Source organism: Melopsittacus undulatus, chromosome 3, assembly GCF_012275295.1.
Source record: "Melopsittacus undulatus isolate bMelUnd1 chromosome 3, bMelUnd1.mat.Z, whole genome shotgun sequence".
Taxonomy (NCBI): domain Eukaryota; kingdom Metazoa; phylum Chordata; class Aves; order Psittaciformes; family Psittaculidae; genus Melopsittacus; species Melopsittacus undulatus.
This window is the reverse complement of record NC_047529.1, coordinates 23202498-23263474: the sequence shown is the minus strand read 5'-3', so window position 1 is coordinate 23263474 and position 60977 is coordinate 23202498. Positions and strand designations below refer to the sequence as shown.

The 60977-nt window shown below is 42.0% G+C and overlaps 2 protein-coding genes across 2 annotated transcripts; both read right to left on the bottom strand.

Annotated features, from left to right (window-relative positions):
• Positions 1–843: 843 nt before the first annotated feature.
• LAPTM4A (lysosomal protein transmembrane 4 alpha) lies at positions 844–13906 on the bottom strand. Its single transcript, XM_005146451.2, has 7 exons — positions 13697–13906; positions 6404–6524; positions 4831–4907; positions 4593–4715; positions 3306–3401; positions 2125–2223; positions 844–1618 (listed from the first exon to the last, which is right to left on the bottom strand). Exons 1-7 carry the CDS (start codon positions 13904–13906, stop codon positions 1544–1546), a joined length of 801 nt encoding a protein of 266 aa, XP_005146508.2. The 3' UTR covers positions 844–1543.
• A 6929-nt stretch (positions 13907–20835) lies between these two features.
• On the bottom strand, positions 20836–50513 carry LOC115946069 (protein LYRIC-like). The gene is made up of 11 exons (XM_034061146.1): positions 50232–50513; positions 40121–40180; positions 39031–39121; positions 37387–37455; positions 35300–35515; positions 33605–33679; positions 31959–32057; positions 25844–25950; positions 25019–25135; positions 23459–23588; positions 20836–23002 (listed from the first exon to the last, which is right to left on the bottom strand). The coding sequence occupies exons 1-11, from the start codon at positions 50511–50513 to the stop codon at positions 22947–22949; spliced, it is 1302 nt and encodes a 433-aa protein (XP_033917037.1). The 3' UTR covers positions 20836–22946.
• Positions 50514–60977: the final 10464 nt, after the last annotated feature.

Genomic DNA, 60977 nt, shown 5'->3' with positions numbered 1-60977 from the left:
CTCAAACCCAACCCATCAAAGTTCCTCTGATGCCCAGTCATGGTCAGTCAGCCAACAAAGGACTTTGGACAAAAGAGCAAGGCTTCAGCTTGGACCACCATGGCCTAAGGTGCTCTCACAGATGTAAAAGGAAAACTCATGTAAAGGAAAACTTCAGTGAAAGCTCAGGAAACTATTACTGATGGCATGGTAAGGACAGAGGGAACTTACAGACATGTTAGGTGAACAGAAAGGAGACATACTTGAACAGGCTGGAATAACCAACAGTCTTTGTGCTGTAGAAATTTGAATCCTTTTTTTCCAGAGTTTGATCCCAAATCCCTTTTATCTTCCAGTGTAAAAAGCCATTTTTTCTTCAGATACATTAGCAGATCACTAAGTTATCTTTTACTTCTTACTACAGAGAAGGAAGAGTAGAAAGTTGTTGTTTCTTTCTTTAGAACATTCATTCAATAACTTAGGACATTTTCCAGTGTAAACCACATTGTAGTCCCTCTGGGTGTCTGTCTCCTGTTCTTAATGCCTGAGCTCATCAGACAACAAATTTGCCCTGAGAGCCTGAAGCTTCCAGTACAATTCCCTTTTCCCAGCTTACATGTAAGTAGCAACCAGACAAGAAGACAACCAAGTACATGACCTGTAGAGGCTGTAAATTGAACATAATACCTCAAAGGGAATCCCCATTCACCACCCACAGGAAGACATCCGCTGAAGAGATCAGCCACTAAACAACCTGTAGGAAGCTCATGTACACGAAGCTGCATGTATGTGTGTCTTTCAGACCACTTACAGCACACTGAAACACTTAAACTCCAAACCCAACAGACCAAGTGAGGCTACTGGTAAATGTTTTGTAAAAGATTTATTTAAAGTATCCTTTATCACAAAGAGGAAAATACATATAAGATTAGAAGCATGCAACCATCTTCACATTTCTTTTTCTTACATTTGCAGCACATGGTAATGGATGTCCTGTGCCACCCTCACTTCTTCCTGAAAACTACTGTTTCAAGACATGGGATAACCAAAAAAAACACAATGAAGGTAAGATAACATATCAGGAAAGTGCAAAGTAGAAAAAGTCACACATATACCACATTCAAACCCTGTCCCCCTCCAGAAACTGGATAAAGGCAAACTGTCATATTGCTGCACGACCAGATTGTCTTTATAACCTACTTTACAAAAAAATTAATATAAATTAAGGGCATGATCCTGCAGACACTTATAATTGTAGCTAACTTCAATCACAGGTTGGCTCAGTTGGTATCATTAAAAGCCACAAGTTAGTCACATGCATAAGTTCTTGCAGTATAAGCCCCTAAGGCAATACAATGTTTAAGAGCACTAAGGAGAACAAAAATTAAAGCAAACAAAATCACTCTCAGATGTGTTTTGCTTAGTAAAGTTTGTATCAAACAGTTTGAACAGAACGGTTTGCTCCTAAAGCCCTGAATATTTCTATTACTTAAGCAGTTTTGCAAGATTAAAAGACAAAACCCTCAGGAAGCTGGTACAGATGTTAATCAACATAAACATTGCTTCAGGCAGGTATGTAGGGAGGTGGGGGTTCCTTCTCAGGCATCTTCACTGCCATTTCATAGGTGGGCAGAACATACTGAGGAGAAGACATTTTGAAGAAATTAATGTAGAGGTTTAGGAAAGAAAACAAACCCCAAAACAACAAAAGCATTGTTGCCCCATTAGCAACTTAACCCTCTGTTGCAGGTAAATGTTTAAGAAGAACTTGCTGCTTTTTTCAGTAACATAGTGATGAAGTGGAAGAAGGTGCAATGGTGTTTACTGCTCTACTGAACCTAACCAAAGGTCATCCATTCCATCCCACCACCTCTTGGTTTTGCAAAGCAGCAACAAAGAATCTGACTGATGCCATCAGAAAGCCGCACTACAAGAACATTCAAAGACTCCTCTCTATAGTCTCCTACTGTAAGTTTGTAACTAAAAAATAACCCATCATAACATCAGCTGCTTTAACTTTTTTCATCTTTCTAGTCTTTGTTTAGAAAGCTGGAAAACTATGTATTGTAAACATACATGATAGTGTTTTTTCTACTTCAAAATGAAACGATACAGGTTCCTTTTATCTCAAAAAAGAGGTTTTACCTGTGGAGGAGCTTCAAAAGCCGGGTACACAGCTAAATCTGTCTCATTTCTGTTGCTGATGTATTTATAGCAGTTCCATACACAGTTAATTAGATATGCCTGAAGAAGAGAGATCTCTTTTTAAAGACCTCATACAAATTAATTGATTCAGAAATTAGATGCTCGCTTACATTCATATGACAAAAAGGAGCATAAATCAACTTAGTCCACACATCCCCAAAGCACAGTTGCCATTTCCCAAACATAGCCACACACCTATGTTGTTCCTCATTTAGCTTCTGCTATCACAATGACTCAGAGCATGAGCCATAGGTTTTAGCACAAGAATTCACAAATCCATTCAGCTAATCTATCTGCCTCAGCAGTGCTACTTGAACTAATCCTCAACTGGCTTGTGCTTCTGTGGATATCAGTCCAAACTTGCCAGGAGCAAGAGGAGGAGGAGGAAGACAGACCAGCACAATCCTACTCATCCCTGAGATAACATTGCTACTTGTCCAACCACCAGTGAGAAAAAGAGGGCACAAACACACAACTGGGAAAGGCAAGAAGATAGCAGAGCAGAGTAATGTGGACTTTCAGTTCGCATTAACTGCTGCAGAAAGACATCCTGTCATGTTGTGTGGATTATTACACTTTTTATTATTATCATCCATATAACATTAACCTCTCAATTTTTCATTGTCAGGCTAGCATGTGGTTATACACAAAGTACTGAATTTTCTAATCACTACAAAAATCTGCTGTATTAGGTTTCCACTCCCCCAGCGAGACATTCCTCTTGGAAAAAGTACAGAGGATTAGGAAAATTCTTTTTTATTACTTCATTTTTTCTTAAATACAATATGAATGCAATAAAGGAATATTGTCATGGCCAATGTATATTACCAACTCATTTCTCTAACCTGCTTTGTCAGCACAACAGTTTTTGTAATTCAAATGAATGTCTCTGTATTTAGATTTTCAATAATAACTGGTAATATCACCCTTCATCAGATAGAAAGATGCAGTTCTGAATTAATCTATGCATTTCCTCCTTCCACTGCCTTCCTTCCAAAACATTCACACCTAGTCTGTTAGGCACAGCGAGTGACAACAGCAAGCACTGGGAATTAACTCAGACTGATAATATCTTTATATAGTAACTCATGGAACAGACACATGGTTAAGTTTTAACTTACCTTTAAGATGATAAATAAAGCAAAGACTACCAAAACAATAAACAAGAGACAGCTGGAGTCCAAGGCAAGAAGATCATCTTTGTAAGGGAAATCCGGCTAGTTAAAAAGAAATACGGAAGGGAGAGAAAGGGAACAGATAAGCATGAACACTGCGTAGTATAAAATATGATAGAACATTCAGACTTCACACCAAATGCAATCAAACTCTTGCGTAAACTACTCTTCCATAAACAAAGACCTCTGTTTCTCACTAGTTTCTTCTTTATCCTCCCATGAAGTACAGTATTCATATTGCCTGTCCTGCAAGAACAGGTCACTTCAGAGAAGAGCTACCTATACAGCGGCCTTGTATTATGCCCCTACCCAATTCCTCAACCCCATGCTGACACAAATATCCATGAAATTTCCTTTTTAACAGCTGTAGCACAACATTTGTACCTGTGGTCCTCTACAAGTCCTTAATGACTTATATGTTGATTATGTCCTGTAAGTCCAACAGCAAGTTACATGTGTGCAAAGTAGAATGCACAAATTTGCCCAAGCTTCAGAAGAGCTAAAACAAAGACCTTGTGGGTTTCACTCTTCTGTTCCCTGACCACAGTAACAAAGCCTCTCTCCAATACAATTTTTTTAATCTGTTTTAAAAAGTTCTTTTAACATGTACTTGAACAAATTTAAACACCAGCCAGAAAGAATTTGTAACCCCCATTACCTCAGAGTATTCTACCCATTGAGTCTTCTTGTAGTTAAAATACAGGCAGTGTTAATGGTAACTCTGTTACAGTTTCCTTAGAAGATACTGTTGCAAAATAAGAACCATGCAGAATGTAAAAAGGAATGCTCAGAATCTCAGATTCCATCCCATAATCGTGTAGGATCCTATATAGCTACCCTTATCTATGCTTTTCTTCCCTTTCCACACCAAATAAGCATCGACATATTTTCAATCTGCAGGATCAAACCTACAGTAGAACCACACTGCTTAAAGGTCACAGACATTATTGTTTTGAGTACAAATGTAGCAAAGACAGTTTAAACCAACAATTCCCATCACAATTCTTTCTTTACTCTCACTGGCTTTCTTTCTAGGGAACAATGACAGCTTTAGCACTTCCACCTATGTTAAGATCTCCTTCTCATAACCACCCTAGCACTCATCCCCTGGGGCTGCTGTAGTCTGAATTCCTTGTTCTTAGGCACAGAAAAGTAACTATAGCTCAGTCACACAATTAAACCAAAGTTTAATTTCAAATGTAAAGTATCAACTGAAGCTGAACAAACACCTACCAACTGATCCAGGTAATCCTTGATTCTGGGCAGGTAGGTTAGAGAACTGATGGCAACCAGACAGCTGAGCACAAAGTCAAGGAGTTGGTAACAGAAGAAGGGGAAGAGCCAGCCTACACGACGCTAAGAAGCAGAAGAAAAAATAACAATAATTAAAAAAATAAAGTGACACCCTGGAAGATACTCAGTTAAAAATTGAAGTAGCAAGTTTTAAACCAGGGGCTATAAACATACTTACAGCAATTGCACCATACACCATCATTGCACTGATTGTGAACATGAGGAGGGAGACTGCAAACAGAACACAGGCATTTTCTGCATTAAAAGAAAAACAATAATAATCAGTCATTTCCTGTAGCTGTCACGCTGCATCTAACAGATATGTGAGCTCTATCCATCACTAGGTTCTGCTCTCTACAGTTACATTTGTGCAAACGAGCAGCAGCAGAATCAAGTAAGTCTCACCTTTATCAACAGCAGAATACCTGGTTCAAGAAAACCAGAAGGCATTTGTAAAAATCCCTCTGCCTTAATCAAAATCCTGAACAAAGCTCAGGTACATGAGTTAGAAACTTGACACAGACTGACAGTAATGCAACATAAAGATGCTGATTTGCAAAATACATCAGTGCTAAAATTATGTGGGTGATTATCTTTACAACTGGAAAGATTTTTAAGTAAAGACAGCCCAGTATCAACCTTTACATTTTAAAGTGGTTTGATTATATAATTCACTCATTGGCAGCAGGAGTAGCACTGTTCCTTCAGTAACAATAAGGAAAACAGGAAATCACTGCCTTTACAAGAAAAGGCAGTTGAACAGAAGCCAAGTAGTAGCAGAATCCAGGACACTCAGGGAAACTGAATGATAAAGATTCTCCCTGTGCATCACAATTACTGATGACAGAAGCACAGCTGGTTTCCACAAGTTAGATTATACTCACTCTCATACAGCAAGCACAGTTTACATTTTTAAACACAGAAAAAGAAATCAGTTTGAGAGTCTATAGATGTGCTAAGTTAATATTTTTAGCAATGCTGAAGCCAAACTGTTGTGGTTCCCATGCTTGAAAGAGATGATCTGAGAATCATAACTTTCTAGTCTGCAACTGATTTGAGAAGATACAATGCAGAAGCACTCATTTACCCAATTCAGTACAAGATAATATCTATGCACACAGATGGCATCAAGGAGGCCCTCCCATGACCGAAATACACTGCATTGATCAGGAAACCGTAAGTACTCAGCCATAAACAGCAAGTACTGCTACTCACAATATCCACATGGCACAAACAAAATTGTAATATCCCTTCATGCATACAAAACCCTCTGGCCTATATCCTAACATGGGAAACAAGAATCCTAGAGTCAAAAGCACATGATAGTCATTTTACACTAAAGTATTTCAGTCATATAAGCTTAAGGCTACCAAGAACACCAACACTCATTACTGAACATGTGACATTTTACATTATCTCCTTTAATTTCATTTGAAACCTTGGCAGAAGTGTTTGGCCCTTTTCCACTCTCATTTCATTACTAGCAAATGCGAGATATAGTCACAGGTCAGAACTGAGAAATCCTCAAGCCAGACCATGAATAATTAACATGAAGACTATAAAACAGAACTCTCAAACCCTCTAAACAGTCCTGTAGCACAACTCAATCCCAGAATAATTAAAAAGAACTTCAGACAACAAGACAACCATATTAAAAAGTTGTATGCATACGTTACACATCTAGTGCAAGGCAAATACACCATGATATTGCATGCTTTATTTCTTATCAGACAACAGAGTTGTACACCTACCAGCCATTCTCTCAGAAGTATAGTAATTTCCGATGACTTCATAGTGGATATCAACAGTTGGCACTGTATTTGGATGAGTCACCTCTACTGTCAGCAAGATACCCATCAGCAAGTTCACCACCTGAGAAGGTCACAGTTACCTAAAGGTTATTTATGCTGCAACAGGTATGAGCTTCTCAAAGACACCCTAACAAAACTTTTATTTTAGTTAGAAAGAATCTTTGCTTTACCTGTATGTGGGGGGAAAAAAAAGAACAAAAACACCTAATACAGAACTGAATTTACAATAAAGTTTCAAAATGGTTTAGTTAAACTACTATCAAAACAACCAGAAGAGCACTGAACACTTAACTAGTTTTAATGAATCACAACTAAATAACTTTGAAAATAAACAGGATGGATAGGGTTTGCAGAGAACAAATGATATAGTTTAAATGATGCTGCATGATGAATGCAGAGATCTGTGAACCAGAAAACTGGAAACAGTTAAAGAGGCCAGGAAGGAAACACACGCAACAAGGAACATTTGGAAAGAGTTTCCGCTTTCTACAACAAACTGAAAGGCAGTTAACTCCATGCGCAAATACAGTACTGTACCCTTCTCTCAGACAGCACTGAGGGGGAAGGTGGAATGAGTCAATGTGTAAGCATCACACAGTATATACTGAGAGCATGAGGAAAAACTTCCATTACAGCTCTGATCAAATGTAGCTTGCTTCCTGGTTTCTTCCAAGAAATGATAGTTCAATACAAGGAGTGAATGCACATATAGGTGTCTCTCCCCTCACATTTTGTAGCATACCAGAAATGCTTTCAGTACTAGTAAGCTCAAGAGAATCAAAAGTAGCTTAAGATTCTGGAGAGAGGGGGAACAAAACAAACAAGCAAAAATCCCCCCAACCACCCCCCCTCAAAAAAAAAAAAAAAAAAACAACCCAAACCAAACCAAGAACTCTCATGCCTTCACAGTATTTATAACCTGTTCAAGACTTACAGGGCACAGTTTCTGTTACTAGTATGTGGAGAGACATGTCAAAGGTTGCATAATAAAAAGAAGTGTAATGGTGGCATTTTGAAGCTGCCGATCTGTATTCAGTGCAGGCAACGCCCGCAGGATCTTTTACAATTACCCTCAAGACAAAATAACCAGATTGGTTTGCAGTTTCTTACATGTATCTGCCAGATAGTTCTTACACTGGCTTGGTTCCAGGAGTTAATGATAGCAGCAGGGGCTATGCACAAAGGTTTTCAGTAAGGTAAAAAAAGGTTTTGATCATTTAAAAGGAGTTCTAGCTTTTAAGACTTGCAGCTCCTACCATCAACTCACTGTTGCTACCAGGTTTTGTTTTCTGTTGGTTTTTGGGTCGTCGTCCCCGTCCCGTCCCCATATTTAAACAGAATTTTGTTGTTTGGTTTAGTTTTAGTGTTCTGTGTGCCTTCTGCACACACACCCCACCCCTCCCCACCTCCACCCTCCCCCACGGTTTAGAGCCATCATGGCAATAAGCTTGCTTACTCCTTCTGCTAAGAACCTTTCAGTGAAATCAAAGCTGATCACTCTGTAGAAATGCTATTATGTCATCATGTACTATACAAACTTATTAGAAATTCCAGGTACTTTCAGCCATTTGTATCCTCCATTTTATGCCTTGGAATGTAAAAATACAGTAACTAGTACAGCTGCCAGTGAAGAACTAAGTTTAGACAACAACATTTTTAGCCTTGAAACAAGCATATTTGTCCCCCCGCACAGCACACTTTCTTCAGGGCTTACTGTCAACTTGTTCATCTGCCACTTGACTAACTCTTGTCTTTTGCTTCCCCATTATTCAAATGTATAGAATACTACATTCTCTCACTGTTCCCATTTCATCCTTCTCTACTCTGGCTTTCTGCTCTCATGGTATTTTCAAGACCTTTATTTCCTCCTCTCAAAGTAAACCAGCAGTATTGACCTACACTTTGGGAAGTAACTTCCTGCTCTATACCCGTTTTAAAAAGCTTATGTCAAGATTCAGATCTCTGGCAGCTGAAGCACTGATTTCTACTTCATAAAACAGAAAGAGGCACATTCGTTTATTTTTTATACACAGTCAAAATTATAATCGAAACAGTGATAAAGTTCAGGATGAAATTAAATTATTAGTTAAATACCAAGTTTTACTGCCATGACAGGCAGTCTGCCTCAAGGCAAAGAGCAAGCAGCACTTGAATTAATACAGAAGTACTGAAGAACCTGAATGCCTTGGAATGGTGAGACTGATTCTGCATCTGTTGCTTTTTTATCCTATTTTCATTCTACCCATGGTCCTAATTTAGCATACTGAAGTCCTCTGCAATTTTCACTAGTTACTGAGCGCAGTTTTAAGTTATTACTTTATTTTCTCAACCTGAAATGGCATGAAGGAAAATAGAAAATCAAAGAGGTGTTCAAAATCCAATCTATTAGGATCAATCAGTGAGAGAATAAAAATAGTAACTTAAAAACAAGAAACCCAAAACTCTGCCAATAAACACCCCAGGGTTTCCAAGACTCCATTACTACTATTTGTCAATCACATCACAGCACTGAGCAATTCATCATATTCAATATATGGATTTCAACTAAGAGTAACCAACAACTCAAAATCAGTAGTCCTTTTAAGTGCAAAGCCAGAACCTGCATTTTAATCACCAACATTCTTCTTTCTCAGACACTTGATTTAACAGCAAGACCACAAAGCTGGTTTCAACTTGACAGTCAGTGTGACTAGCAGCAAGAATATGGTTTGAATTGCAAGGCATTGTCAGAGCTTCAATGAACATACTCGCTGTGAACAAAATATATGCTGACAAATGGTGTACATGGGGAAATCAGAAAACTCACAACACAGGTAAGCATCAGTGTAAACTGAAGATTATAACCACCATCCCCTTAAGAGCTGACAAATTCAACTTGGTGAACAGTGCCCCATTCTGAGGTGATACCTCAGTAGACCAAGCAGTCTCCAACTTAGTCTTTTTTATTAAAAAGTTAAAAAAAAAGGAAAAATAAGTACAAAATGGACATTCAAATTCTTATTCAAAAGATTAGTCCACTAAGATGAAAAAAGTTAGTTTTGTAGTAATTTAAGAAGTGTATTTTGCTGTTATAATTGGGATAACTGATCTAAAAGTTTCATGTAGCTTATATCAAAATTAAAAAATACAGCATTTGGTATTAAAGTAGGAAGTCAGCTTTTTTGTTACAAACTGGTAACAGAAATATTAGCTCCCCATATGATCAGAACTCAAACAGCTGTGGGATAAGCATTATCTTTTTAATCAGTGAGCTGTATCTCCACAGTATACATTTAAAACCCAATTATGCAAGTGTTTTGTCTCTCTGGAGGTGTGAACACAAAGTCCAGGTTTCCTCAAGCACTACAAGTAACTAAAAGTCTTGGACATAAATAAGAACTCAACTTATCATTTGCTTATTCCCTTTTATGAGCAAGAAAGAAGAAAATTGCCTTGCACTACTCCACCTTCTCATCTTTCTCATCTCTGACTTTCCCTGTGTTTTTCCTTCAACATGCTTCTGAAGAAACAATTCAAGATGGGAGTTTTGTTTTGGTTTTTAACTATACTGAAACAATATAAATAATAATTTTAAATAGGGTGCTTCAGACCTTGTAGCACTTTCAAGATTATGCTGGCACCAGTTACATTTCTTCATTCCTGGTGATCTTCTTCAGTGAACAAATGACTCGAGATCCTCCTCACCCTCCTGCTAACCAGTAGCAATTGCATCATTTTGATTCCATCGCTTAAGTTTGCTGCCAGAACTAAACAGCCACTCCCTCCAAAACAATGCTAGTACTTTTGGAGTGTTTATTGAACTCTGATCTGATTTTTGCTAGCACAGTGTTCATGCTTCCGGTTTCTGGAAAACACTGTGCCCAATAAGAAAGTTTACAGGAAGAAACAAACTCCAAAACCACACATTTGCAATTATGGAGCTAGGAATAGGAGGTTACTTCTTCCTTCCTATACAGGACAGTAGTGGGTGTTGCAGAGTAAACCAAACTATATTAGCACAGGAACTTGAGTATGCTAGAAACATTCTTAATTCACCTTTTTGTACGTACAGCTTTATGTATTTATCAGAAGCAACAGTATGTAGACCAAAGTGTGCTTAAAAGACACAGTTTGACCACACAGCATCAACAGCAGACATTTTATACGATAATGTCTTTGTTCTCTCTAGACTCACTAAAGTACACAATAAGGACAGTGATATAATTGGTTTGGTTTAGTGAGGAAACAAGTTAGCTAGATGCAACTTTCAAGTACACAAATAAGAAAGGAATAGGAAAATGCCTAAAGCAACTGTTACATAAGAATAACACACATGTATTAAGCAGCCAAAACTCTTATCTTACTAAAAACATCTGGAGTAGACTGCTATGCAACTCCATTTTGTGTTTGATATCAAATTCCTTCAGGACTGCTCAGCTCAAGAGCATAGTCTATCCAGTAAATAAAAGCTGACCAAGATTTTCAGTAACATGAAGCTGTTTTTGAACTGAGCATTCTCCCCCACCAAAAACCTACCTCCCTTGCAAAACAAACAAACAATAAATAAACTCAAAAAACCCCACAAATAAATGAAAAAATCCCACCCTAAAGGAGTTACTAATATTTGTCCCACTACAACTTTCAAGCACTAATTGTTAAATTAATTTAGACATACTTATCACAAGCTAGTGTCTGAAAGACTGAAGTTAGTGACACACTTAAACGTTGCGTTAATTACCTTAACATGCCCTAGGCCATTCAATTTTTCTTTTTTTTTGTCAGCAGAAAAGTTTAATTACCACTGCCTTAGCCTTCAAAAGGTATGAATGATAAACGTTTAATTCTGATTTAAAGCATTAGGCAAGACCACCTAAGGCTTCATGGTAAGACCTTACTTATTTCAGCTCAAACAGCTAACAGTTGTCAGAGAGTTATCACCTTTTCCCAGCTGACAGCTGGAAAGAAATTGGTAAATATTCTCAATACATAGTTAAGGTGATACAGTTTATAGAAAAAGCACAGCTGTGAAGTACTTCACATGCACACTGCTACCCTGAACTCACTACGTTCTTCCCTTCTAAGAGCCTGAATCTGTTGCAGTTACAAGAGAACAAATCAGCACTTGGTCTCACACACTACTCCAGCTCTGAAGCCATAAGCCTCATCGATGACACACATACTTTCTACTTCCAGTCCCTACGTACTACAAATATTTGCAGAGACTCAGGAAACAAGATGAAATGGAAGCACAGCAAGAAAGGTAGAAGCTGTAAGTACTACTGGGTTTGTGGCCATAGAAAACACATTCCTGCCCACCATTCCACCCAGTTCCTGCGTTTCTAGATACTCATGAAAGCAAAAAACTAGAGTAGAGAAGGCAGAAGTTTTGTAACAAGAATTAGTGTCTCTTTGCTGTTAACAATTTATGCTTTTACTTGAGGTACCAGAAGCATGTTCTTGATCACTTCCACCAACATGTGGTAAAACTTCTGGAGGCTCTGCAGGCTTCCAGAACAAGTCTGCTGTTCCGTACTGCACAGACCTTACTTTTCTATTTTACATGAACTAAGAACAGAACTTAAGACCACAAGGGTTTGTTTTTTTTTCCAATTTCCTTTTGAAAAAGGAGAAAACAAAAAAAAATCACAACCCCCCCCCAAAAAAACCCAAATAAAATCAAAATACCCAACAACAAGAAAACCCCAAAAAACCAAAAGCAAACCCCCCCCCCCCAAACCCCTTTCTTAGAGTTTTGGTACACTTCCCACCACCCAGCTTGCTTTTTCTTCCACTTCACTCTCCTGCCTTTTTATTGTTTGCCTGTATTTTTTTTTAATCAGTGGAACTATCAAGATGAAAAACAAAAGACTCTACCCATATATTTGCTGAAGATAAACCATAAATTCTGCAAACTTCAAAGCCCCACACTGCCTGTAAAAGCAATTTCTGTACATGGTTCCTTTATATCAAGGCATGAAAATTCAGCATTCTCTTATTTTTACAATCTGGGGAATGATAAATGAGAATACAGGCTTTGGTTACAGCTTCAGGAGAACAGAAAAGGTATGATGTAACATTTTTAAACTATCCTCACTTTTTTTACAGCCCATGAGGGTAAGAGAAAAGAAAAATGAGGAAATGACTTCAGTAAAGAGGAACTCAGATCACCTTTAAGAGAGCTAAGGGAAGTTAATGCTCCATGACTTAATTTGCTGGTACTACCGTGAAAACGGTATTTCACTCTACTGCAAAAATATCCCTTTAACATTTCAGCTCCACCACCACAGCACTCTCTCAGAAAAAGCACCCACCAGTCAGAAAACAAGAGGTGTTTTGGAAACCAAATTTGTTTGCATTACCCCTCTGTGCTGACAATAGAGTACCAAACATCTGAAACTTGTTGAAAAGCTTTGCAGAAAACTTTTCAACAAGTGGAAGCCATGCTCATTTTGAAGACCTTCACCTTCCTCTCAGAAGTTAAACACAACTCAGGGGAACCACATCTTAGAATTATAAAATCACAGAATGTTTGGGTTGGAAGAGGCCTCAAAGCTCATCTAGTTCAGGGACACCTTGTACTGGACCAAGTTGCTCAAAGCCCCGTACAGCCTGGCCTTCCTCTTCCAGGGATGAGGCAGCCACAACTTCCCTAACTTCCAGTCAACTTCCCCAAATTCCAGTCTCTCCAAGCATCTCCTCTCTTACCAAGGATACATTCAGGACTGCGTGAAACTTAAGTCCTTATCCCTCCAATCCAAGAAAAGTAATAGAAACAACCCCCCTCAGAGAGACACATTAAGATGCCCTGAACTTCCACTTCTTTTTCTTTCCCTAGCCACCACAGATAAGGCCGCTGTGTTAGGCAAGCCCGAAACACACCCCGGGAAAGAAGAAGAACTCGAAGCACGGGAATGACTGCAGGAAACCCGTGCAACTTCCCCCGCCGGGAGCAGCACAAAGTACAGTCTTGACAGCTGGCAAGATACAGCCGAATAGTGGGGATAACTGCTCCGGTGACAAGAGAAGCAGCCCCACTGTGCCCACCCCCCACAATCCTCTTATGACCCCACTACAACCTCGCCACAGCCGCCTCAAGACCCCCACCCGGACGCATGCGCTCCGCCCCACACCCGCGCACCAAGGCTGGGCAAAGGCCTAGCTCCACACATGCGCACTGCACATCCATCTCCCTCCCCAACCCCCCCATATAACCGCCCCCTCAGCGCCGCCGAGCCCCCAACGCCTGACTCTCACCATGTACCAGGTGCCCAGGATGATGGTGCCGGTGCGCACATGGCAGCAGCCGCAACAGCGAGTACTGTAGAAGCGGTCCCGGCTCCGCTTGAAAGTCATGGCGGCAGCAGCAACTCCACCAACTTCCGTCTTGCCTACAAACCTACACCTCACCCTCTCCAGCCACTTCCCCTCCAAATGAGGACCATAAAACCCCCGCCCGCGCGTCATCGCCGCTCTGACCAATCAGTCGCCGCGCGGGGAGCGCCTGCGGGAGGGTTTAAGCGTTGCCGCGGTAACAGGAGACTGGCGGAGCTGCAGGCCAATCAGAGCACGGCTGGGTGCGATGCCTTGTCTCTTACCTGCAGCGGCACGGCACGGTGTTGTGTGCTCAGCCGGGGGGGTTGGTCAATCTATTTTTTCGCATTTTAGGCTACTTAGTACGGTGGATTTTTCTCGGCTCTTTGTTTTCCTCTGGGCTCTACTAGGGCACAGCTCCGGTGCTTCCTCGCGCTGTGCCAGTGGAGGCTGGCCGGGACAGAGTCGGTTGTGGCCTCCGAGTAGAAAGCCAAAGCCTTAAGGGGAAGGTTATGTTACCCAGCGACAGCCCCTTCCATGAAAAACGGGAGGAGCTGCCTCCTTAGTAGAGCCCGAAGTGGCCTGCTTTGAGATGCTACCAACATTCCATGGCTTTGGCTGAAGTTCAGCCAGTACTGTGCAGGGTTTAATTTGTTTAAACTGTTTGTTCTTTTGCTTTAATTTCTTGGATTAAATTGTTAATATTGTGTGTCATATGCTAAGAGGGTATGTGATAAAAGGGTAAATAGAGTTTTAGCCTACAGAGTTGCTTTACTTTTCGTGAGCCAAAGTCCCTGTAGATGAGTGGGTAGTAATAATAGCACATTAGTCACACTGAGAATTGCAGGTGCTGCCAGATACCTGTGTTAATTAGAAACAATGTGTATAAATTGAAGCACTGCCTTCATATGTGTATGGGGTAAGAGGTTGCTCCACTGCTTGGACACCAGGTCACCTGTTCCCACCTGGAGCAAGACCTATGAACTTCCCCAACTCAGGGGCAGCTGATGGTTTTTGCAGACCTGAGGTGTTGATGCATACACAAGCAGTTTATTTTAACCCTGGTGCAGCTGCAGTTATTTCTTTCTTGGCCTTGTACAACCAACACTCCTAGATCTGTAAGTATTTGCTGTGCATATATAAACAAAGATGTATGTCATTTGTCAGTATTAATACTGAGTTTCCTCACTATGAACAATGAGAAGGTAATGAGAGTGACTGTACTTGTTCTTTTGATATATTCTAGATCCTACAATTAATACATTTTATTGTTTTAGCTACTTAGTCTATTTTTAAACATGAGCTGGTGCTGAGTTGATTGCCTTTAAAGACTTTAAAACTGACCTTTTTATTTTAAATCCCCTGTGTTCCATAATTGGTATTTTTCTTCCTTAGGGCATATTTCATTTTTGAATAAACATGTTGTAAGTGCTGCTACGACTGCTCTAATGATTCTATTATAAACTATTGTTTTTTTCTTTAATGCTCCTAATGTGTTAAGCCCTGTGCACAGATGCTTAATTATCAACACTGATTTAATGTAGCAAAATCAGACAGATTTTAATCAATACATATGCATGCACGTAAATAAATAGAAAAGGAATGTGCATTTTGTTGTAACCAGTCATTTAATAAATCAGTTTTCTCACAGATGGCACTTGGAAAGCCAAAGCCAACTGCATGCCTGATTACATTGTTCCTGCAAAGCTGAGCAGCTCTCCCTCTTGTTGATCGGTCCCTGTGTGAAAGAGGAATCCTTAGGACCAGTTAAGAGAAAGCAGTAGCCTCATGCTTGAGTCTGGGCATCCACTTGGAAAAACCTAGGTTCCATTCCCAAGTGAAATTGTTTGCAAGGGCAAGTGTTCCCATGAAGATCTTGCAGTTGGACACTTTGCCTTGACTAGCATCGCTGGCAGCTCTCATGTCAGGTTCAGATCTTCAGGGCTATTTTAATGAGATGAAAGAACTCTTAATTAAGTGTTCATATCTCTGTCAGCCAGTCTCAGAATAAAAATTGATGTGATTCTCTTGAACTTTACTGCTTGTTATACCCTGTAGACAACAAAAGACGCTGGGAAGAATAATGTGAATGTCATTTAACATCACAAAGCAGCTTTCCACAGCAAGATAGACGGGTGTAGAAATATTGAGTGTGCATAAAAAAAACCCCACTCTCCACTTTCTCCACCCTCAAAAAAAAACCCAAACATTATTTTGAGAATTACTTCCTTGTTTCCTGTACTTTGGAGAAGAGAGGATAGGTTAATGATTTTAGTCCTACTCTCTGCGAAAGATTCCAGTTCTTCCATGCCACAGGTGGCCTGGATGACCTTAGGCAAGAAACCTCCTTCTCTGAGCCTTAATTCTGTCATTTTTCCTAGTTGAGAGAGGATTTGTGAGGCTAAATGTTTTAAAAATTCTGAAAGACTCCACTAATGGACATGGCAGCCAGACAAAATCTCAGAGAAACAGCAAGTACTGATGATAAACTTTCCTTCCCAGATAGGAGAGTGACCTTGACATTGCAGGACCAAATCATCCACTTCCACAACAGTGAGAGCAGAAAGCCCTACACATTCTGCAAGTGAGAAGCAGCTGCAAAAGAATTATTCAGATTCCTTTACCAGCAAGGCACTTAACTCCTTCCCTTTCAGCAGGTAAGGAGAGAATGAGTTTTGATATCATGGTGCTCCTCATTAGCCAGACTAGTTAGGTCTTTCAAAATCCATGTCTAGACAGGAGATTAGAACTTCTGTCTTGAGAGGGCCTGGCAATCTTCTACCAAACACATTAGTTTTTAATAATAATATTTTAAAATAATAAGTGTGACAGCAGAACAGTTAGGATCAGGCAAATGAGATGCCAGGATCCATTCTCCTTCAGCTGCTTCAAAAAGCTGAGTACAAAACCTGCAAGATGTCAGAACAACAGAGCACTGAGACTGTTCTGTGCTGATTTTTGTAATTTCCCAGTCTCTCCCTTTTGTTCCATTCTTTAGTCCATCCTTGGCTAAAAGATGTTGGTTTAAACTTATGCTGTAATCATTACTGCTCTGCGTGCACTGAACTCTTGCCAGGTTGCTTATGAAAGACGAAGCGTTACTCTGCTTCAGCATTTTCTCTGTGTGTGTGTGAGGAGCAACCTACAGACCACGAGCTGATAATCATACGTAACCTCCACAGACAGAGTTGATACCATTTTATAATTAAAATCTTGTCCTGTTTGGAACTGAGGACATTGAGGCACGGTGAGCTGAACTGATTTGACAAGCGCCACAAAGGCTAGTGAACTCAATAGGAACATCAAACACATCTCCTGTCATATGCCTTCTTTGCCAGGGAATAAAAGAGTGCAGGACATGTGGAGCTTTTCTATCCCAAATGGAAGGTGCTTGACTATAAGCACAGTAACAAGCTACTTCTGTTTTTTTTCCCCTAACTTTTCTCTAGGCATGTTTCTTCTACTCTATAAGATAATGTAATAATAATAATAATAATAATAAAAAGGATAGGTGACTTGGCTCTCAGACTCAGTTATTTTCTGCACTGAACAGCCATTTTTCAATCAAAAAAGCAAGTTTTTTCAACATCACAGAGAAACTAATGTCTTTACATAGATACTGCAGTACATAACACTGGATCCATACAACAGAATTTAGAAAAATCAATAGCAGTGGTGCAGAAAATGTGAAAAATATCTGATCTGAGAGCATGGATTAGCATTTTGCTTCTTTAAAAAATATAAGAATGCATTGGAGTAAAAGCAAAGCATTAACATATCGAAAAAGGAAAAAAAAACCCAAATAAATTAGTTAGGAGGGAAACTTTCCTGTGGGTGACTCATAAAGTGAAATTCTAATGATCTTGAATTCAGCATTAACAAACTTCAACAGGCTTTTTCTCCAAGATGGATTCTGCTAGAAGAAAACAAGCTAATTCAGTAGTTCCTTGCAAGAGATAAGAAAGTAACACGAATGTATCACGTGGAGTTTTGTGGTTATTGGCTTTTACTTTTGTTTACTGAATTAATCAAAATCACTTTGAGGTTCCTAATGTAATGGTCCAGGCTTCTGTAGGTTTTTTTGTAGTTGAATACTGTTAATACTATGAATTATCCTTTACCAGCAAGAGTCAATTTAACTCAGTTTCAGACCTTTTTAACTCATAACAGATGGATCAGAAAGTCAGGGTTAGAAAAAGCAGCTAAAATATGACAGCATGACATAAAACTTCTATTAGCACAAGACTGCATTTCTGGGTTACTTGCTGTTCATTCAGCTTTTCTGAATATCAAACATTGAATAAAAATTCTTGTATTCATCGAGAGAATCAAAATCTACTAAACTAAAAGAGCTGTGGTTCATTTATAGCAGCCTTCATGCAGCTGAGTAGCTATAAAAATGTCTAAAAATAATGTAATCTAAAATGGTACTTGCAATTTCAGGTATCTCAGTACTTTCACATTATGAACAGTGAGCAATGGACTTCCTGGCAGTCTTTCCTTCCAGCCCTCAGCCCAGAGTTGCCTCTCCATGAATCTTGGCACTATGAACAGGAGGAGCCTGAGGACCTGGATGCCACCTGCTCAGTGAAGTAGGAAGAGTTACCTCTGGGTGATTGTTATTTCTTTACATGTTGGCTCTTTGAATGGGTTTACAGTTTGAGGTGTGGGCAAAGGTTTCCATGAGGAATAGAGTGGCAGGCAGCTGATGCTGCCAGAAGTGCTCGATAAAGTCACATATCACATCTCTGTAACTTGCTTCCACCACTAAAGGAAAATAGTGCATGCAAAGAGCAAAGTTTGACAGGAAATAAAAGTTCACCACATTTGTAATACACTCTTGATGGGACAATACCAGGGTCAATTACTGTTAGAGTGGCTTTTCCCCAAGAAGATACAGAGAGTTTGTTTCTGAGACCACTGTATTACACTGTCCTTCCAGTACAGGAGGACGCTTCCTTTGCAGATGAGAACATCTGTGGAGCTAAATGCTGCCAGGTATGGCCCATACTGGAATGTTCAGTTTGCCTTGAAAAGACCCTTGGGTCTGGTTCAGTACTATCACAGAAGAAGAACAAGACCTCATCTTTGCAGCCCATCACTGACAAACCCCCTCTTCTCACAAGGAGTCAGCTACCCTTAGAAAACGTTCAGTACTATGGAGCAGGTCTGTGTTACTTTCTGCCAAGCAATTAGCATGTCTACCTGCAGATATGCCAGCTGTGCCACTGATCTGCAGATTGGGTGGAACCTTGATAATTATATGATAATTTACAGATAATTATGGAACAACAGGCAAATTCCTCTCTGCGGTTGCCCCACTTAACCCTGATGTTATTATACCCCAGTTTAAGTGTGAAGCAAAGCTCCAGCCTCTGCATCTGCATCCTGCAGTCTGCCTATGAGTAAACACAGCTTTGTAGGTCAGGAGTTCATCAATTACAGCATCAATCACATCTTAATCCCTGAAATACTCACAGACCCATTGCTCACAAATATGGGATGTAGCCAATCCTCCGCTTTCAAAAGGCTTCCCACAAGAAAGAGCATCATTACAAAAATAGAGCAGACTGAGTTTAAGAGAAAGTTGAAACTTAACAGCTTACTTAAAGCTTACTTAAAGCTGTAACAGCTGCTTGCTCCTAACCAGATCATAGATGTTTTCTCAGCCACACTTCATCCCACCTCCTATGCTGTGGCTGCACCAGAGGCTTGGTTTCTAGCCTCTGGGTTGTCTGCAGGTGCAGGGAGAGCTTGTGGGTGTTCCCAAGGCATATGCTACTCAAGCAAGTAATAAATTGCTTAAGGAAAAGAAGGGGGAGCCAGATGGATTTGGCCCATGAACTGGCAATTAGACCACAGTGGACTGATGAATGACCAAAGAGAGGCTACTCTAGACTCACCCTTTCAGGGGATAAGTTACACAGAGGATGAAAACATTCAGCTATAGCACAAGCAATGCTCCAGCTTCTTGGAGGGATGCTGAATCTCCTGTCTGAGGATTTATGCTGGTCTTTAGTGGTGAAGATCAGAGACTAGGAGATTGAGCATATCTAGCACATTCATTTAATACTCCTAGAGCCAGAAGCAGCATAGCAGGCTGTTGATCTGCACAGAACAGTTAATTCTCACAGGGGAGAAGAGGAAACATGTCTTAAAAGCATAGAAACCAGGGAGCAGCCTGAACACACAGTGTTGAAAGAGAATTTCCTAAGGGACTCAGTCTGGATTTCAAAGGTGCTGGCCATCTGCAAGGACCATTTGTTAAGCTGAGCAATGGTTTTTCAGCCTCTGAGAACTAGGAAATGAAAATGTGGAAGTTATCAGCAGTTGCTGAGTGCTTTGTGATTTGATTTGGTTGTTTTTTTAAATTCAGTCCTCTCACTGAGGAGCCAGACCCTCAGCACACTTGCCCATCCCTGGGAGCCCATGTAGCAGCAGATCTTGGGGATGCGGCTCAGAAAGGCTTCAGGCATGTATCAAACACTACCCAAATACCTTCCTGACTACTCTCAGCAATGGTACCAGTACTGCACAGACACCAAATACAATACAGACACCAAACTTTCCCTGAAGAGAGGTTCATCATCACTTAGAAAAGCCTATGATCAACTACAATCAAGTATTCGGTTGAAGGAATGTATTTTCTTCTCTTACGTTAGTATTTATTATTAAAGCATGTGCTGCTATAAACTACTGAGCCCGTCTGTATTACAGTGATGACTTCCCATCTGTGAAACAGTGGAGGCAGAAGAAAAATACAGCTTTCCTGATACCACTGATGTCAGTAAGAGTGGTACTGATGAATTTGTCAGAAAAACTGGGTAATATAATTTACTGCTGCTTGTCATCAGCACCACAGTCAACTTGTTAGAGGTCTTGATTGCTTTTCTATCCCAACAACAGAAGAATGTCATGAGGATTTCCTAAACATAAAAGGGTTCAGATGAAGTAAATACATTAAAAAAAACATTTACAGTACACCAAAAAAGCTTGAAAATTAAATGGTTTTAGCTGAAACCGCATGCTCTTACTCGCACACATACAAACTAATTAAATAATACTGCTCTTGAATGCTGGGCTTTGGGCAAAAGTTTTGATATTTATTATTAAAACAATGAACATCTGAAATAAAACATAATTACACAGACATCAAAAAGTTTGCAAGCATATACAGAGGAAAAATACAGAAGAAATCTGGAGCCTCTCTTTATCTCTTTCTTTCTTCCTTTTTTTTTTTTTTTTGATGACAGGTTATCTTCAGTGTTAAACAAAGACCTTGAGCAACATCCTGGCCCCAATGAGGTCAATGAATGAATGTTTTCCATTGGCTTCAGAGATAGCAGAACTTTAGTCATTACCCACATACTCTTCTAAATCCTTGAACTTGCTGTACTTGTTTCCCGAGTGATGCCATGTATCTTGCTATGCCTCTGTTCCAAACCAGCCACTTTCCAGATGAAAGCTCTTTGGTCTATTCAGTCCGCTCATAAACTGCCTATATTTTGTCTACACTGAAACACAAACACCAAGACATGCAGAGTCTAGATAGTGGGCTGCTAAGTTGTAGCAGTTAAGAGCACCCTTCACCTGCCCCTCTGAAACAATCCTGCTGTGCTGAATTTTCAGGAGTCACTGTACTGATAACTACCCAAACAGTCACAGCACAAGAGAACATATAGTAGCTAAGCTCCAAACACAAATACATTGCTGCAATTAATTGCTTCTCTGAAGGATACAGCTGCTTTGACAGCTATGCAGATGAAAGCTGTCAGGTAATAGCATAGAATTGCAGGGAAAGCTGAGACAAGCCAGCACCAGGGACTGAGTGGCTGCAATGGCAGAAGCACGTGGCTCTCTTCCAGACCAATGATGCAATCAGGAGTACTGCTGTGGCCGAGTAAAGCCATTATCATCCCTAGTTACTAGGTGTCCCATGTGAAATGAGTTTCAGCGCATCAGCCCAATGCTTACAAACTTGTGTACATTTAACATATTACCAATGTAATCTTCCCACACAATCTCCAAAGGCACAAAGTCCAATGCAGATGGGAGATCTGGCAATCACTACCTCATGTTCAAGGCAGCACTTCCAGGATGGGTCAGGTGGAGGCACAGTCTCAGGACCATCTGATGGAACCCTCACAGCTGCCAATAAAGCTGCAGCTCCTCTAGAGATAAAGAGCTTCAGCTTTTAGTGATGACAGCTCTGCGCTGTTTGTAAACCTCAGTATTCAATTGTAACACAATCCCTCCTCCATACCATAAGCCCTCTGACAACGAGAAATACACACTCTTCAATAAATACTAAAATGACATTTTAAAAAACTTCATTCACAGATTTCATTTATATTGGAATATTTAACAAAATTATAAAAACCTTCAGACATCAGATTAAGAAATGTTCTTTTTAAAAGTTACTTCAGTCTACTCTAAGTACAAATGCAACATGCTTTGGACATACAGACTTTAAACTTTAGTCCACTGTGAAACCTGAGGAGAAATAAAGGGTTTAGATCATCTTTCCAAATAATTTTAAAACCTCTTTTAGGAATTTTCCCTTGTAGAACAAGTTAGCCTGATGTAGCATGAAAAGTATAAATACATCAAGGTATGAGGCAGTAGTCAGGTAACAGCAGCCAACAAGGTTTAAAAAGATTTAGGAGGTTTAAGAATGATCCGTGTATTCTCCCTTTGTCTCTGACCAGTGGTTCCTTCTGTACATTACTAGCCTGTCAACGAGCACCTCTGCAAAAAAGACAGAGGAGACCAGACTAGCTGGTGGATCCTCCATGGGACCAAAGTACAGTCACAGTCAGGAGTGTTCTGACTATTTCTACAATAGCATATAACATTACAAGTTGACAAACAACATGAGAGTGAAAAACTGAAAAGACTTAATGCAACCAGTCAAACCCCATTCAACAGCTTTTAACCAAGGGCAGCAGTTTGTAATGAACAGCTACTCTGTTCCAATGCCACCTCCTGTGCACAGTGTGCTCATTCTCTCCGTTCTCTCACTCACTCATGCTCTCTGGCTCACTGCTCCTCTTCTCCTCTTTGTCTCCCTGGGAGGTCTCCTAGAGCCTTTCTTTGCTTTGGACTCAGTGCAGCATCACAGAAAGCAGAATCCTTGCAGCTCACTGGCATGCCTGCCCCATTGTGTTTTCACTCTGGCAGCTGCGCAGCTCCTTCAAGTCTCTTTCTTCATTTTCTTCCTCTTCCTCCTCTCCTTTTTTCCAGGTACACCTGCCATACAAACAACGGGGCCAGTGCACAAACCTTCTACATGCTATCATGTCCCTGGACATTGCTGGGTTTTCACCTGAAATTAGTATTTTGGGGTTCTCAGATACGTTTTACAAGGGCCACCTATTTTCAAGGGTAATCCAAAGGCATGGAGAGGGCTGTGTATGTTTTTAGCAGGCTCTGAGTCACTCACACACACATCTGCTTCTATTTCACATTTAAAAGCAGTGTGCAAAATACTAAATGCAATAGTAGTTTTGCTTATTAACTCTAACAGGAGCAGGAATCTGTATCTGTCACAGAAAAACCTCAAAGTTTTACAGAGCCTCTCTAAGAAATGACACAGTTAAAGAAGTGTTTCACATATTCTCCTAAAAATGCATTTGTGAACACTCCTCAGATTATGCATTATTCTGAAACTAGAATTCATCAGATGTTCAAAAAACAGTCACTTACCATTACTGGGTGAATTAATAGCAACATCCAAGGAGTTTTTGAAGGAAGTATAGACTGCATCACTGCTATGTTTTCTGGATAAAAAACCTCTTGGGCCTTCTTCCATTCTTGTTTCCAAACCTTCCTGGAGCTTAATTGAAACAATATGCTTCACTAAGCATATGAGTTAAATGAAGCATATGCAAGTACAAAATATGAGAGAAAATGTCATTATCAGAGGGAATTAGGGTATTTGAAGAGACTGCAGGACAAATTAGGTTATAAATTATTAAAATATTCTGGCACGTCATCTACCTACTTTCTTTGTTTGTTTTAGAAGGGATTAAATGTTGAAATTGTCTTTCATTACCATCTTTCCCCTTATTTCTCTCAGTGAATAGAAGTACAGCAAGATATATTGAGGGGAAAGTACTGTAACTATATAGTGAGACTGAAGACTAAGATGTGTTCCGTGGCTGCTAAATGACCACAGTGGACAGAGGTAGCACAGGGTGTGTGATGAGCAACTTTGTATATGTGGCTTCATATGTAATTTCATTTTTTTATGTCTGTTGCCAAAGGGTGAGCTTGCACAGCAGCAGACACCAGCATCTGGGACTGACATGCAACATAAGCTCCCCCTGTCCCATCATAAACATGCCAGAAGAAACTGTGCTGTCTTGAGGAGTCTGAACAGCTTTATTAGGATTATTCATTAAGGTACATACAAAGCTAAAGCAACTAATTGGATGTGCAAGAGAGAGGGTGGTCCAGCAGCACCCTGGTAACTGGTGGGTTGCTGTAATGACCACATGGATTGTGGTCAGTGAGTGAGTTAAAAGTGTCTCTCTTAAAATGAGACATCAAGAGTTCAAGGGAGAAAAACTGTCCTGAGGATCAGGAAAGACCACAGTGTGTGTGAGGGGAAGACAAATGATATTACACAGCCATACAAGTCCAGAGCCACATTCAGTGGTGAGTGAAAAACAATTAGAACATTATGGGGGGTCCCCTATTTCACTGAGCAGCAAGGCCATCACCGCCAAGGACTGGTCCAAAACCCAGCCAACATCTGTTCTTTGTACCTCCCATTCCAAACAAGCTGACATTTTCCACAGCCTTTCTCTGTTGTGCTCTGAGACACTTTGCTCTCAGTAAGTGTTTTACTGGTATAACACTGGTCTTGCTTTATCTTCACTGGCTTTTGGAAACCACATTTGCTTTACTGTTAGTATCTCCAGGTGACCTTCCACGATGGATAAAATACAGCCCAGCTGTACACTAAACCTGAAGTGCATTTTCCTGAGAATGCATTTCTTCTTCCATGATTAAAGCCATCTGTTCCTCTCTGCATTGCAAAATCAAATTATTTTGTAAATATGTTGGGGAATACTGTATTGCAAAAACCCACTGGTCACTGTGCTCACCCTTCTTTTATAGTAGGGCAGGGAGAAGAAAGAAGAGGAAGTTAGAAGATGGAGAGGAAGGCAAACCCCCTTAGATCACATCATCCTAATGGAGAAGACACCCCCCTCTGTTCTTGGAAAATCGGACACTACTCTGGGAATGCAAAATACTCACAAGCCTCAGTCCTGATCCACCTTTTGCTTTTTTTACTTCAATTTTCTTCTTCTGCTGCATTTTGTTTTCAAGTCCAGAAAGGCAGAAATGAATGCCTGCTTCGCCTTTTAGCAAATCCTGAAAGCATCAGAGATTTTGTGGGAGGAGGTATGGAGCTGCTGATTCATTTTTTTTTTCAGTAAAACTGGTTACCTCCAGGAACATGTGCTGACAGTGTACAAGCAGGGCATCTCTCTGGGTAAGGTACACACCTCAGCTTAAGGCAGCTCTTTGCAAAAAGCTCAATATGCTCTTCTCACTGCTGTCAAAGAGGGTCATTGCCCTGCGCTTCTACAAGGCAAGTCAAACAGCAAGTCTTCTGTTCTATCTCTCCACATCTGCATCACTGTCAGCAAACTCTCTCACTTAAGTAAACACATCCCAGCTTCTTGCAATGGTGTGAAAGCTGGTGCCAGCTGTGGACTCCGCACCTCTTTTAAGCCCCAGGTATTCAGGAAGGTCAGTGGCAGTAGAAAGAGTTCATTCACACAGGGTGGCAAACACCTGATGTGTGCTGCTCAGGGCAGCAGTGCCACCACATTATGAACTCCCAGACCAAGCCAACTCACACATCCTGCAAGTGTGTCCCAAGCTCCAGCTCTCTCAGACAGGTCAGGGGAGTGACTATGCCAAGTGCCTTCTCCCACTGTGGGAAGGCCCCCACAACCGGAGGAGCCCAGACTTGGTGCAGGTTTGGACACCCTGGTCTGGCTGAGAGTGATCCCAGTGGAGCATCTCTCCTTTGGTCATAGAATCATAGAATAGTTAGCAGCAACACTGTCTCACCTTCTCCTTCTTGTCCCCTGTCTTGTGCTCCTCATCTCCTGTCCAATTTCCCCACTCTTCCAAGGGAGCCTTCCAGTCAGAGTCTAGGTCAATCGCTGAATGATCATCTGTTAGGATAAGTGTACAAATTAATTATGTTCAAATCCATGCTACTTCCCAGGCTCACACTAATAACACAAATGCTGCAGAGATCTGTCATCTTCCTGCTTGCCAATGGGCTGTCTGGGTGTGCATGTACGCACATGCGTCTTCAATATATTCTGAAAAGTACAACTGGCTGCTAATTGACAGTGACTGCACTCTTCAGGGCAGGAGGAAAATTAAAGGACAGAAAAATACATACAGGAACAAAAGTGCTTCCATCCTGCACTTCAAGCAAACAAGCTGCACAATACTAATAGCATGGCTTGTCTAACATTTTCTTTATTTAATGGAGAAGGATTCAGGCATATCCAGAAACACTGGCAGACACAGTGGGCTCTTCCACTCACTGCAATACACCATCCTCAGTGCAGTTATTTGGATGGAAGAGTAACATTAGCAAAGGATTTATGCATTTGCTAATGCTCTCATTGGCATTTTCTTTTCTATCAAAAATAGAACCAAGTGCATTCTTGACTTAATCTTCCTGGTTTATTTTCTTTTCTTGAATGTAAGCCAGAAAGGCACCATCATGGCATACATGCAACTGTAAATATGCATTAAATAGGTAACATCTAGCCTGCATCAATTCTTATCATTTCATGAGGGCTAGGCAAAAAACTTTTGAAAATCTAGGTTTCTCTATCTGCCACCATCTGGTGCCTTTGAAAATCTGGCCACAAGCCCTGAGCTGCCTCTCCATACAGCACTGGCAAATGATACTCAGGCAAGAGGCAAAACAGACCAGTCTAATTCCTTTGCCCAAACTGAATGAGTTGCAAAAAAACAGATAAATCAGCACAAGATGTTGAAAGAACTACTTGATCATTTTTTTAATGGTTTGAGTGCAACAATCTTAAGTCTCATCCTAACAGGGAAAAAGATTTTGAAAACACAGCATATAATAATAACAACTCTTAGCTGGTCACGTCTCTTAAAATAAAAACAAATACAAAAAAATCCCAAGCTGCATGGAAAAACTTCTCATTGAAGCAGGGCCAAAACCAAAAGCATGCTGGGGAGGATAGAAGAAAATTGTTTCCAAAAAGTTGCTCTGTCCAGTTTGCTGCCAAATGTCATAAACATGATTCTAGACATTGCTCATGTTTCTCAATTTAAAATCCATGCATAGACAGTATTTCTTTCCTTCTTCAACAAAATAGGCGCAAGTATTTTTGAGTGCATTCCTCAATAAAATTACAGTCTTTTAGGCAAATGAATGCATCTAGATTTGAGAGATGCACAATATACATGAATGAGTTAGATGTCTGAAGAACAGTTTGTGTTCAAAAAACTCCTGCTGCTTCTCCCCAGTTAGGTAACCTGAGGGTCTGGCTCAGAACTCTGGAGGATTTAGCTGTCGTGGATAAAGGCAGTAGCAACCTGGACTCTCCAGCCCATTAACTATGCCACAAGATACATCGGAGGGAGGACACAGCAAGTCCCAGCTCAGCCTGTGCAGTGCACACTCTGTCTGTGGTTTCAAATCTTTCCTCTTGTGTAGCATATTTCCCTTCTACACTGACATCTCCTGGAATGTCTTTAAACTTGAATAGTCTCTAATATTTTTAAATCACCAACTGCTTTTCTATGGATCATAAATTCTCTCACAGGCTAAAGCTGGTCAGTAATTCCTCCAGTAGGAGAAAACCAAACACAAAAAGGAACATGCTGTGCAGCAACAAGTACTCCTATTCCCCAGGTGGGGTTAGCACTCACAGAAGTGGTATCTCCCAGTGTACCCGTAGACCAACATCTTGATAATTCCTGCTGTTCATTTTTACAAAAGCAGTGCTCAAGGCCAGGTTGGACAGGACTTTGAGCAACCTGCTCTAGTGGAAGGTGAACAGAAAAGTACAGCTTTGTCTGTGTGGGAGCTGCCGGGGGACTAAGGTGGGTGGCAAGGAAGAATCTAGTTGGAAAATCATAGAATCATGATTTGGGTTGGAAGGAACCTTAAAGACTGTCCAGTTCCAATCCCTGCCATGGGCAGGGCCACCTTCTACTAGACCAGGTTACTCAAAGCCCCGTCCAACCTGGCCTTGAACACTTCCAGGCATGGGGCATACACAACTTCCTTGAGCAGCTTGTTCCAGTGCTTCACACCCTCACAGTAAGGAATACCTTCCTCATATATAATCTAAATTTCCCTGTTTCAGCTGGCACCTTCCTCTAGCATAATTCAGTAGATGCAAAAATACCAAGTAAATCCCAGACTAAAGTCTTCTTTTAATTGAAAGAAGCTGCTTATTCCCATGAAACAAAGAAATGAAAATTCATTTTAACCCCGGGACAGAACAAGGAGGGGAGTCAGGAGACAATGGGGCTGTCTGAGGTTTCCAGGCAAAATCTGCCTCAGCAATATAGAAGGATTCATTGGGAAGATGCTAAGTCACAGGTAGAAAGACAACCTTCATTGTCGTGAGATGCTGCATTTGCAAAGCAGAACATGGGACTTCTGAGACTGCCTTGTGCTGTTGCCAGAGCACAGGTCCACTGCACTGTGAAGCAGAAAAATGGGATAAAATCATTATGTGCTTGCCTTAGAACCTGACACAGGTGCTCTACAACAGCCCAGCCAGCCACTCTGTGCAGGTTACACACTTTGTAACAGCAAATCCATCCGTGGCCTATAATGTATTTTGTGAGACAGGTAAGCATGAGTACATCAGTGTCACCACAGGGACAGCAGCAGACCTGTGATACAGATGCACAAAGGCCATATTGGGAAACATATGCAAGCAGTAAAGTTGTTGAGGTAAAGTGCAGGAGGAAGAGCAGGAGGATCCAGAACAACCCTGTGGAACAAGCAAGACAGGTGCCTGGCAAAAGCAGAACAGTTCCTGGGCTCAAGAAGAAAGTGAATTATACCAGAAGCAGATGAGATTCACCCCCTTTCTTTCAGCTTTGTGGCAGGGATGATAAGTATGCAAATACTAATGATGAGCAGGGAAAACTGACTGAAGTAAGTTGCCCATTTTGGGGCCCCCGTCCCACATGGAAGACTGCTAACCACTTCAATTTCCTGATGGGGCTGCAATCATCAGTGCTGGCCATGTGGCTTCAGCTCCAAGACACTCAACACTCATAGCTAATGGCTTAGATTACTAAAGACTAATTTTTTGAATACGCAGAGACAATGGCTGATGACAGAACAAGGATTACAGAATCGCTGAGGTTGGAAGGGACCTCTGGAGATTCCACGCTGCTGCTTACTGCAGGCTCAGCTACAACAGGTTGCTCAGGGATGTAGCCACCAGGATCTTAATATCTCCAAGGGTGGAGACTTCACAACCTGGCAATCTGTTCTGCTGCCTGAATACCCTCACCATAAAAAGAAAACAAAAAAAAAACCCAAATATTTTCTCATGTGTAAGTGGAATTTCCTGTGCTTTTTGTCAGAGGCAACCACCCCATCAGGTGTTCATACACATGACAGACTCTGCTGGACCTACTCCAGTGTGTCCATGCCTATCTTGTATTGGGGACACCAGAAATGGGCACAGCACTCCAGATGTGATAGTGATTAAGAATTAACCATCAGCAGCGTGTATCATTAATGAACACCACCCTAGCAAGTGTGTAATCCTGAAATATGCCTGATTTGTCAGTCTTTTAAACACACCCCTATCGCAGTGACCTCAGTTCCCTAACTACTAACTCCTCTCCATGTACATACAGTTTCAGTAGCAACAAAACGTAAGCCTCAAATCTTTTGTTGGTTAGGGTGTTATTATTATTGGTACTTCACAAAAAGATATCCCAATGAGGAGCAGGGAGCCGGCCCAGCTGCTCCGTGAGCCTGGCACAGAACAAAGAAGCTCATTAAGGACATAGGGGTAACGGGTTGAAACTTAAACAGCAGGGATTTAGACTGGATATAAGGAAGAAGTTCGTTACTGTGAGGGTGGTGAGGTACTGGAATGGGTTGCCCAGGGAGGTAGTGAATGCTCCAACCCTGGCAGTGTTCAAGACCAGGTTGGATGAAGCCTTGGGTGATACGGTTTAGTGTGAGGTGTCCCTGCCCATGGCAGGGGGGTTGGAACTAGATGATCCTGAGGTCCTTTCCAATCCTAACTATTCTATGATTCTATGTTTAAATGTACTGATCTGGATTTGATAAAATGATCCCAGTTCATATTCAGGTTATGAATGGCTTTTTTTTTTTCAGTTCAGAGGCCGGCAAGCACTAACAGGCCTTGTTTAACTGTCAAAGAGCTCATTTTGCCTGCAGCACAGGTCTTACTGCCAACCATTATGTCATCTAAATTCAGGGAATACATGTTTGTGACACTCCCCTCTGCATCAGTATCAAGGCTGAAGATTTAAAGGAAAAATAATACTATTACTGAGAAACAAGCTGTAGGGAGGGCAGGAACCCTTCTATTTCTGCTTTCAATCTAAATGCTTCTGCTACAACATCTGCAAGAGCAAGCTAATGTACTTGCCCCTATCTGTTCTGCTCCCAGATGGGGCATTGAAAAAGTGGAGCTCTGCCTGGCTTTGCAACTGCAGATCAAATCCCAAGAGCACCAAGTGTGACGTGCTAAATGCAACACAATGAAAGGCTGCTGAAGAGCTACCTGCATTGCCTCCCTCCTTCCTGTGTGGGCAAGCCTGGGCTCAGAAGTTACACAGTGCCCAGCAGCAATGTGGTGGTGAACAAACACAGCACTAATGGAAGGGAATGCTTAGGGTTGGGTGTTTTTTTTGGTTTATTTTTTTAAACCAAACTATGCTAGTTACAAAATCCTCTGATGGCCAAACTGATGTGTCTGCTTCAAAGTCACAGTTACTGCTGGGCAGAGGAGTGTGATGACCACAGTCTGTTCTCAATGCATTCAACCAGTCTGTGTTCTCCTGTAGTTATGGCAATCAGAGCAGCTAGAAGAGCAAGAAGGGGTCTGCTTGGCTCGTCAGCCATCATTCCTGCAAGAGCAGGGTAAAAGCCTCCCAGCAGCAGGGGTATAAATAGATACTTCAATCCTGACCAAAAGGTCAAGAGAAAAGGCCATATAATACCCACAACTGTTCATGCCGAATTATTCCAGCCACTCAGGACCCATGCTGGCCTATCAAGCAGATTTTAAAAGTAACAAAAAAGCAACCAGTCATAAAAAGACTGCAAGGCTCATTGTCAGAGTCCACTGGAGCTGGATTCTGCATGTGGGTTCTGGGTATTACAGATGAGACTTTCAGTTTTAGCAGAGGTACGCCATGCTGTAGCAGCTCCCTGTCCTCCCTGCAGCTCTCTCTCAGCCACCCCACAGAGCCCAGGACAGGGGCTGCCTGGAAAGCAGCCATCCAGCTCCACCTTTGCAACCCAGCGATGGGAGGGCAACAAACACACTGCTCCAGCTATGAAAACCAAACCCAACTTTGCACTCATTGCACAAATTTAATAATCTGCAATGACTGCTAACACATGGCATTTTGAAGCACAGAAACCATACTGTTGCCTCTGGCTCAGGGTGACCCACTCTCAGCTGGGTGTAGAGAGCGATCGTCTTGTGCTTGCCCTGCTCCTGTGCTTATCTGCCCTTAACTACTATGGGCAACTGCTGGAGAGAGGACACCAGGCTACAGAAGCCTTCAGACAGCCTCCCTACAGGTGGTCTTGCTACCCACAATGTCTAATTACACTCTGCACAGCAGTATGAATGCACTGAACAAGACTGTACGTACTGTATCCCTTTTTGTCACTTTCTAAGTAAAAACATAAAGAAACTGCATGTTCTCACACTTCTCAAAGATCCCATGCAGGGCACCTGCTGCTCTGGCTGAGCTCACAGTGGCTCTGGGCATCTGCCCAAAACCAGACCCAAGCTGAATTTCTCCCTTACCTTTACCAGCCTTTGTGCGGATGAGCCACATGGGAAGTGGACCCTTATTTTTGAGGCTTAGGGAACAGACTGAAAAGGGTGTCAGCATTAGTACACTTGTGTTTCAATAGAAAGAGAGCAAAGCGACATACCCTGCCCCTGCCATGCATCGTCTGTGGGGAGGAAACTCGAGCTGGTGTGCCAACAGCATCTGGAAGGACTAGCCTCTGATGATTTATTCTTCATGTTATCTGCATACAAGAAGGCATCTTTTTAAAAAATAAAACCAAACAACCCCCCTCTAACCTAAAAGATAATCACATAGGTATATTCACATCATTAGAACCAATTAATTATGGCTTTATCTGCTCGTTGTGTCACGATGCCTGGATGTTACATAATTTAAACCCCACATTAATATGTGCTGCTCATCGCAGTGGATTTATTAACAAAGGTTGGAAGAGGACACTACATGCATAAGTTACTAAAAACACAGTATTTGGAGATGCAAGTTTCTGACACAACGCTCTTGGGGACATAAGAAGGGAGCTACAGCTTCTGCAAAACAAATGCCACATCCAGTGTATCCAGCTCCAGCTCTCACCACCTTCAGTGAGGTGGCTTCTGCTCATTCTAACAGAAATCTATAATTACCATATGAATTACTCCAAGAAAGAGCACAGATGAGAGAGAGATCCTAGAGGAAACAGTTAAATTTTTTTTATTATTATTTCGAACAACTAAAGCAACCAGTAGGATTCACATGCCTCCCTTTAGCCCCTTTCTAAGGCCTGTACATAGTAGCATTTTCTTCAGTTCTTTTATACACCAAATTTTTTTTTTCACATATCTGATCTTTCCTTTCTTCCTTTCACCTAAACAACTCCCTTGATTTTGTATTGTTCTGTATTGGCTTGATTTTTCTGCATAAATGCAGATGTTAACAATGTTAATGTTCTCCCTGTTGAGTACTTGCACATTAGGAACTGCTTCACTCCACTGATGGAGTGTTGAAAAATAGAATATTAAATATGGCATGATTATTGATTACCATGTCTGGCTTTAGAAATTAATTTCAGCATTCTGGCTTACAGCACACATGCTGTTCTGTGCACAGATGTCTATCTATGTGTATCTCTGCTCGCCTTTAGCATCTCAAAAAGATTCAGGACTTTGCATTCATCAGCCAGTTAGCTGGACCTCCAGGCAAAAGTGAGTTTCTGGTAGGCAGAGAGTGTAGGAAACAGGCAGCAAGAAGAACTGACAGTTGCAGAGAGGCAAAGTGAAAGCCAGGAGCAACGCTCAACTTAATGCAAAACCAGGAGGTGTTCCATCCTTCTCAAGGCCATGTGTGGAGATGCTTAGGCTGGAAAACCTTCGCTGTGCTGGCCAAGCAGCTTCTGGCTAGGCAGCCTCTAACAGGCACTTCTCCAACCTGGGTATCTTCTCCCCACTTTGGTCTGAATTCTCTGAATTTGCTGGTCATCAGAACACAACAGAAACCCCCCCATGTGAGCAGATGTAACAGGGAGAATATGCTGGCAGTATTTTTTTTTTCATTAATTCCAAGATGAGACATGAGTTTGTAAAGTGCCAAGTAAAACATTCTGATGTTACTTCTTCAAATGCTGGTGTGCTGGATTGCAGACGGAAGCAAGCTTTATGTGGGAGAGTGTCTAATGAAATGTTGCTCTAAGGGAGAAGATCTGTATATGAGCAATGAGAGTACTAAAGTAGGCCAAGCGTCTAAGAAAGTGGTGGAAGAATTCACATGGAAGTCCAAAGAGAGAGCACTCACCTAACTCCCTGGACAGGTCTGATAATGTCCCAAAGGTCACAGGACAGGACTTTATTTCTGCAATATCCCATGTCCCTGCATTTAGAAAGCAAACAAACAGTAACCAAAAATGCGATGTCACATTCACAGCTGGCAACTGCAGTTCCTACCTGACACTCCCAATCTCATTACAGCCCTTCCCCGTTCACTCCATCACAAGCCTGCAGTCACTGCTGTTGCTGGAGAAGAATCAAGCAAGGAGAAATTATCTTTTGTGAACAGAAAGAGTTCAGCCCAGTCACCATGTACACGTTCTCAGCCCTTCAAAGTGTGCATCATACCAGCATAGCACTATTCTGGACTTAAAAGTCCTCATTCATCTGAACTGATGCCTGTCCCCTTTAGGCTCAAGTGGCAGAAGCTGTCATCACATATCAGCTTGGAATTTGGCCTTTTGAAAGCATTAGAGTAAAAAATGGTACTAACATTCTCCCTGCATCAACCCTATACTTTGCAAAGAAAAGGAAAAAAAGGACTCTAGCAGAGAAAGCAACTCATGTAACTCATGTAAGGGCAATCTAAGACTATTTTCTGAATCACCAGAGTACTGGATTACTGATACTGAAGGTGATTCATTGTATGGCCTTATATACCAATCAATCCAGTGATCAAGATTGATTAATCATTGAGATTGTAGTGAAAATCAAATGCTTTCGAAAATTAACTGAAAAGTAGTAGCAACAACTATAACTTTCAACTTGTAACTCTCCCACCCCACCAAGAAGTCAGGAAGAGAAGTATAAAGATATAATGGTCTGATTACCTCTTCATTATCGATTATTTGGCTTGCCCTAGAATCTACAGTATCCCCCACAATAGAAACACATTTTGAAATATAACTTTGCTATAAAAATGCTCTATCCCTGGCAGTGTTCAAGGCCAGGCTGGACAGAGCCTTGAGTGAAATGGTCTACTGTGAGGCATCTCTGCCCATGCAGGGCAGTTGGAACTAGATAGTCTTAAAGTCCTTTCCAACCCTAACTATTCTATGATTCAATGATGGAAATGAAAAGTCATCAAATACCAGTGAAAGAGCTGATATCAGCTTCTCTCATCTTTAGCCTAATGGCCTGGCAGTCCACCCCTTCATTGCTTTAAAGGCATCTGAGGTTATAGAGACGCAGTTTCTCACCTCCAGTTTATGTTACATAGAGAATGTCCCAACAGCACAACTGAGAGCCAAAGTTGCTCTAAATGACCTTGTTTGGACAAGAACAAGGGGTGAATCAGCTGGGAAGCTGGGCAAACTATGTAGGTACAGCACAGCACTGACAGGAACAGACTACTTCCAACTGTCAAATAGCCAAACTGATATAGGAATACCCTGACTCATACTGCTTTGATCTACATGCTGCAGATATACCCTGAAGCCAAACTGACCATGTGTGAGCATCCTTGAAAAGGAAATGCTTTGTCTGCAAAGAAACAAAACACTACATAACTATGGGTAGAAAACAAGTTTTACCCAACAGGTAGCCTGCAACACCAAAAATTCCTGCCACAAAGACAGGAATTATTATTGCTGGAAAATAAACAAGTAACAGGGTTTAAAGGGTTGGACAACATTGCAGGTGGTGTGCTGGATGAATGTTGGTGAGGCTGTACTGTGCAAGACATGAAGCTTTTCCTCAGCAAGGCTTGACAGTCAACACTCACCTACATTGGAGAAAACATCCTCTTCTGCCAGGGAGAGCGCCGATTCTTCCTGTATGTCTCCTGACGCCTTCAGTGCAGTCCCACACTCTGCCTTGGCAATGAGAACACCTTTTCCACCACCACTGGTGTCCTCTGTGAGGGGCCACAGCATTCTCTTCTCATCCCACTGAAAGGCTTGCTCAACCACCAAGCTACCCAGAGATGCTCTGCTGGGGTCTTCTTGGGAATAAACATTATCACAGGGTCATCATTATTTTTAATTACAATGAAGAGTTTATACAGGGGAAACAACAGAGCAACGCCCAATCTAAACCCGTCAGAAGTAATAGCTATATGCCAACTGAAATTATTCACAGATACAATGACAGTAAAGCAGAGCCCCTGGGAGGGGACACTGAAACAGTTGCAAAGAACATGTGAGAAGGAAGGCACCATGCAATCCAGCAGTGAATTCCACAGGAGATGACGCTGCACTGTAGAGGCCTTGGGCATCCCTTCCTAACTGCAAGGGTGGCTCAATGCCTCCAGAGTCCAGCTGAGGACTGGGAGAGAAAGAGAACAGCAGGACTTCCAAGGAAAAAGAAAGCAAACCTTTTGGATGTTGGTAATTCAAGTCTGCTACAGAAATCAGCACCAGGCACATGGATATTTATAAATAATTACAAATATCTTTAAATCTTTCATTCTAAAGAGCTCTTAGTGCACTTTATGACTCCAGCCTTCACAATAGCAAAGTTTTTTACTGGGGCTTTGGTGAGGAGGGGCCCACTGTTGTCATTAACCCCACCTTCACACACCTTAATGCTGATGCTTCTTCCCTAATAGGAAGCAGCAACCAGTACTTGGCAGGGTTAGGGATTTCTCCTGGAAGATGACATTTCTCTGTAAATATCCATACTAAACAGGACCACCACAATGACCTGGTTCAGCTTGCTGCACAACCCAGGCTCCAGGACTGCACCAAGGACTTCTGGTGCTTCAACTGCAATCTGGTCAGCTGAGCTCCCTTCCCTTGGGTCAGCAAAGCACTTAACACCTGATAGATCTTACTGTTAAACCATGCGTTAACCTTCTGCATATGCAGCTGGAACCACCAATGCCAACAAGCCAACCTGCATGAAGAAAGACAAATATAGACCCATCTACTTTGCTGGAGAGCAAGTATAAGCCTCAGCACCATAAGCCCTAAGAGACTGTCATGCAGTTATTTAACTCAACTCTTGATAATTCAAGAGTTAAAAATCTAAACTCAATGTTTAATTTTATATAATCCAAATGATAAAGTGGTTCCAAAATGTCTGTATATTTTCAGATTAAAATTTGCTGTTTACTTGCCCTTCGATTTTAGTAATTACCTGAGAGCACTTTAAGACAGTCTTATTACAGACAGTGCACACCCATATTTATCCAGCTATGTCTCCCAATTTCAAACTTCTATCTTAGCTTATAAATTACTTTAATATATTAAACCTACAGATTTCACTATTATATTGATAATTTAACCACAGATAATTAAAATATTTCCAAATACCTTAACTCTATGACCTGCTTTCATATATAAACATAACACTAATATGTTATAATATTAATAATAACAACATAATTAGTAGTAATGTATATAGGCACAAGTACATGGCAGACGTTTTAAAATCCCCAGAAGAAAAACGTGGAGTGAGCACAAAGCTTTGTTTAATTTTATCCCCTTTTTATAGCTGTTTACGCAGGTCTGGATTAAAGAACCTGTTTGGAACTGAGCAAATTACACAGGTTTTTATACATCCACTATCAGGTCATGCAGAAGTAAGTAATCCACATTACACCAAGCCTTTAGCAGATCTCAGATCTTATTGACATTTATTTGCTTTCAAAGTCCTATGGGTAATACTATGTGTTTTAATGAAAGCCTGGAGTAAAAGGCAAGCTCCCAAGTAAGAGCTCCCAAAGCTGCTTTTTCCTAAGTTAAGAGCCTATGTGACTGTAAAGATTTTGCTGCCAAATGATGAATAGAGAAAAGAAAGATGTTGGAAAGTGAGAAGGGGTGACCAGCTCAGCCAGGGCAGATGTGTAAACTGAGCCTGTACATTTACCTTTTTGTTTCAGCCTTTCCTTCCTTAAGTGTCTCTTTTCTCGGCTGCTGATCTTGGTCTGCCAAACTCCTACAACACAGAGCAAAGTTCATTTTTAAGCAAACAAGAAACTTCCTTTACTGCCTTTATTGCTTAGCATGAAGATAAACAGCTATTTGGTAGTTTCTGATACTGGCTGTAAAAGTGGCATCAGGGCAGCGAGTGCTGGCATGGCCTCATGCAGCATCTTCCCTGCGTGCAGCCTTCGCTGTCTCTGCAGAAACCAGTTACATAAGAAATCCCCATCACAAACCTGTCTATGTCCTGACTCATGTAACTGCACACATTATTCTGTCCTTTCTGTCAGCCTGACATGACATCCCATTCCCTTAGGGGAGATGTCACAGCAGAACATCCACCACCTTGTACATCTGACAGCAGAGAAAATCTTAGTTGTCAAATAAGGCTTCAATTTACTGACTTTCTTTAGCCCTGAACATATCCTCAGACTTGTTCTGCGATGCGGAGACCCTCTGCCACACAGCTGATTTCAACAGATATTCATTCATACTGAATGGGCCAGGTTCTGCCTCCATCCATGCTCTCCATGACCCAAGAAGTCAGCAGAAGGACTGGCATAAATGGTTAATAACAAGAAAAACACACTCCCTGGATTTCATCAAGACAAACTCTTTGTTTCTCCAAAGTACGCCCAAATAACATGTGAAACAGTTCAGCTGGCTCATCTGTTCAAAACTAAACATTTATTTGAAGAAAAGACTTTGCTGCTTCCAATTCTCTTCAGGCAGCCTTGTAGGCACTCTGCTCCAGGCATAAGGGCCCACAGGGAGGACTCTGGTCCAACAGCAGTGAGGGCTTGTCTTTTCCTCTCACCACCCCATGAATCGCATTTTAATCTTGTAAGCCCAGAAAAGCTTAGAGTTTCTTTTTTACAGTATGACCCTTGATGGGTGGAGGCGGAGAGGGGCTCATAGGATGCAATGTATTTTCCAGTGAAATGCTAGCTGCCCAAGACTTCCTAGCCCCTGCCAGATTTCTTTGCAGATTTGCTTGCAAGCAAAGATCGTGACTGTTTCATGGGCATGCTAGAAATTTGCTGTATATTACCCCAGTGCCTTTACCATCTTCCATCATGGGCAGCACAAAACATTGCCTGGGAAGACCACAGCTTCAGCTGTGCATCAGAATGGCCACAGGATTAAGAGCAGGAAGACAGGACTCTGCTACTCAGTGGACCTCTGGCCACTTCAGAGGTGCTTCCTCATCTGCAGATTGGCCATCCCTGTGAATGTGGTAAGAACCTGAGAAGTCCTTACAGGAAAACACATGGTCCCTGTCCTAGTTGCACACTGTAAGGAGAAGATCATAGAATTGTATCATAGAATGGTTTGGGTTGCAAGGGACCATAAAGCTTATCTAGTTCCAATCCCTTGCCATGAGCAGGGATACCTTCCACTAGACCAGGTTGCTCAAAGCCCTATCCAGTCTGGCCTTAATAGATATAATTACCTCTTAAACTGGCATTTTTCTCCAATAATGCAGAATACTAGAATAGTAGAGAAGACTTCCCTTTTGAAATATTTCATCCCGTGTTATTATTTGGTAATATAAATCAGATAATAGAAGTATGAGATCTTTTGTTACCTTCCTCCTCTTGCAGTTTGTCTTTTTCCACAAAAAGCAGGTCTTTTGGCACCTTCCTATCTGAGCACTGGGCTTTCCTCTTCTTCTTAGGCTACAGTGTACAGGAGGTAAACCAGAAAGTTAAACCAGGTATTTGTTACATTTCATCATGAAGGAAAAAATATTCAGGGTCATAGTTTTGAAACAGAGACCACACAGTGGTACTCAGAGGGAGAGCAGCTGTCACTGGAATCTTTAGGGGTTGCAAAAGTCTTCCTGAGCAGATTTTTTTGCAAACTCCAAACAAATGAATGCTGCAGCTTTTGGCCTACAGAATTTGTCTTATCTGTTAGTTTAGAAAGCTCAGATTTTAATGCAGGTACCTGCTCTATAATAAGATTTGCATTCATCATTCCTGAAAATTAATTTTCATCCTATAAAGGAGGAAACCTTAAAATAATTAACTCCCTTTACAACCAGCAATGCTGAAATCAAGTGTTAAGATCCTGCCTATGCTTAACCAAAAAAGCCCCCATGGAACAGACTTTTTTAAAAGGTGTCTGTAGTTTACACTAATCTGAAAGGGCATAGCAGTAGCTGAGGCGATTTCTTATGTCTTGATGAAGCAGTAGATCTAACCTTAAGCCTTCAATTTTGAATATTCTAGCTTTAACACGGTGGTTCTTGACTTTTCCAAGGCAGAATACCCCTATCAGGAACACACTTCCCTGCCCAGGGTGGGGGGCTGCTCCTCACTTAGAAGTACCTGTAAAGCACAGACACTTTCCTCCATAACAGTGCAACTGATCAATGCCCAAGATAAACCCCTTCCCAGACCCAAAGAAACGTCCCTGTCAGAGCTGGAACTGAAATACAGGAGATCCCAGCTCAAACATGGATCATGAGACCATCCAACTTGTGGTGGCAGTGACAAGCACCACAGTGTGACTGTATCAGACAGTTACTTGGTCTCCTGTTCCTAAGTCATATTTTAAGTGCCACAACAACTTATCTTTACAAATTACCTTTACAAAGGACTAACAAATAGGAAATATTCTTAAAAGAAGTCTCTTGAAAGACAATACATAAGCTCCAAAACTCTTGCTGGTACCTTGACAAGCTTTTTCTCTTTGATGTTGACTGACGTTATAATTTCACTATTCACTGGAACCTAGAAGATGGACAGTAAAAATGAATTACAGACTATATATGTGCATGTGTGTGTATGTGTAAATATACATACAAATATAATTATTTCAGTACCTTCACATGATATGTATGATAAGCTGAAAGACACAGCTAAATAACTTCCAGTACAAATCTGGGCTAGAATTTGTGGCCCAAATCTAACCAAATAAAAGAACAGCTTGCATCCTACCTAGATCCTGTGAAGCAAACCATGAAAGTCTAAGGACTTTTCACATTACAGTTTGATTAATGTCTTGGCTGTCTAAGAATTCAGTAGCAGTGACCAACCTCCAGCTGCAGGGGGGGAAGGTGTAAATCTGCAGCTGAGACAGCAAGGACTGCCAGCAAGAGCCACTACACACTACACAAGCAGCAGCATCCAAAAGAAAGCAGACCTCCCTCTAACAGGTGCGTCTTTCTGTCTGACACACACAGGAGCATTTTGCTGAATGTATGGCACTCTTCTCCCTTGCCTGGGTTGTCCTTGTGCAATTCAGCTCCTGTTCAATGCTGCTCAGGTTTCCTTCAGTTCTATTAAACCTATTGCACTGCCAAGCTGAACCCAAAGCTTGCAGCAGAGAGCCTGACCAAGACTGTCACTGATCCATCCTCCACCTTTGCCAGGGGGACAGGGAGCCTCAGTGTAGATGAAGACAGCCCTGCAGGGAGCAAAAGCCCTGGCTGCAGCCCAGAGCTGTCCCTCAGCATCAGGAGGCACCCTCTCACAGGTTTGTGATGAACGGCTTCAGGTGCCCTCAGTCCTTTTGGGGAAGGGAAGACTGACGATGCTTTCCACCATCTGCTCTTCCTCCACACCCTCACAAGTCATCTCTGTCCTCAAGATTCTGTGGCAGAGTTTAGCCACACACACTCTAGAAGGAAAAATCTGCTCTGATTCAGCTGGAGAGGAGTGGTATCCACTCTACACTGTCACAGATGCTATTGCAGGGCTGAAAAATAACGCGCAATTAATGAAAAGAGAGGTAGAGATCAGCACACTCCACAGACACTGTGCAGTAAATCAGGGAAGCCAGAACCTGATTCTTTTAATATCTCACTGGATGGCCACGCCTCTTTGGCAGACCCAGATGTGAGAGGCAAAGGCTCAGAGCCACCTTGTGACAGGTGAGATTACAGCTCGCAAACAGCCACACGGGACTCCAGGAAACTTTTCCACAAAGCAATACATTTTTATGTGTTATTCCAAAGGGACCCTGAAACATCATCAGGGCTTGAAACAGCTTCTTCTAAGAGATGAACCAGTTATTTCTTAGACACCAAAAAAAATAATCTCTGCTGATGTTTGCAATGCTTAGTTACCAGCAAATAAAATCCTGTAGGTGTCTGGCCATGCCTATCCCCAGCAAACCCAGTGGAGCTGCAGTCCTTTACCCTGTTAATGCTTAGTTCTTTGGTATTGTTGAGATTTTGAAGCTATTTTTTCACTAATCTCAGAAGGATCTGATTTGAAGAGCATCTTAAAGACAGCACAACAGGCACCTGTATGCTGGCAAATGCTTCATCCCTGGGGGTGCTTGCTTGGGAGCCCCAACCTGTTAAAAGCTCATGGTGGACAAGGGCATAGCATGGATCTAGCAGGATGGGGTTCAACTGATGCACCACAACTATTCAGAGGGGAAGACCCAAAATTGCAGACTTTGCAACATATCACTATGAATACATAGACAACACCGATTCTGGATCTTCTAGTAAAATATTACAGTAGCAGACGCTGAAATCTCTGTCTGATTACACCAGTAATACCACCATCTTCAAATTATAAGCTTAAACCAAGCTGTCTTCATCTCTTTCATCTCCCTTAGCTGTCAACTGTAAACAATGTATTTGTTTATAATTATGTTCTTCTGAACATTCACTAGCAAAATAATGACTTCTGTGTTAAAATCCAGCAACACTTTCTAATAGTTAGCAAGGCCATCTTTGTTTTTTTCCACAGGCAGTCATTTCTCTTCTGAAATTCTCAGGTTCATTTACTGGGGGACTCCACACAATCAACTACAAAACAGACCATTTTCCATATCCTGCTTTGCTCAAGGGAAAAATACCACTCTGCCTGCAGCAGGGAGGGAAGCAGCCTCTCACACAGGACACGAGACATAAAATACAAACCCAGGGGAATTTTGGTGAAAATTTGAACCACTTAGATATGGCAGATCTTGACCTTACACTACTCTTTCTTCCTCAGGATATGCTTCTGTCCACTTAAATTTGTGAAAATACAAATAGATCATGTTTCAGTGAACAACAATTCCTATGCAATGTAAAATGTTGAGGAGGTAACTTTTCAATATATGACACAGGACTTCAGGAAAACTGAATTTTATGGGATAAGTGCAAGAAGGGATGACTGGGGGAAGCCACACAACATGGAAGCACAATATTCCTTTCAATCTCAACAAACCCTGGTGATTCCCCTGTTCCCATAATGAAATCTTCACCATTTGCTTTTGCCATTCCTTGCAAATAGACCTCCCAAATTAAGGCACCTTCAGCAAGACTGCCATTAGCAACAGAAACAGCAGCGCCAACTCATGAGGAAAAGCCTTCTTTCAGACACACACAGAGGATAAGAGATATCTGATCTCCTGTTAGCCTCTCTTTATGTCAAGATGCTTTTGCAAGCATGAGGGACTACATGCAGAGACCAGGAGGTGTCAAGATTAAGGACATGCAGCTGTCTTCCTCCCCCAGACTGCTGTAAGTGAGCATGGCCCGGGGGCTATACAGAGACCTCACAGAGGCACAGAGAGATCTAGAGGGAAAACGTTGAGTGCAACGGAGAATTAAGGAAGATGCAAACGCTATTTGCTCTGACAGACTCGTCTCGGTGGGGCAAGATCAAGTTTTTGGATCTTCTCTCCATATAAATGACAGCAAAGAAGAAGCTAGAAAATTTGCAGCACTTTAGTGCTTTGCCAGTCTGACTGCTGTATGCTTTTACCAGACAAGCACAACATTTGCTACTTAAATGATATTTCATCTGCTAGGCAAACATCCCTCTCTCTCTCCATCACTGACTAAGAGGATAAAAATAGAGTGTTGACAGTCATTTACTATATCCCAAGAGTCTTCACAATGACTGACTGGCTATTCAGCCCTAAGTACCCGCGTGGGACTCCTGAACCTTGCTGCATCCTTCCTAATGAGCAGCTGAGTGCAAGAAAAATACCAAACCACCACTGACTGATGATTACCAAATAGCCCACCACTCTGGTGATGCTCTTCTTTCAAACCTGAAATATCCGTTGCTTCTTCACCATCCTTCAGTAATAGCAGCAACTCCTTTCATCACCAAGTATTTTTACCAAGTTCAGCTTCCTTTCAGTGGAAAGGTATTATTCTAGCCTGACCTTTTGTATTAAATCCTGCCTTTATCCAACCCCTTTTCAGGCAGTAAGCTGGCTGTACGGCTGAGGAACTCCATCCTACCCCATTCTTCCCTTTCAAAGCCCATAGGATGCTGGATTAGTCATGCCTCTTTACCATGCCTTTTTGCCATTCTGAAAAGGGAAAGGGAATTTTCATTATTTTATTGCACTTAATCTAATAGACTCATTAAAAATAAATTAATTTTTTGTCAGGGTAGATTTTTCCTAATTAAAAACGTAGGTTTGTACAGGGAGAACACATCTAGACCCAGCACATTCAGTGACTGTATAAAATCATCAATGTAATTCCAAATACATTAAATACATGCAGAGAAACAGCATGAGTACTTTTAGTGGATTTGGACTTAGCATATTAATTTCTACTCACATTCTGTGGAACAATAGGAAGATTAATTTTAGTTCATGGTCATTTGCTCATGACCCAGTGGAACAGGATTTCCCCCCCACCCCCTGCCTTTTTTTTCCTTTTTGTGTAACCTGAGGTTATATTCCTAATGATTGCTCTGAAACCTTTATTCTCTTGAGCTAGCATTAATTTATTTTACACTGTTAATACAGTTCTACATAAAGTCACAAAGAAAGAAGACAAAGTGACAGGTCTTCAAATATTAAAAAATACTGGGTTTAATCATGAACATATAAGCCCTGTATTCAAAGCCATAAAACTGTACCTCTAGACACTTACCTTTATGCATTTCAATAGCTTCATGAGACTAGTAATTTTTACAAAACCAAACACCTCTGTAAGTGTCTATCAGATCAGGAAGCCTGCTCTCACATCTCAGTGCCACCAACTGCTTACAGGATTAAAAATAATGTGAACATTAGCTTCAGGTTCACTAACTGCCCCTTGTCCCACATGGGGAATGTGCTTAAAGTTGCCTTCCTTAAGAAGGCATGCAAAGCTTTCCCCAGTAGAGGGATACTAGGACAAAATAAACTCAGTGTATGAAACCCAAGGGGAGCTATTATATGCCTCACACATTGGAAATCTGAGAATTTGTTCAAGAACATGAATAAAGATTCAGAAAATTGGTTTCAGCTACCACTTTCAGAAAACTCAAATTAAGTGGCTTGGACACTGGAAATGAAAGGAAGCAAATCTGCCCACTCTGGCAGAGGGTCTGTGAACACAAAACCATTTCCAGATTTAAGAAATACTTCAATTAAATTGTTTCCTAGTGCTCGTTTCCAGTGCAAAAACTTTTTTTTTCCCCTTTATGTTACACCACAAGATTAATGGTGGGTTTAGGACAAAAGGCTACACTGGTACAGGAAAAGCAACACCAACATGCACTAAATTAAAAAACAAAAAGGGGGGAGGAGAAAGAAAATAACAAGAAGAAACGAACCTTTAAGCAGGGTACTAAATAACCTCTCTGAAATATGCTATGTTGCTACTGAACAAAATAACACTGCACTCTTCAGCTTTCTCAGTAGATCTTCAACAAGCTGGAAACTGAGAAGGAAGTCTTCCCCTCTCTCAGCATCCTCTGGAAGAACTGGTCTTTGCGCCCTACACTAGGGATGACTTGGATATTTGTAGTACCACTTGTAGTCTGGTGTTTGCTCTCTGAAGCTGGGCTTTCTCCCCTGCACACAGACACAAAGGCTCAGCCACAGGGTTAGCAAACCGGAGCACTGCTGCTGTCAGCCAACAGCTTGTATTGCTCCATCAGCAGACAATGAGCAATCTGCATGACAAAAGTCTTGGGAAATAAAGCAGCACTGAGTTGCATTAATTCTGAATCAGGTTTTCATAAATGGAAGCAGACATCCTGGCCAGTCTGGCTTTGTCACATGGTCCTGTGCTGATGATGCATTTATCAGCCTGGGAGATTTATTTCCTGAACCAATGCAATCCAGGTGAATAGAAAAGGACAAGCCTGTATTCATCAGAGGAGATGGGATGGGGTTTAAGCAGAGCAAGAGTCTACCAGAGACATAGGAAGGCATAGCTTCAAAGAAAGTTGGAGAGGGACTTTTTACAAGGGCATGCAGTGACAAGAAGAGGGGAAATGGTTTTAAGCTGAAAGAGGGCAGATTTAGGTTAGATATTAGGAAAAGAATATTCCCTGTGAGGGTGGTGAGGCACTGGCACAGGTTGCCAAGAGAAACTGTGGCTGTCCCATGCCAGGTTGGACAGGGCTTTGAGCAACCCGGTCTAGAGAAAGGTGTCCCTGCCCATGGCAGGGGGGTTGGAACTGGATGAGCTTTAAGGTTCCTTCCAACCCAAACCATCCTGTGATTCTATGAAAATTACTCATTCAGTCCTAGTGGCTGAAGAAAGGATAACACAATGGCAATTGTTGCTAAGGTGACAATGGGAACCCAGAAAAACATATTGGGTGTGTTAGCAAAGGAAACTGAGAGGCTCTTCATGCATGGCAGAAGAACATAAAGGAACATCTTTGGGCCACTCTTGCTTACAATGCTACACATGTGTACCTCCAAAGGAGAGAGAAAAGACATCAGGATCTTGGTTTGTGGTCAATATTGTAAATATTAATAATCTCATTAATAGCTATTATATATACATTATATATTTCATATACATGTACTATATACACATTAATACAAATTTTCCTGGCAAAATCATTTCAGACAAATGTATTCCCAGTAGGAAAGAAGAGTCTGTTCAAATAGAAAATTACATGGGAAACACACACAATGAATAGATAGTTATATGGGAAATGTGCACTGGAAATACATGATTTTTTTCCCTTTGTTTAAGGTCCCTGCTGGGGGAAAGGAAGAGGAGCTGCTCCCATCAAATGCATGCTCAAAGAACTTTGCAGAAAAGGATCTGCTCCATCAGCACAGAAAACCTGTTCCCCTGAACATATTCCCAGGGATGGAATTGCCTGTAGAAAGCCCCTGAGCACTAACAGGTAACAAAGGCTGGTGGCAAGAAGCAGGAACCAGAACTGCAGTTGTAGCTGTTCATAGCCAAAGATAATTCCAAGAGAAAATTAGAGAAGTAGCCATAAGATGCTGCTACCTACGTTACATCCTCTTGCTGGCCAGCCTTCCCAGGATACACAAGAGGCCATATACAACAGCCATAAATACAGGGAGCTGATGGATACTTGCCTCAGCTCAGCTCCTCTTATCATCTCATGAGATATCTGGAGAAAGGCAGAAGAGAATTCACAGGGTGAGTGGATTAAAACCACTCTTGCAAGGAGGGATGAATAAATCAGTTTCCTTGGATTTTGGTATTGTAATTAATTAGAGCAGCATTACAACAAGAGATCAAGGCTCCATTTTAGAGGAGGCAATTACCCAACTCCAACGCCTTTCAGGACACTTACAAAATTAATTCTCATCCAAGAGAACTATATGGAAGTAATTGTGCAATTGTGTTGCACTGGCATGAAGAATACTGTGTAACACAAAAGGTAAAGAAAAAAGGTGTGTTTGCATGTTTGCATAGTTCTGGTCATGTTAAGCAATGCCTGCAAGTGGCAGAAAGTTATCTCCAGTTTATAAAGACACTTCTGAAAAGCATAAACCTTTCTTTTTGGATGCAGCAAATAATACTTATTTTTATAAGTTGCCTAAGGAAGGTGATATCCCAGCACTTGTACAAAAAGCTTGTTTGGAACTGACCAAATTCCAGAGCAACCCCAAAACTTTGAATAAACATAAACCCCAAAACTCAACAGCAGTCTTTCTCACATCTGTTGGCTTCCAGCAAATCTTGTTAGCAATTTCCTAGAAGACTCTTTATTAGGGAAAAGGTTATCCTGAAAAAGACTAAGCACCCTCCAGCATCATTTCTAGAGATTTTGTGTGTGACAACAGGCAGAATGTAACTTCGTATGTGTGATGCACATAAGATCACATTCAAAATGTGCTTGTATTATTGTGCTCATCCATTTAAACAAAGTTTGTTCAACAGACTTCTTTGACATCGGCTGTGAAATCAATTCTGACTGGGTCTTACAGCCTGCTCTGAGATGAGTAATCATCCCGTTAGTCTGCTATATGCAGATGTGCATTGACATGTAGTGAAATTAAAAGCCTGAAAGCTGCCGGCTGGCAGCACTGCCACTGAGAGAGACTGACATAGCTGTGCACTGCTGTATTTAGTGACTTGGACCTGAGCAGGATTGGATGGAGGTGGCTGGCAGGGCTCGGCTGTGGCCAGGACCTTCAGCCTCGCAAGCAACCCCAAGAGCTGAGGTCGGCTGCACCCTCCAGTGAATGCACCCTGAGCAGGCACTAGCTGCACATAGCTAAGGGGAACAGGGGCAGGCAGAAGCAAGGAGATCAGTCCTACATCAGAGAAACTGTAGCCCTGTAAGAGCAGATTCCTGGGAGTCTCACAGCCCACCCATGGGGCAGCAGCTGGGAATCACCGGCAAACATGCATTCTCAAACTGAAAAAATAATTAACTGCCTAGTTTCTTTTAATTAAGATCTTGACTTATCCATCACTCCAGGATACGCAGATGTTTGGCTGCTGTGATGTATCAACACACCTGAGCACTGGAGGCGATTCATCTCTTGGCTTCATACCTCAGGAGACAGCAAAGAGGGGCTCCCATTCCGTAATACCGGCACAGCCCAGCTTATAGCATTGGCTGTGTCTATGGATGTAAGACTTTGTTACTAGTAATATTCCTGATGCTGCTTTGGTAGAGATTTTCATATGCAAATTTTGGCATATTAAAGGTGTTCTGCTGTTCTGGCATCCTTGCATCAGCTAAGTGCCAAAGTAGCATGCATCATTTTACACTTACGTAAGGAGATAAAGTTTTTGCCTCAAGGATATGCTGTTCCAAAGACAGAGATAACATGATGGGAAATGACAAGGAGCAGTGGAGAAGGGGGGTAGGGAAAATAAAATAAAAGAGACAAATAGAAAAGAGAAGGGGCAGGGTACTGCCATGGGAAGACAAGCCTGATTGTTTCATTTCAGCATGTAAGATGTTTTCCCCAGGTTATCTTTCTTTAGGATCTTTTAAGTTATTTTTCCTGATCATCATCTTCTCATTCACTCCCTCCTTAGGACCATTATTTTGCCTCCTCTGCACTTACAGAATAATCAGTGGGTCTCATATAGAGGATGATGCTACTCTGTGTAAATGCAGCCCCTAAAGAATAGGAATCACTCAGTGCCACAAAAAGCAACATTAATGATAGAAGCTGTGGATGACTGTAAACAAATGTATCCCTTCAGTTTTTCTCTTCCTCCTTTTCTTTATTTTCTGTTATTCAGGCCTGTGAGTGATAACATCTCTGACCAGAAAATATCTGTTCAAATCAATGTCTTCAGCCTGAACTAATAACCCCGCCACCATTACAGCACCAGGCCTGTCTCTGACAGAAGCTGGGGTGTCTACCCCATTCTGTCCTGCACTGCCTCCAATTACTGGTGGCTCTGCAAGACTATAACTAATGCAGCCAAGTCAAGTAATCTAGTATTGATGATTATAAAGATATAATAGGATTGTTACTGAAATCCCTCTTCATCCCTTGGCACGGGCAGTTCTGTTTGGATTGCTGTTTAATTTGTTTTTTACTAATTCAGGGATACCTATGCTGTCAGGCCAAGATTCTGCTCTTACTGATGAAAGACAAAATACCCTAAAATGGAATACCATATTAAAATATAACTATAAGTCAACTAAAAGTTAAAACTTCCATGACAACAACATAAACCCCTGAAAGCTAGTGTCAGGATGGAAAGCCTGATACATATGTGCTCATGGAGAACAAACCCGCTTATTTTATAGCTCACCTAGAAATCCATTTTGTATGTCTTTCTCAGCAGTGAGACCTGGGAGATACTAGTAACAGACAACATTGTTCAGAAATGCTTGATGTATTAATGCTAAGCACAAACTTATATTCAGTGTGTTCTCCCGTTTCCATATGGCAATACCTTGGTGAAATTGTTTTGTAAGCTGAGATTTGCCACTACAGACAGCTTACAGAAAGTCAAAGTGATATAGGCATGACAATGTCATATGAAAATGCCGTTGGTGTGCATCACATCAAACTCACAATATCGATTCAACAAGGTGGCCATGGTCATCGGCACACAGTTACTAGATCACATTAATGCAATAATAACAAAGCATTGTTTCAGAGTAAATACACATTATTAACACATTGTATTAACACCACAGCAAAGATACTCTCATTCTCTTTAACATGATGGACATTAACCAGAGTTTTCTTATTTCTCTGCAGGGAGGATCAAGCCCATATGGAGTTACTGTGCTAGACAAAGTGCTGGAAGAAAAGCCAGTTCCAGGAATCCTAGGCCAGGTGCTCCAGCAACCTGCTGCCTTACACTTATAACCCTGATGCCACCACAGGGCTCAGAGATGAAGGCTGAGCCCCCTAACCGCTAAACCATCCGAAGAGGTTTGGGACTGCATCTCTAGGCAGGATCAGCTACCCGAGCGTGCAGATGGGATGGGATGGGATGGGATGGGATGGGATGGGATGAGATGTCTGTAGCCCCTGGGAGCAGGGGGCGCACCCCTGGCTGTCCGATGGTGGTGTTGAGGGCAGGGCAGGCAGGAGGAGAAGATGCTGGGGAGAAGAGAGGGAAGGATGCTCATCCCGGGGACACCTCCGGGCCGACAGCTTCCCCTCCGCCCTTACCTGCGCCGTGCGCCTTTGTTCCTCCGGCTGCCGCGCCGGCAGCGTCCCGGCCGCCCGGCGGGGGCCATTCTCGTTCTCATCCTCCTGCCCCCGCCCCACCCCGTTGTCCCGGCGGAGGCGGCGGGGCCCCGTCGCAGGGCGGCCCCGTCGCAGCCCCCGCAGGACGATGAGCGCTGCAGCCGCCGCCCCCAGCAGTACCGCGGGCCAGAGCAGGGCCGGCAGCCGGGCCGGCAGCCCCAGCTCCCCCGCGCCCAGCGCCAGCCGCACCGCCGGGCCCAGCATGGCCGACCCTGGGCCGCCCCTCCCCGGGTGGGGAGGGGAATGGATGCTGCTCTCCGCTCCGCCGCGCAAGGAAAGTTGGTGCCGAAGCTGCGCCGGTAGCGGCGGGCGGCGGCGGAATGAGAGGTACCGCGGGCGCGGACACGGCTGTGCTCACGGGAGTCTCGATGCGAAGGGTTTGGCCGTGAGGGCGGTTGCGCGGTGCGGGAGGGGAGGACGGAGCCCGGGGGGAGTGGAGGAGGGGGCGAGCGCTCGGGATGAATCTCCGCTATGGGCGAGTGAACGGGGAGAAGCAATCGCTAAGGCGATGCTGTTCAAAGCAGCGGAACCGCAGGCATCAGCGTTCATTTGAGAGCAGGTCCCGAGGGCCGGGATGCACAGGTGTGATCACGAGTGATGCATTTTCGCAAAATTCACCAGTCTAGACAGAAGAGTTTTTAGGAATGCACATCTCAGGCGCCGTTACAACTGTGCCATCACCGAGCAGCATCCTTGTGATGATTACAGGAACTGCCGATGTAATGCAGTGTGTGATGCGTTCTCATCTAGTGCTGATCCTTGAAGAAATAACCATTCGTCACCGCTAGCAGAACGCTAGGCAGAGTGCCTCAAACCACAGACTTCTCAGCTTTGCTGGATGGAATATTTCTCCACCCACCTGATGAATAAGTGCAGGTGATGCATTCACGAAGCGTTTTTTCAAAGTCACAGAGCTTCATGTAAAATGACAAGTTGTATTTCATCTTGGCCAATCTGGAGCAGCAACCTCTGAGAAATAAACAGTGAGTAGCAGCGAAAGGAAGGAAGGAGCCCCTCTTGCAGAAGTGTCTCTCAGTGTGGTCATGGCTCACACCTAGCACAAACTCAGGTGTGAGCAGGGCATTACTACAAAGATAGTAAGTAAAGCTTATTTAAACACAACAGCATAAAATGGATAAAACTATGCATGAAAAGCATAAGCCTATATGTTTGTAGTAAACTCAGTGCAAAGGGCTTGGTAAGGAAATGGCCTTTATCTGTCTTGGCTTTATTTCACACCCAGTGGGGACCACTCTTCTCCTAAGCACGGATCCAAACACTGGAGCTCAAATCCAAACACACCCTTGCCAGAGACAGCAATGGTGAAGGCTTGTTATCCATCCTTCCACTGGATTACCACCTCTTCAGGGATGAAAGATTGATCGTTCCTGGGCCTAATTCCAATTCATCCTGAATAAATCTAGGTTTTGAAAGCACAATAATGTCTCATAGCACTTGAGAAATTTCCAGACAAAATACAGGAGGATTGTTAATAAAATGATGTGCTGATTGGCTTTATGGGGAGAAGAAGGTTTTGTGGAGAGAGTAAAAAGTCTTTAATAATCAGAAGAGGTTCATGGGGGTACGGTGGTACTTTGAATGCTGTTGTTGGGATGGTAAGCTTCCTTTTAAACATGGATCCCACAAATTATCTGTTTTCTGTCTATCTTGTCCTGCCTATCTTCTAAAGTTCAGCACTGACTAATCCTGTGCTCTGAAACCTCAGGATTTACAGTGTTTCTGTGCCTAGCTCTGATACTGATTCCTTGTGAGAATATGTCTGTCTTGTACCTATCTGGAACCATAAAATGGTACCTGGGTAGTTATGTACAAGTATCAGAGACTGGGGGCTTCTTCTGAAGTTAAAAAATGGCAGTTACGTGATTAGTTTTATGACAATTTGATAGCTGTTTTTTCCCTGTCTTGATCTTTTGGCTCATAAAATGCATCTACATCTCCAAGCTGTTAAAAAGCAAGTAATCTATACCTTGGATCATAAATAAATATCACTACTTTCAGCTCATCAAAATTAATTTGCTTTTCTTTTTCCCAGGGAAACATAAGCTGAAAGACATTTCAGGAGTCAGCGTTGCTTAACTGACTATGAGATCACTGCTTTGCACCATTCCTTTCTATTTATTTTTATTTTCCTCCACAAAATAAAGGCAGTTACTGTGCCTGGCCTGTAATGGCATTTCTTTTTGAAGAAAACCATCACCATATTAGACCTTTTTCTAGTATTAATGCAGGCTTATTTAACAGCATACCCCTTACAGTGTTGGTGTATGAAAATAGCACAGATTCTCGTGACGTTATATGGAAGGCCTGAAATTTTACTGCAAGCTTGAGAAGATATTTTTCTATTTATGTGTGACACGAACTTACCGCAGATGTCTGATGGGAGTTGTTCTCCATTCGGACTCAGGAAGAAAGTCCAATAACCAGGAACTGGAACCATCTATTTGTTATAGATCAAGATCCAATCTTATTAATGTTTAAATATTTCATAAAACCAGTTTGATTTTGGCAAAAACAGATCACGATTTTTAAAAAAGAGGCAAAAATCTCATTTTGGGTTGTTTTCATGATTGATAGAAGCAAACAAGAGTTTTCTAGCTGAGATTAAAACAAAAACTTTTTTTTTATTTAATTGTGAAAAATTGAAGTTTTCTGAAAAAGAATGTAGGCAACAAAATAACTGTTTTAATAGCATTTCACAGAAATTATAGGTTCTTGACCTGATGTATTAGCAGTATATTTAGGGATTCACCCGTAGAAGCTACAAGAAGTACCTTACACCAACACTGCTCGTGTTTAATCAGCAGCAACAGATGTGATAGAAAAAACAGTGATTTCAAACAAATCAGAGATGTAAAAAGGAAGCTTTTAAACTCCTCAGCAAAAGCACATTTGAAAGGCAGCAAGAAGACCTCTTGGCAGTATTTAATACTCCTTAATCATCTTCCCTCAACTGAAGTTCAGAATACTGTAGCTGAAACAAGGCAGATGAGTTTTGTTTCTATCAGCTGCTCAGACAGCTTCAAGTAAAGGGAGAGAATGAGCTGTGTCTTCCCTGCTAGGAAAAACTAGCGCTTATCACGTTGTTCAGAACAGACCCTGCTCTTAACATTACAAGGCTGTGTCCTCCCCTGTCTGAGACTATGGGAATTTCAGGTAAGTACACAGAAAATAATGGGATTTTGAGTTGGTTTAAGCAACATAGAGCAGCTCTTCTTTCTCTAGCTGGTTTCTGAGTTCTCTGTTGGAGCTGCTTCTGGTGAACACTGTGCAGATGCAGGCGAGAGGATGTTCGATGGGGCAGAGATGAAAGCACAGGTCTCCATTTCAGGCATTCATGGCTAATGAAATGCAGAGACAGGACATGTTCCCCAGGCACCGAGTCCTGACACGAGGCCCTGCTTCTGGCTGCGACCCTCTTGCTCAGCTGTAATGAAGCTAATTTACAGGCTGAGATGATCTTGCAACCTATGGCTTAGTTACTTATAGGCTTGAAGAGACATTTGCTCCAAATCCCAGTGTTCATCTGCTGATGCACAGGAGATGTATTCATAACGTATTTATGTAATTCACAAACCTTTCCCATTTTTCCTCCTGTCTGAGGCCCTGGTGCAATAGTTACTTTCCATGAACACATGTGGAGCTGATAAACTTCTGATCTTGCTTTGCCTACCGTTGAGGAAACTGAGAAGCGTTATAGCTGCATGCCTGGCAAAGCATGACAGTAACAAGTAATGAGAGAGGAGTGTTCCACCTGTTCAGGTTATTCAGCTCTTTTCACGGCTACCCACATGGCCAGGTATTTGCCATTAAACAAGATGATTAATTCCTTGACAAGTTGATGTCTGGCCTGGCAGTCCGGCATTTCTTTTTGGCATCTGTGGCTGATTTGAGGAATGCAGCTTTATAGATTTTCACTAATTATCTAATAGCTTTTCAATCTCTTGTTCAGTACATGGAACTGGTGTTAATGAACTGCAGATCTTCAGCATACCATTCTTAACTGATTCCCCTAGTAAGTATGTTTAACACTTGCCTCGGTTTCCTGTACATGATTCATTCAGCTGTCAAGTGATCCATCTTTGTTTGCTGTCAAAGTCTTTGAGTTGGAAAATGACTTTAATCATGTTACTTGGCTTTTCTGAATAGGGAGAAGAAAGGGAGTCAAATAAACACGCAATGGTAATGCAGTCAAATAAGAAGCATGGCCTGAGTTTCTTTCGCTAATAAAATTTGTGTAAGCTTCAATTTCCCTTTCATTTTCATAAAAAACACACTGGAAACATCTACTCAGCCAAAGATGTGAAATTAAAACAAAGAAACAAAAACATCTGGAAAGGAAGAAAGAAGGCACTTTCCCAGCTTATGCGTTAATTAGGACCAGTCAAAGAAAACTGCTTCAAAAGGAAGGAGGAAGCCAGTACTAAGGACGGCTGCAACTGCTTTTAATTGGTTGTAGCAATGACATGCATGGTAGACAAAGCCATAGCAGGCATTAATGCAACAATGTCAGTTCAATGGGTACAGCAAAAAAGTTGAAGGCAAAACTGAAGTTACTGAATAATAAAGTTGTTTCACTAGCAGATTTGTCAGCAACAGCATGGGACAAAGGAACTTGTTTAGCAGAACATGATCATCTTGAGAACTGTAAACACTACTGGTTTAAAGATAAAATCAAAGGCCTTGAGAGCAAAGCAGAAGCAGACGTAAAAATATGCATAGTTGGCTTTCCTGAAGGAGGATAGTTTTGCTCCCTGACAAACAATTCAGAAACAAGCTGTTAAGTGCCCCAGGTCACTCTTGCACCCTTAGCATCCACCTCCCCTGTGCAGAGCTGCATGAATATACAGCAGCACTGGTAGGTTTTCTGCACATGCCGTTGGCAGTGGAGATCTGGTAACCTGGCAGGAGAGTTTATTCCCTTTCCCTCTACAAAAAAGCTGAGTGCAATTACAACACACTATTATAAATATTTAATACAATTAAAAAATGGATTTGTCTAGCAGTAGAAGACAGGACTGCTACTATGTTCCTTACATGCATATTTGCTCTCAGTGTTGTTCAGCCTGTGTGTGTCTCTGATCCATCTGTGAAACCAGCTGGTGATTCTCTGTTTCTTTCGACAGGCAATTCGAGCTCTTGCTTTAAAAACTTTCTAGGTCTCTTCATCAGAGATTGGCAGCATGTGTGCATTTTTTGAAGATAATGATGACTACAGGGAAGTCTCCTAAAATGAACATAAGTGTCTGTTCTTGCTTTATTCCAGACTGGCACATGACACAGTGAACACAGACTAGATTAGTGATGACACGTTGTTTATTGCTATCAAAAACAACACTTAGAGAGATGCAGCTGTCACACAGGAGGGAAGTGATCGTTACCCTCAGGGAGGTTTTACTGTCAAAAATGTAAAAGTATCCATAAGCATGGCTTATGCTACAGTGTTCAGACAATATAATATTTTCATGTGATCTAGGTTTCAAAGGCCACAGAGTTTTCCCTATGTATGCTCACACACCTCTGTGTCTGAAGACAATCTTTCACTTTGATCTGGAGACATGAAGGTCTGAAAAATGTACTGCACCCACCACATCCTTCATGGTTTCTTCTCCTGTTTAGCCATTCTTCACATGAAAAAATGTATCTTGTTGCTAAATTAATGTTATCTCTTTTCAGTTTCCCACCACTGATTTTGGTGATTTTCTCTGACAGATATTCTTCTCGTAGCTTCTGTGTTCTCCCTGAGAAAGTGCTTCAACATCACAAGCACATTATCTCTTAAACTCCCTTCTGATAAACAAAAGATACGGAGCACTTACAGATCTTTTTGGGGATACTGGAGAGATTTGTGGTTGTTGCACAGGCTGTAGCCTTGGTCAGTATGCCATCAGGAGACAAAAGCCTGATGCATTAGTGTTGCTTTCAGATGGTTTTTCCCATCACATCTTTGCAGCAGATGTGGTCAGTGGATTAAATTTTGTTTCTGCACTGTTTGCTGTACCACTTCCTGTAATGAAGTGGTAAGTATTAAATGCATTTGATTTCTTATATTCCTGGCATACCTCCTGTGAATAAAAGTAGCTGTATTTACACTAGAGCTCCCTGGTAGCTCTGTTAAACAGAGGCTCTATTTGCATGGTGCTCTGCAGGTATATGCTTATATGTGCTACCCACAGTACACAGGCTGCTCAGACCTGATTTGTGTTCAGTGTTTTCACATTAGAGGCAGAGAAATTATGAGTCTGGCTTTAAAAGACCATGGGGAGTTCCCAGAGCTGGCCCATCCCTAAAGCTCATGCTCCCAAAGGATGGCCAGAAGAGCTGGAGCAAGTCATCTCAGCATGGGGAGTCAGACCTGGGGCTTATAGAGCATCTGCCTCTCAGATGTAACCTGGTTGTAGATGATCTATTGCTTTGCTTTCTCTTCCTATAATTCCAGGTCTCCTTATATGTGAAGGAGGTTATCATTCTTGGGCATTGCCCATATACTGTGGGTAGATAAACAGGTTTGTTTAATTGAAGGCTCCAATCTGTAGGCAGCCAGATTGGAGGCCTGGAGTCATCATGAAGAAGTTTCCAGATCTAGCTTAATAATTTCTATTAATGACCAAGCAGTTTTCAAACTGCTGTTTTGTCCAGATCCCATGCTTGTGTTCCTGAGTTGTGCCCCAATGATCCAATCAGACTCAGAGCAACCCACAGGATTTGTTGGAGTTGCTGCTCTTCTGCTCACCCTGCCTCACAGAAACACAGCCTCTTAGGATAAGTCCAATATTACTTGTCTCCTTCTATAACTCAAGGAGCCACGATTTCACCTTGAGGGATATGACAATGCAAGCAATGACAGCAATGGTTTACTATTTCATAGTTGCCATGGCAACTATATTGTAACTTAGACCTGCAATTTCATTTACGGTGTTGTCTCTCTTAAAACATGATGTGATTTAGCATTCAAAACAATCCCACCACCCCATTCTCGCAGCACCCTGCCAGCCATCCCATACAGCATTTTGTTGAAGCAGTGCTGTTGGTGACTCCCGTGCAGAGGGTTACTTGTGCTACCACATTTCTTCTCAAATAATGCAGCATTACAGAAGTGAAGGCTGTGATTTGCAGGTGTTTTTCAGACTGGAGTCTCTTGTAATTTTCCAAGCCTCTATAGTAGTGTGTGTTTAAGCCAAGCTCAAGTCCTTTAACTGTTCCCTACACCCCAGCTTCCTTTCACATCACATTAAATTTAGGGTTTTCAGCTTAAATTCCCTGTATAACACATCTCCAGAGATGAGATGGCTCTTTTTCCAGCTGTCAATAACTGTGCTGCCTGCAGCTTACTGTGGTCTTTAGATACCATGCAAAATATGCAGTTTGATGCATGCAAAACAGGAAAACAAAATATGCTTACCCATCATGGATCAGAGGCAGTCTTATTTTTAATTCCCTAGCTTGGGAATCATTTTTATTCACAGGGTTGGGAATGTGGGTAGCAAAGTGTCTCAGGAGGAGGAAATACAGTCTGGAAATGGTAGGCAGCCACAGCAGGGCAGGGTAAGCTTTTTGCCTGAGATGTGCTGCTGCTGGGCAGAGCCACAGTGACCTCGGGACAGGCAGGAGAGGGGCAGGCAGCTCTGTGCCCTAGTCCACCCTCCACAGAGATATTGCAGCGACGGCTGAACCCTGAGGCCTCTCTTAGGAGGAGCTTGCTTCCCGTCACAGCTTGCTCTTGCTAAAAAGCCACAGCCAATTCTGCCTCCTGCTTTCAGCTCTCCTGTTTCATTTGTAGTCCTACTTTGATCCGAGGTCCCCTCTGAACCCTCCTGAAGTCAGGGAAACGGGAAGGTTTTCAGCATCACCTAACCTCTTAACAGCTCTCCTCTAATTAGCCTCAGGTTATGGGCAGCATGGGGGAGGGCAACTTCCGCTGAAAAAGGGGTGGAGTAGACGGCATGTCCTGTGGGAAAAGCTCAAATGCTGGAAGGAAGTGCTGGCCATCATTATGTCAAGAGTGTCTGCTGACACTTCATCGTGTTTCTGTCTGAAAATGAATCATTTGCTGTTACAGGCAAGTTCTAAGATGGTTAAATGAAGCGGAGGGGGGACAGCAACATCAGCCACATTTTCACACTGCTAAATGGATTTTGTTTTATGTTCTTAATAATTTTTATTTTACTTCTTAACTGGAAGACATAACTGTCTGGGTTAGGTGCCCCTCAGTGGCTATGTTCACCTCCCACCTCTGCTGGGTAACTGAGTCGTTTTGGCTCAGGAGTTAATGGCTTTGCTTTCAGATCCTTCATCTGGTTGTCTCCACAGATCAGTGCTCCCCAGATTTCACCAGCCCATGGGCTACAAGAGGCAACAAGTTTTCCAGGAAACACCACCCTTTGCTTTCCCAGTGAACCTCAGTTTTAACTTTGGAATTTCCTGTGCCTGTGAGAGGCATCGGGGCAGGTCCTCACAAGCCATGGGCTAAGTGTGGCCAGCGAGGCGTTGTCACAGTGCAGGAGCTGTTAATGTTAAGATGGGCACCTAAAGCATTGAGGTCAGTGTTGTTGTGCTAACTGCAAATATTAACAATGCTTATTGAGCTGGGAGTTTTTCATGCTGTAGAGAGAAAACCAAGTCCTAAAAACTGCCTGAATCCTGAAGCAGCATGGGTTTGAATGCATATGCCTCTTATTCTAACCAGTTTGTTTAAACAGTTTCTTGAATGGTATGCTGGCCTTTCTTGGTTTGCCGCCTAAGCATATACCTCTTCCTCATTATACAGGCTAGATGACAAAGATGCAGGTCCTAGAACTCACAGTAATAAAGTCCCATTAACTAACTGCTAACATAATTCTGTGTCTAAAATATAAGTTCTTTCCTTTTTCCTTTGTGTCAGTAGATAAACATGCTAGCAACGCAAGGCAGTTGGATGTAAATTATATCAGGAACCAGGAGTGTGGTTAAAAAGTTCCAGGTCAGTTTTTTTCTCCTGAAATATGACTTTGTCTTCCTGGAGAGCTGATCTGTATAGCAACCACCTGATTTCCTGACCTGCCATAGGCAGGTTTGAAGTACAGTGTGTCTGTTCTGCAGTGACTCCAGGAAAATGCCCCTTGTTGAAATTCTGAAATTGAAAATACATTTCCTGTGATTTTCCTGATCAGGGAATGTGTCCCTGCCCATGGCAGAGGGTTTGGAACGAGATGATCTTTAAGGTCCCTTCCAACCCAAACCAACTGTGGTTCTATGATATATATCCTAATTCACTCTGTTTCTCAACAGGACCAGTTAGGTTATTTGCAGTACTATGGTGATGTTCCTCTGCTGCTTATGGATCAAGAAATAGCTTGTTTGGTACTAGCAAGGTGGTCTGCACTCTGAACTCTGTGCTGTATGAAGCCACCAGTGGTGAGTACTGCATGTGCCTTAGGGACCAGGCATATGATGCATTCAGTATATGGTCCTCTGTGAACGCACAGAACCACTGTGTGAGACAAAGAAACTTCATCTGTGTGATTAGAAATGTCACTGGAATAACTGTGTTACTAATTCATACACCAAGAGAGCTTCCAGACAAAAGCAGGCAGGGCTAATGAAATCCAGTGGGCCATATTTTGAAGAAGGTGCGAAAACACCTGTGAGCAAAAGAATTTCTTGAATCTCAGGGATGGCAGTAGCCCCCTAATGAGGATCAGGCAGAAGCACTGACAGATGAAACCATGTGACATCCTAAGAAGTGTCTTGGTTTTAAACCACATTTTGAGACCCAGTATCCCCACGTTGCTGAGAGATGCTCCCCTCTGCCATTGAGAACCTGTGGTGCCCTTTGCTCCTCTTTCTGTGGGACTGGCCTCCAATGTGCCTCTTCCCTTCCTACTTGGAGCTGCAGCCCCCCTCAGCAATTGAAATGATACCTAGAGCTAGCAAATATGCTGGGAAGCTAAAACTGCCCAATCCTTAGCTGTCTGTGCAGCTTTGCTGCTCATGGAACTGAAGAGCAGTTCAGGAGGTTCAATTTTCTGTGAAAATTTAATATTGCAGAATATGGGCCTGCATCCTACATGTGACATACCACCCCTGATGAAACCACTTCTGAGCAACAGGGACAAAGAAAGGTCCTTACATGTATGTGCCAAATCAGAGCCCTTCAAAACAAAACAGTGGAGTAAATGATCCTGGGAAGGTTGAAGACTCTGATGGAGATGGCTGACAGAATCACCCTGCATCTGTCCCTCACACGGGAACAAGTCATAGTCACGAGCAGACTGTTAGAGCTGGTGGTTGCAAACTGCACAGACCCAGGGAAATTTGCAATTCCAACAGCAGATGGCACAGTCCTAAAACTAAAATCAGCCCGAAAGACAGGCACGAGGAAACATTGCCTGACCCATGAAACTGAAAGCTCCTGCAAGAGGATCCTGTGGAGTAAGTCTACTCATTTGCCAACATAAGCAAACTGGTTTTGAAAATAGGGTATTTTCTCTTCAGGAGAAATTATCTACAAAAGAAATTGCATATATGAGACCATCTGGTAGCAGCAAAGTTTCATTTAAGACTGTCAAGTACAGATGACATCTTAAATGTAAGGTTTTTTGGCATCCATGCCTTATAAAGCACTCTTTTAATTATGCTTGTATGATCTACAAACAACTTGTAGTGGCCACA

Excerpts from the sequence above, each read along its gene's own strand:
- LAPTM4A (XM_005146451.2), bottom strand. The coding sequence starts at position 13,906 with ATGACGCGCGGGCGGGGGTTTTATGGTCCTCATTTGGAGGGGAAGTGG. Across the intron at positions 4,908-6,403 it reads TACTTCTGAGAGAATGGCTG|AAAATGCCTGTGTTCTGTTT; the intron begins GTAGGTGTACAA and ends CTTTTAATGCAG. Across the intron at positions 2,224-3,305 it reads CTTTATTTATCATCTTAAAG|GCATATCTAATTAACTGTGT; the intron begins GTAAGTTAAAAC and ends TCTCTTCTTCAG.
- LOC115946069 (XM_034061146.1), bottom strand. The coding sequence starts at position 50,513 with ATGCTGGGCCCGGCGGTGCGGCTGGCGCTGGGCGCGGGGGAGCTGGGG. Across the intron at positions 35,516-37,386 it reads GGAAAGGCTGAAACAAAAAG|ACCCCAGCAGAGCATCTCTG; the intron begins GTAAATGTACAG and ends ATTCCCAAGAAG. Across the intron at positions 23,003-23,458 it reads TATTAATTCACCCAGTAATG|GTGTACCTGGAAAAAAGGAG; the intron begins GTAAGTGACTGT and ends TTTGTATGGCAG.